This window comes from Helianthus annuus, chromosome 4 (genome assembly GCF_002127325.2).
Source record: "Helianthus annuus cultivar XRQ/B chromosome 4, HanXRQr2.0-SUNRISE, whole genome shotgun sequence".
Classification (NCBI taxonomy): domain Eukaryota; kingdom Viridiplantae; phylum Streptophyta; class Magnoliopsida; order Asterales; family Asteraceae; genus Helianthus; species Helianthus annuus.
Genome location: NC_035436.2, coordinates 28,057,718 through 28,129,159, shown reverse-complemented (window position 1 = coordinate 28,129,159; position 71,442 = coordinate 28,057,718). Strand labels below are relative to the sequence as shown.

At 38.3% G+C, this 71,442-nt stretch overlaps 6 protein-coding genes and 3 long non-coding RNA genes across 13 annotated transcripts; 4 read left to right on the top strand and 5 right to left on the bottom strand.

Moving 5' to 3' along the window:
* The first annotated feature begins 1,750 nt into the window (after positions 1–1,750).
* Positions 1,751–4,822, top strand: LOC110935977. 5 transcript variants are annotated; one of them, XM_022178337.2, is made up of 5 exons: positions 1,751–1,904; positions 2,071–2,123; positions 3,717–3,778; positions 3,854–3,962; positions 4,509–4,822. In XM_022178337.2, exons 1-5 carry the CDS (start codon positions 1,895–1,897, stop codon positions 4,689–4,691), a joined length of 417 nt encoding a protein of 138 aa, XP_022034029.1. In that variant the 5' UTR covers positions 1,751–1,894; the 3' UTR covers positions 4,692–4,822. The 5 variants fall into 5 exon arrangements, 1 of the variants encoding a protein (XP_022034029.1); XR_002589588.1 differs by having other exon boundaries at positions 1,752–1,904; positions 2,071–2,127; positions 4,509–4,817; XR_004891525.1 differs by having other exon boundaries at positions 1,771–1,975; positions 2,071–2,127; positions 3,889–3,962; positions 4,509–4,817.
* A 556-nt stretch (positions 4,823–5,378) lies between these two features.
* LOC118491380 lies at positions 5,379–6,339 on the top strand. The gene is made up of 2 exons (XM_035989128.1): positions 5,379–5,539; positions 5,870–6,339. The coding sequence occupies exons 1-2, from the start codon at positions 5,453–5,455 to the stop codon at positions 6,257–6,259; spliced, it is 477 nt and encodes a 158-aa protein (XP_035845021.1). The 5' UTR covers positions 5,379–5,452; the 3' UTR covers positions 6,260–6,339.
* Positions 6,340–30,677: 24,338 nt separating this feature from the next.
* On the top strand, positions 30,678–34,324 carry LOC110933086 (protein FAR1-RELATED SEQUENCE 5-like). Its single transcript, XM_022176325.2, has 7 exons — positions 30,678–30,876; positions 31,050–31,130; positions 31,772–31,922; positions 32,474–32,572; positions 32,650–32,908; positions 32,993–33,562; positions 33,662–34,324. Exons 1-7 carry the CDS (start codon positions 30,678–30,680, stop codon positions 34,322–34,324), a joined length of 2,022 nt encoding a protein of 673 aa, XP_022032017.2.
* A 4,872-nt stretch (positions 34,325–39,196) lies between these two features.
* On the bottom strand, positions 39,197–40,157 carry LOC110933088. The gene is made up of 3 exons (XM_022176326.2): positions 40,128–40,157; positions 39,700–39,966; positions 39,197–39,613 (listed from the first exon to the last, which is right to left on the bottom strand). Exons 1-3 carry the CDS (start codon positions 40,155–40,157, stop codon positions 39,302–39,304), a joined length of 609 nt encoding a protein of 202 aa, XP_022032018.1. The 3' UTR covers positions 39,197–39,301.
* Positions 40,158–40,749: 592 nt separating this feature from the next.
* On the bottom strand, positions 40,750–41,378 carry LOC110933089. The gene is made up of 4 exons (XR_004891524.1): positions 41,239–41,378; positions 41,040–41,120; positions 40,910–40,948; positions 40,750–40,814 (listed from the first exon to the last, which is right to left on the bottom strand). It is a non-coding gene; the product is annotated as an uncharacterized LOC110933089 (long non-coding RNA).
* A 1,107-nt stretch (positions 41,379–42,485) lies between these two features.
* Positions 42,486–44,583, bottom strand: LOC110933090. The gene is made up of 8 exons (XM_022176328.1): positions 44,515–44,583; positions 44,376–44,427; positions 44,214–44,270; positions 44,073–44,137; positions 43,378–43,962; positions 43,074–43,283; positions 42,729–42,987; positions 42,486–42,634 (listed from the first exon to the last, which is right to left on the bottom strand). Exons 1-8 carry the CDS (start codon positions 44,581–44,583, stop codon positions 42,501–42,503), a joined length of 1,431 nt encoding a protein of 476 aa, XP_022032020.1. The 3' UTR covers positions 42,486–42,500.
* A 46-nt stretch (positions 44,584–44,629) lies between these two features.
* On the bottom strand, positions 44,630–44,977 carry LOC110934469. The gene is made up of 3 exons (XR_002588370.2): positions 44,924–44,977; positions 44,792–44,848; positions 44,630–44,701 (listed from the first exon to the last, which is right to left on the bottom strand). It is a non-coding gene; the product is annotated as an uncharacterized LOC110934469 (long non-coding RNA).
* A 17,127-nt stretch (positions 44,978–62,104) lies between these two features.
* Positions 62,105–63,453, top strand: LOC118491379. The gene is made up of 2 exons (XM_035989127.1): positions 62,105–62,692; positions 62,921–63,453. Exons 1-2 carry the CDS (start codon positions 62,245–62,247, stop codon positions 63,376–63,378), a joined length of 906 nt encoding a protein of 301 aa, XP_035845020.1. The 5' UTR covers positions 62,105–62,244; the 3' UTR covers positions 63,379–63,453.
* Positions 63,454–66,022: 2,569 nt separating this feature from the next.
* Positions 66,023–67,224, bottom strand: LOC110934526. The gene is made up of 2 exons (XR_002588408.1): positions 66,848–67,224; positions 66,023–66,239 (listed from the first exon to the last, which is right to left on the bottom strand). It is a non-coding gene; the product is annotated as an uncharacterized LOC110934526 (long non-coding RNA).
* Positions 67,225–71,442: the final 4,218 nt, after the last annotated feature.

Below are 71,442 nucleotides of genomic sequence, written 5' to 3'. Positions count from 1 at the left end.
ATTGTTTGATAGGTGGTGGGGGGGAGGGGGGCTGGCTTCTGTTTTTCCTTAGGAGCGAATTTAGAGTAGAAGATTAATTACAAACTTGGTACATATGATAAGATTTTTTTATTTGACATTTTTCAATAAGGTAACCAACATTTTAGTTTTATAAAATTTAGAGGTATAAGTAAATTTTATTTTTATAAAACTGATCTATATAAAAAATTAGAAATTAATTTTTGTCTTAGTTTATAAGCATCGTTCGCCTTAATAGAAAAATTAACTTAGTTAGTGGTTGGATGAAAATTTATAAAAATTATGTGACAAAACTACTATTTTTTTTCATATAAAAATTGCATGTATATTTTTTTATTATATATGTAACAAAATTAATAATTAAATAAAAGAAATTTAAAAGAGTTTGAGTAAATTGCCAAAATCATCCCTGTAGTTTTATATTTGCCAGTTTCATCCAAATATCATCAACCTAACAGAAAAATAAACTAAGTTAGTGGTTTGGATGAAAATGACAGAAAGTTACAAACGTTGGGGGCAATTTGGTACAAAAGTGTCATTTTAGACGAAAATTGCAAACCTGCCCAAATCTCAGGGACGATTTTGGCAATTAACTCAAAGTAAAATAAAAACTTTAAACACCTAGGTTTGAAAGGGAGAAGTTTGGGTTCAAGTCTACGATAGAGATTAGAAGAAACTTCGCGGTTAAAAAAAATTAAAAAAAAAATATGGAGTTTTTTCCCAAAAGGGTGGTGGGGGAAAAAATATTTACCAAAATGGGTGATTTGAAAAATATTTACTAAAATAGGTGTTTTTTAAGTTTTTTTTTCCAAAATGATAGTGGTGGAAAAAAATATTTACCAAACTAGGTGATTTAGAAAAAATATTTACCAAAATGAGTATTTTTATTTGTTTTATTAATTTAAACAAATATATTGTGTTTTTTTGATTTTGTTTTTTATTCAATATCACGTTTTTTTTCAAACAACTCAAAATGGTTTTTGTTTTACTTTTAACTAACTTATTATATATCTTTTCTTTTTTTCTTTTTTAAGGTTTTTCTTTTATTTCCTTTATATTTACGCAAGTTAAATAATTCAAATATAAAGTTTTCTCTCTTCATTATTAATTTGATAAAATAAAAATTAACAAGAGTATTGAATTGTTAATTATTTACACTAACCAAATAGTAAATGAAATTAATATTACATCAGAAAAATAAATAAAAAAAGTAGGTGAGAGGTCTTTCTCAACAATTTCAATTTCTTTTAACATGGTTCGATCATAAAATAAGAATTTTTTTAATAAAGTATATATGTATATATATAAAATATAATGAGTTGATTGAAGAAAAAGAGTATAAAAGTGATAATAGGTTGATTAAACTAAAAAAAAAAATTTATAATATAATTAGTAAAAGAAAGAAAACTAAAAAAAACACTCATTTTGGTAAATATTTTTCAAATCACCTATTTTGGTAAATATTTTTTATACCTACCCCTATTCACTACTACAAAATTGGGCAATTGTGATCAAAATTTGCCACCGAGAGAACAAGTGGCAAAATTAGCAACCAATTTGCCACCAAAATTTAAAATGGTCACGTACAACCATATTCAGTAACAAAATGGTGGCAAATTCTGCTACCTTCAATTTTTGGTAGCAAATTTGTGGGAAACATGATAAAAACTAATAAAAATGTTAATTAAATAAAAAAAACACATTAAATTGTGACCAGATTTGTGGTAGCAACTTGTAAATCTAATTTGGCAGGCCAGTTTTACGAGTCCTGCGTCTCAAATATTAGGGTTTTTATAAAGATAACTTCTCTCTCCAACATTTGCCGCCCCACATCGTATTATCGCAAGAACTTCAGCTCCAATCTCTTTTGATCGTCATGGTTACAGGTTCATACATCTGAATCAACTACTCTCCTTTTCGTGATTGCAGTTATTTGGCTTTAAAGCTTCATTCATCCGTCAGTAGTTCTTTAGTGGCTTGATTTTGGTTTCAATTTCGATATTTAATTGGGTTTGGGGATCTGATTTGTGTTTATTTTTTATTTGTAACTAGGTTTGAGGATCAATAATCTCTCCAATCTCCTTCGCCAGCCGATCATAAGTTGGGCAGGTTTTTTCATTCTCTTTTTAAGTTGTTTTTCCAACCCTAGAACTCGAAATACTAATGCTTATTGTAACTTGACCTCTAAAAGATGTTTCGAAATCACATAGTCCAGATTTGGTAGTAAGTTTCGTTAATTATTGGTGAAAATTTAGGGTGTTTATTCTGAGTATTTAATATCTGCAGCAATAGTTATGTCTGCCTAGTTTGGGGCTATTTGTTAGGTTTAAAATTTGTGAGTTTATTGCTGCTGGTTATAGTTATAATTTATAAAGATATTCAGTTGATAGATAATTAGATATGATAGGAAATGAAACTAGTTGGAGAATATGTTTGCTGAAACAGAGCTGATGAGTATAAGAACCTCCAAAAGCATAAATTAAACCTTGCTTATGTCATTAACTTTTTGTTCTGTTTGGTATGTTTATAATGTTATAATGTTTATAATGTTAAATGCTGCAACTAGGGTATTAGAGGGTAAGACTAAAACCAAGGGTGATGTTCTTTTCTTTGATCTACACAATCACATCAAGTGGTTTTTGGGCTGAATTAAGTGTTCATGGTTCTGCATCTAAAATCTAATTCGGCCGTGACATCTAATTATGAACTTGTTATCATGTTGGCTGAGAGTTTCTTTCTTTATAGAATGTATGAAGGTTTACAATTCAAATATAGCAAATTGTTCAGCAAAAAAAGTACTTTGTGTTCTCTTGAGTCTTTCTAGTATAAGATATAGTTGTAGTAACTTGATATTGTGGTAGTTATGAGATAAATTTTATTATTTTTTAACATTAATCTATGAATGTTATGCATATATTTGTGTGACTTCTTAGCCATATATCATACTTGTTGTGTCAGCTTGTAAATAGTTTTTCAAGCTCGGCTCTGACTCTGATTGTTTATTAGTTATCAACTATTTTATATTATTATAATTATTATTTTATATAATTCAGTTATTTTTTCATAATATATAAACAGTCTATTATTATTTAAAATATATTTAATATATTATATATAATTTATCAACAGAGCGGGCTCGTTTAGGCTCACGAGCCAGCTCGATAAGAGAAGCTCGGGCTTGGGCTCGTTTTCCAAACGAGCTTGTTTTTCGGCTCGGGCTTGTTTAAGCTCAGCTCGTTTCGTTTCGAGCTTTTTTTCTAGCCGAGCTTGAATAGCTCGGCTCGTTTGCCCCCCTAATATGAGATCATCGTTGTTATACTTCCAGACTGTTGCTCAAGAATATAAAAAAAATAACTTTTGGATATTATTTTGTCAAGTTTTCTTAGTGGATAAAAGTTTCTGCCATCTACATACACGTTTTATAGATTTCTTTCTTTTAGTTAAGTTTTTTTTTAAAGCTTTCTTTAATAGAAAAAGGCCATAAAATAGTTCCTTCCTGACAACATCTGCATCAACATATTGGATTGATTTTACTTAAAGCTATACTTTTTTTTTTTTGAAAATTCAAAACAAATTCTGTTTCACTGATAAACAAATCGGACACACTAATCTTTTGTGTAATAAAGAATTGTATTATGAAACAAGGAAATATAGTTAATAAGCCAGCTAAGTTTTCTTACGAACATGCCCTGTTGCAGCTTTTGGATCGTGGTGAGAAGATCGAGTTAGTAGTTGACAAGAAAGAAACCTTCAATCTCAAGTAACATTTTTACATAATTTATTTGTTCTTACAAATAATGTTTATGTTGTTGATTTGGTTGTCTAACATTCAAAGGTTAGTGATGATGAGTGCTTCTCATGCTGCTCCAGGCGAGGTGGGAAAGCACTGCCCAAGTCCAAGTACCCGAACCAATCAATCGCGAATGGATTTGGGTTGTAGGAGAGTAAGTACACATATATTGTTTCTTTGTGGACATAACCCACCCCTTGTGACCCATACTTTATAATAACATATTTGAACAGGATGTTTATTGACTCGTTACCCGATCCCTGAAACAAATAAAGACAATATAGTTTAAGACTGATTAAAAAACAATCAAATCGACCCATTTGGCGGCTTTTTTTTAAATATAATCGGGTTAACCGGGTAATGCAAATATCCCTAAAGTTAACTGATTACCAATCCAAATACCATATTTGTGTTCGCTTATTGACATTATTTGGGGTTCGGGTTATTTGGATTTGGGTTCCTTGTAATCGGGTTCGGGTTAAAAATCTCACTACAAGTCATATATTTAGATATGGATCAGTAGGAGTTATAATTAGTAGGATAGTAACTAAAAGATTAAATGCTTGTATATATTACTCTGTACGTTGTTGTTAACTTCTAATACTTCTCACCAATACATGACTTCTTTCGTCCGGTTGTGTGAATTTGTACGTTTTCTTTGATTCTGACTTCTTGATTTTGTTCATTGTTTGTTTTGTAGATTGAAAAGTCGAACTTGGTTATCAAGGAGCTACTTAAGGAAAAAGATGAAGAAAAAGAAAGATTAAATGGAGTTATTGCGGGCTTATTGGCTGATAAAGAAAAAGATAAGGTGGACAAAGATGTCATGCTCAATAGGATGTCACAAATTGAAGCTACGTTAACCGCTATGGTTCGAAGATAGGCTATAAACACTTGGTTTTGAATGTTTTGATGTTTTTCATATTAGGATAATTTCGGTAATTTGTTGTTTTAGTTGGCATTTATATTAGAATGTTTTATAGTTTTATATATTTTTCGGGTTTTGTAATTTTATTCGATTATTTTTATATAAATTTGTAATATTATAGAAATGCATTATGATGAAAAAAGCATGGAAAATGGAAAATCTGGAAATAGAGAAACCGTTATGGTAGCAAATTTTTAATGAAATGGCAGCAAATAAGTTATTAAATGGTAGCAAATTTTCAATGAAAATGGTGGCTAAATGGTGACAACATTTGTGGCTAAATGGTACCAAAACGGTGGCAAAAAACCGTCACAACTTGGTAGCAAACAAGGCCATTGAGTAGCAAACATGGAGCGGTCACAAATAATTTTGACCGTTTTTGTGGTGGCAAAAATCTGGTAGCAAAGTATAAGAGAGGTGGCTATTTGGTGGCAATAGGTCAATTGACACGGGTGCTTTTGCCACCACATTTTCGGTTACAAAATGGTGGCAATAGGGCAATTGCTACCATTTTGCTATCGAATATGTGGTGTCAAAAGCCATATTTTCTAGTAGTGATTTGAGAAAAAACTCAAAAAATATGATCTATTAAAGATTGGCACGCTTTAATCGAAGAGTCAGTTTATGTTAATGAACAGTCAGAGTATTAGACATCCATCAATGCATTCTTTGTTTCCCAATAGAAACCTTTTGAATTCCCCCATCAACCAAGAAAAATGCGTATAAAACCATACACAAATATGAAAATCCATTCACTTCTCCCCCAACATTCGACTTATTACATCGACATGGTCCGAACTATGGTATGTTTCTTAGTAGGCCTAGATACGAGTTGCGGAACAAGGATTTTTTTTTTTTTTTTGCATATAATATTATGGTGCAAGATGATCATTGAACCCTCTTGACCCTTACGTATTCGTTAAGGCTTGTAATGAGTGGTGTTATTTCTATGTATTCTACTTTTCTTATGCAATTATATATCATCGTATTCGTATTATTTCTGTTTATATAATTATACTTTTCCTGTTTTCTAAATCTTCTCGATTAATATTTTATTATCTTGATGGTATTTGATGTAAAAAAATCAAACTATGTTTCATCTATGATATACTGTTTATTTTCTCTACTCACAGGATGTTCCAGACCCAGTCAAGTATATTAGTATAATGATTTGCGCCGGAGGCGCGTGGGAGCGAGTTGACGGAATTATTGAGTATAGACCATTGGGATTTTTGAGGCGTACTATAGAGTGTTCAGAGGTTGAATATTATCAATATTCTAATTTCATAAAAAGGGTGGCAGCCAAGGTGAACCTGCCCGTTAACGGTTTTGGGATGACTTACCAGTTCCCCTTTTCATCCTCTAACCAAAACGATGCTGTAGTTGTTGACATAGCTGATGCCGAGGACTTCAAAGTATTTGTTAAAGAGGCATTCAAAACGACCCATCGGCCGGTTACATTGTATGTTGTTGAGTCTGTTTCGGTTGGGTCTTCTTCTTTACCGTTGTTACTCACACGTTAAAGCTAAGATCTAGGAGACTTGTCGTCATCATTTTGATATCTACTGCATGCATTGGGATGTTACTTTTGAATTGCCTGTTTCCTGCACCATTTTCTAATAAAACTTTATTTTGAGAATTTATCTTAGTTTTTCACAACTGTTTCTTTATATAAATTTGATTTGTGGGTATACATATGTAAGTCTATTAACACAAAACACTCATGTACATACATACATACATACATACATACATACATGTTTAGGTAGATACGCGCTGGTTACACAAATATTTACAAACCCAAATGCACTACGTTTTTTTTGTGTTTCTATGTAAACATACTGGGCGATACAATTGCCTTTATATTCTAATGTCAAATACACATCACTCTATAATCTTCTTAAGGCAAACATGCGTCCTAAAATCTACTCATAAAATCTACGCATTGCTCATTTTATTATACTTGAACTCACACCACTTTATAGTATCAAAGATTCAAAGATCAACTGAGCGTGACATCAATTTTTAATGAGTTTTTATGTAAATTGTGACACCCCGCGAAAACGCTTAACAAAACTAGCTTCCTCAGTGACTGTTTACAAAATTTCGGGGCGAGATTCCTCTTCAATCGGGGATGATGCCACAACTGAGCAAAACCCGCAACAACTCTGATTTTTCACTTCGTTTCTCTCACATTCTCACTTCGTTGCTCTCACACCTGGCGCTGCCAATTTCGGGACGAAATTTCTTTCAAGTTGGGGATGATGTGACAACCCGAACTTTAAAGGCAAGCAACGTTCCATCTTTCGAACTTTACTCTTCGAGGTCTGTAGTTAATACGCTAAAACTCCGTTAGATGGATCGGTCACCTTAATCTAATTTTGGCAGCCCAATTATGTGAACATAACTTTGGCCCAATATTATAACTTTGGCACTAGCTTAATAACTAAAACAATGGGTCATTGCGGAATAGTTATAACCGGCCCAACCCTCTCATTCATAGTCATCGGCCCAACCTTTGTTTCTTAACCCCTTGGATAACCGGCCCAAATCCTTTATCTCTATCCTATTAAGCTAACCGGCCCACACTCCTATACGTATTATGCTCTAAATAGGATTGATCTAGCTTAAAAACATAACAAACCCCCATCTTCTTCGTGCGGCTCCACCTGGCTTGAAGGAAACACCCCTCTTTGAGCGATCATCATCACCGAGCCCTTCTCTCTCGTAACAATATTGTGGCAGATTATTGGCTGGTTAGTGATTCCTTTTGATTGGATGGTTTCATTAATAATGTTTGTGAGTATAAGCTTGCATGAGAAGTCGTATGTGTGAAACTAGAAAGTGCAGTCAAAAGGATAGAAATCATGTGGTCGGCCATCATGTTAAAATATGCTTATGTAATTGTCAGTAACATGTGATTTTGTATGTGCGTGTGTTTTGTGAAAGTATAGTCGGCTAGAGAAGGTTTATTATAAGCATGTGGCCGCCCAAGTTGGATGTTGATTATCTATTGGACCAAGTGAAGGTCCAATGGGGGAGGGCGGTTTGGGTATTGTAGACACATGGTTGATTAATATGTTAGATTAATAAACGTGCATCCTGATGAGTCGGCCATTAACATAGCAATTGGAATTAGTTGCCACCCATGTTCAACCATATATTGCATGACAACACAACCCACACCACACTAATTGATGATGTTAAATGTGAATGAACTATAATGGTAGCAGCTTTAACTATATTATTGATTGGACCACTATCTTAGAAAGTCTACATCATTGTTTAACACTATGGCCGACACCCCCCTTTAATGAACTGATGGTGCTTGTTGTTAATTGGACCTCAAGGATGATGTATGGCCGGCTGGTTTTGAGTGTGGTGAGGTTCACAAACATGGGTTAGCCAACGTGAAATATAAATAATAATAATAATAAACTAGGGTTCTTGTCAATTAAATAAGTGGCTGCTAATATTTTTTCTATATGCACATGAATGGAACCGATCTGGTGACTTGACCTGAATGTTAAACTAGAAGTGCATGACTTATGAGCGATTACATCATTTGATTCGTTTGATTGATTGGCTGCCAATATTAAATTGCATTGATATGATTAGGTGCTATCGACGATCAAGGGTTATTGCTAGAAAACTAATTAGATGAGATGAACAACAAGGCTGCCTAGACTTGGGCTGTGTATTCGTTTAATTCACACACACTCGGGTATGGGCTGGCCGTAAAGGGGCATAATACAGTTGGGTTGCCTACTTGCTATTGGGCCATGGACAGACGATGGGCCGCATCCTTATAATAAACTCGTGTGAGGCCCAGATACTTGTTGGATAAATACATGAATATAATCGGTTAAATTACAATGCATGATTGCTTGTCACAATTAGCGGATGCACTTGAATGTGAAACGAACCACTTGCGATATAGTATGAGATGAATTTGTATTGTTTTGGCCCAACTGCTTGCTATGTTCTGTGTGATGATATACGTGCTATTTATTTATAGTCTGTGTAACAAATGTGAAGAACACGTGTTTTACGTGTACATGAAACTGACTAACTCTGGTAATCCACGATAGGATTTGATTGAACAACTGAAAACAAGTAACTAAGTCTTACCGAGCAACCGAAGGTGAGTTCATTGCATTTTCTCAAGCATGCGTCCCGGTGGTTTGGGACAACGGGTAAACATTTGGAAGGGAAACATTGGGTAAACAACTTAATCGGTTTTGGTTATTGCCTGGAGGGCAATGGGGGTGATTAGTTGATAGCGCTATTAGGTACTAATTATCTGGGTATGGCTATGGTTGTTAGAGGCACACTCCTCGGATACATATGGGCACTTTCCCTAGGGTATCTAACGAAGGCAACATAGCAAACGGTCGTCAAGGGGTACCCACTCCCCGGATACTTATGGGCACACTCCCTAGGGTATCTAACTTGAGAAACATCAAAACATCGAAACATTAAACATCTTAACAACAAACAACATAACGTTTTGTAAACTGTTTTACTCACATGACTGGTAACGCGACTTGGTAAACAAACACAAACCTTGAACTCACCAGCGTAGTCTGACACACTTGTTTACATGCTTGTAGGTAACGATTGAAGGAACTTGGGAGCTTGCTGTCTGATGCTGCTGGAGTGGTTATGGTCATAATAAACAAACTATATTGATTGGGTTTCGACACATTTATACTTTTATGCTTCCGCTCAGTACTTGGTTTGATTTAACTTTTCAGACACTACATTAATTTCAATTGGGGTATTTTATTATATTGTAACTTGTGTTTGATATGATTGGTGGCTCGTTGTTGGATCGTTACACCTCCATCAGGGACACGCCCTGGGTGGTAATTTGGGGGTGTGACAGTTTGGTATCAGAGCCACTGGTTATAGAGAACTCGGTTTTAAAAACGTTTTCATAAAACCAGACTATAACCGAATTGATCCAAACGATGACCATGACACTCAGCTTCAGACTGCAAGGTTCGTTCCTCCTTAGCTTATACTTATATGTCTAGTAAACGTAACTACATATATAGCATGCACGATACGACATGGTAGACATCATGACACATTGTTAGTGCAACATAACACTTGTATCTAGTGAATTTTAATCTTGTTGGTAGTGCTTGTTTTGTGTTGATTGGAGTGGAAGAAACTTCAAACATAAGTTAAGAAGCATCGAGAGGAGTATGCAAACCGCCTTATTATCATGGGTGCACACATAATAATAACGCGTGGTGCATGCAAATCCCAATGAGGCTTAACGAGTGTAAGAGGGGTTCTTCCCTGTTTGTGTATGAACCTGGTAGTTAATCGTTCTCAACGTGATAAACCTGAACACTTTCTTGTACTGAGTCGTCACCTTACCTCTTTTTACCCTTGCACCACAAGAGTCACATCTTTGACTCTACGACCGTTACCTTAATTATGGTAAACCTCTCGCTGGCCTTTGTACTATCCGGTGCCTATGGGTTGATGCAATGCCTCTATCGGTTGATGCAACACTCTTGTAAGTTTTGACATGGTCGTTGACATGGACTTGGTTATCTAGGTGTCAAGCGGAAAATTCTCTGCAACCGGAAAATCGTGCGTCCCCTCTCCCCAGTGGGGAATCCTTATCAGTTTAAGATCGAGTGTCTTCCACTTATCCATGAATGGCATCGCTAGATGAAACTTCCGAACGAACACGGGATTAGGAGAACTATACCCACGCATCCCTGTAGACGAACCTTATCACTTTCACTTGTCATCGCCGCTGGAAGGGAAGCAGTCACAGTTACACGTGTATGTCGTTTTGCAACACTAACCTTTACCCACCAAACTCTGTTCTGAACAAATTATACACTCGCGCGACCGCAATTTAATGAACCTCCCTGTTGTGCCATGCCGCCATGCACCACTACTGGAAATTACTTTTTGACAACAAATTTGCTGGCCAAATCCTTCAGATGTTTAATGGACCCCTGTTTCGCTCGATTCTTTGTACGAACCTCATTAATCCCCTGTTTCTTTGATCGGCAACTGATATAACAACACGCTAACCACCATACCATGATTTCCACTGATCACAAGATTAGCCCCCAGGCGTTGTAAAGTATCTATAGATCGAGTTCGTCGGAACTTACTTCAAACCATTGTTTTAGATCAATTTTCGGGACGAAAATTCTTTCAAGTTGGGGATGATGTGACACCCCGCGAAAACGCTTAACAAAACTAGCTTCCTCAGTGACTGTTTACAAAATTTCGGGGCGAGATTCCTCTTCAATCGGGGATGATGCCACAACTGAGCAAAACCCGCAACAACTCTGATTTTTCACTTCGTTTCTCTCACATTCTCACTTCGTTGCTCTCACACCTGGCGCTGCCAATTTCGGGACGAAATTTCTTTCAAGTTGGGGATGATGTGACAACCCGAACTTTAAAGGCAAGCAACGTTCCATCTTTCGAACTTTACTCTTCGAGGTCTGTAGTTAATACGCTAAAACTCCGTTAGATGGATCGGTCACCTTAATCTAATTTTGGCAGCCCAATTATGTGAACATAACTTTGGCCCAATATTATAACTTTGGCACTAGCTTAATAACTAAAACAATGGGTCATTGCGGAATAGTTATAACCGGCCCAACCCTCTCATTCATAGTCATCGGCCCAACCTTTGTTTCTTAACCCCTTGGATAACCGGCCCAAATCCTTTATCTCTATCCTATTAAGCTAACCGGCCCACACTCCTATACGTATTATGCTCTAAATAGGATTGATCTAGCTTAAAAACATAACAAACCCCCATCTTCTTCGTGCGGCTCCACCTGGCTTGAAGGAAACACCCCTCTTTGAGCGATCATCATCACCGAGCCCTTCTCTCTCGTAACAATATTGTGGCAGATTATTGGCTGGTTAGTGATTCCTTTTGATTGGATGGTTTCATTAATAATGTTTGTGAGTATAAGCTTGCATGAGAAGTCGTATGTGTGAAACTAGAAAGTGCAGTCAAAAGGATAGAAATCATGTGGTCGGCCATCATGTTAAAATATGCTTATGTAATTGTCAGTAACATGTGATTTTGTATGTGCGTGTGTTTTGTGAAAGTATAGTCGGCTAGAGAAGGTTTATTATAAGCATGTGGCCGCCCAAGTTGGATGTTGATTATCTATTGGACCAAGTGAAGGTCCAATGGGGGAGGGCGGTTTGGGTATTGTAGACACATGGTTGATTAATATGTTAGATTAATAAACGTGCATCCTGATGAGTCGGCCATTAACATAGCAATTGGAATTAGTTGCCACCCATGTTCAACCATATATTGCATGACAACACAACCCACACCACACTAATTGATGATGTTAAATGTGAATGAACTATAATGGTAGCAGCTTTAACTATATTATTGATTGGACCACTATCTTAGAAAGTCTACATCATTGTTTAACACTATGGCCGACACCCCCCTTTAATGAACTGATGGTGCTTGTTGTTAATTGGACCTCAAGGATGATGTATGGCCGGCTGGTTTTGAGTGTGGTGAGGTTCACAAACATGGGTTAGCCAACGTGAAATATAAATAATAATAATAAACTAGGGTTCTTGTCAATTAAATAAGTGGCTGCTAATATTTTTTCTATATGCACATGAATGGAACCGATCTGGTGACTTGACCTGAATGTTAAACTAGAAGTGCATGACTTATGAGCGATTACATCATTTGATTCGTTTGATTGATTGGCTGCCAATATTAAATTGCATTGATATGATTAGGTGCTATCGACGATCAAGGGTTATTGCTAGAAAACTAATTAGATGAGATGAACAACAAGGCTGCCTAGACTTGGGCTGTGTATTCGTTTAATTCACACACACTCGGGTATGGGCTGGCCGTAAAGGGGCATAATACAGTTGGGTTGCCTACTTGCTATTGGGCCATGGACAGACGATGGGCCGCATCCTTATAATAAACTCGTGTGAGGCCCAGATACTTGTTGGATAAATACATGAATATAATCGGTTAAATTACAATGCATGATTGCTTGTCACAATTAGCGGATGCACTTGAATGTGAAACGAACCACTTGCGATATAGTATGAGATGAATTTGTATTGTTTTGGCCCAACTGCTTGCTATGTTCTGTGTGATGATATACGTGCTATTTATTTATAGTCTGTGTAACAAATGTGAAGAACACGTGTTTTACGTGTACATGAAACTGACTAACTCTGGTAATCCACGATAGGATTTGATTGAACAACTGAAAACAAGTAACTAAGTCTTACCGAGCAACCGAAGGTGAGTTCATTGCATTTTCTCAAGCATGCGTCCCGGTGGTTTGGGACAACGGGTAAACATTTGGAAGGGAAACATTGGGTAAACAACTTAATCGGTTTTGGTTATTGCCTGGAGGGCAATGGGGGTGATTAGTTGATAGCGCTATTAGGTACTAATTATCTGGGTATGGCTATGGTTGTTAGAGGCACACTCCTCGGATACATATGGGCACTTTCCCTAGGGTATCTAACGAAGGCAACATAGCAAACGGTCGTCAAGGGGTACCCACTCCCCGGATACTTATGGGCACACTCCCTAGGGTATCTAACTTGAGAAACATCAAAACATCGAAACATTAAACATCTTAACAACAAACAACATAACGTTTTGTAAACTGTTTTACTCACATGACTGGTAACGCGACTTGGTAAACAAACACAAACCTTGAACTCACCAGCGTAGTCTGACACACTTGTTTACATGCTTGTAGGTAACGATTGAAGGAACTTGGGAGCTTGCTGTCTGATGCTGCTGGAGTGGTTATGGTCATAATAAACAAACTATATTGATTGGGTTTCGACACATTTATACTTTTATGCTTCCGCTCAGTACTTGGTTTGATTTAACTTTTCAGACACTACATTAATTTCAATTGGGGTATTTTATTATATTGTAACTTGTGTTTGATATGATTGGTGGCTCGTTGTTGGATCGTTACACCTCCATCAGGGACACGCCCTGGGTGGTAATTTGGGGGTGTGACAGTTTGGTATCAGAGCCACTGGTTATAGAGAACTCGGTTTTAAAAACGTTTTCATAAAACCAGACTATAACCGAATTGATCCAAACGATGACCATGACACTCAGCTTCAGACTGCAAGGTTCGTTCCTCCTTAGCTTATACTTATATGTCTAGTAAACGTAACTACATATATAGCATGCACGATACGACATGGTAGACATCATGACACATTGTTAGTGCAACATAACACTTGTATCTAGTGAATTTTAATCTTGTTGGTAGTGCTTGTTTTGTGTTGATTGGAGTGGAAGAAACTTCAAACATAAGTTAAGAAGCATCGAGAGGAGTATGCAAACCGCCTTATTATCATGGGTGCACACATAATAATAACGCGTGGTGCATGCAAATCCCAATGAGGCTTAACGAGTGTAAGAGGGGTTCTTCCCTGTTTGTGTATGAACCTGGTAGTTAATCGTTCTCAACGTGATAAACCTGAACACTTTCTTGTACTGAGTCGTCACCTTACCTCTTTTTACCCTTGCACCACAAGAGTCACATCTTTGACTCTACGACCGTTACCTTAATTATGGTAAACCTCTCGCTGGCCTTTGTACTATCCGGTGCCTATGGGTTGATGCAATGCCTCTATCGGTTGATGCAACACTCTTGTAAGTTTTGACATGGTCGTTGACATGGACTTGGTTATCTAGGTGTCAAGCGGAAAATTCTCTGCAACCGGAAAATCGTGCGTCCCCTCTCCCCAGTGGGGAATCCTTATCAGTTTAAGATCGAGTGTCTTCCACTTATCCATGAATGGCATCGCTAGATGAAACTTCCGAACGAACACGGGATTAGGAGAACTATACCCACGCATCCCTGTAGACGAACCTTATCACTTTCACTTGTCATCGCCGCTGGAAGGGAAGCAGTCACAGTTACACGTGTATGTCGTTTTGCAACACTAACCTTTACCCACCAAACTCTGTTCTGAACAAATTATACACTCGCGCGACCGCAATTTAATGAACCTCCCTGTTGTGCCATGCCGCCATGCACCACTACTGGAAATTACTTTTTGACAACAAATTTGCTGGCCAAATCCTTCAGATGTTTAATGGACCCCTGTTTCGCTCGATTCTTTGTACGAACCTCATTAATCCCCTGTTTCTTTGATCGGCAACTGATATAACAACACGCTAACCACCATACCATGATTTCCACTGATCACAAGATTAGCCCCCAGGCGTTGTAAAGTATCTATAGATCGAGTTCGTCGGAACTTACTTCAAACCATTGTTTTAGATCAATTTTCGGGACGAAAATTCTTTCAAGTTGGGGATGATGTGACACCCCGCGAAAACGCTTAACAAAACTAGCTTCCTCAGTGACTGTTTACAAAATTTCGGGGCGAGATTCCTCTTCAATCGGGGATGATGCCACAACTGAGCAAAACCCGCAACAACTCTGATTTTTCACTTCGTTTCTCTCACATTCTCACTTCGTTGCTCTCACACCTGGCGCTGCCAATTTCGGGACGAAATTTCTTTCAAGTTGGGGATGATGTGACAACCCGAACTTTAAAGGCAAGCAACGTTCCATCTTTCGAACTTTACTCTTCGAGGTCTGTAGTTAATACGCTAAAACTCCGTTAGATGGATCGGTCACCTTAATCTAATTTTGGCAGCCCAATTATGTGAACATAACTTTGGCCCAATATTATAACTTTGGCACTAGCTTAATAACTAAAACAATGGGTCATTGCGGAATAGTTATAACCGGCCCAACCCTCTCATTCATAGTCATCGGCCCAACCTTTGTTTCTTAACCCCTTGGATAACCGGCCCAAATCCTTTATCTCTATCCTATTAAGCTAACCGGCCCACACTCCTATACGTATTATGCTCTAAATAGGATTGATCTAGCTTAAAAACATAACAAACCCCCATCTTCTTCGTGCGGCTCCACCTGGCTTGAAGGAAACACCCCTCTTTGAGCGATCATCATCACCGAGCCCTTCTCTCTCGTAACAATATTGTGGCAGATTATTGGCTGGTTAGTGATTCCTTTTGATTGGATGGTTTCATTAATAATGTTTGTGAGTATAAGCTTGCATGAGAAGTCGTATGTGTGAAACTAGAAAGTGCAGTCAAAAGGATAGAAATCATGTGGTCGGCCATCATGTTAAAATATGCTTATGTAATTGTCAGTAACATGTGATTTTGTATGTGCGTGTGTTTTGTGAAAGTATAGTCGGCTAGAGAAGGTTTATTATAAGCATGTGGCCGATTGGATGTTGATTATCTATTGGACCAAGTGAAGGTCCAATGGGGGAGGGCGGTTTGGGTATTGTAGACACATGGTTGATTAATATGTTAGATTAATAAACGTGCATCCTGATGAGTCGGCCATTAACATAGCAATTGGAATTAGTTGCCACCCATGTTCAACCATATATTGCATGACAACACAACCCACACCACACTAATTGATGATGTTAAATGTGAATGAACTATAATGGTAGCAGCTTTAACTATATTATTGATTGGACCACTATCTTAGAAAGTCTACATCATTGTTTAACACTATGGCCGACACCCCCCTTTAATGAACTGATGGTGCTTGTTGTTAATTGGACCTCAAGGATGATGTATGGCCGGCTGGTTTTGAGTGTGGTGAGGTTCACAAACATGGGTTAGCCAACGTGAAATATAAATAATAATAATAAACTAGGGTTCTTGTCAATTAAATAAGTGGCTGCTAATATTTTTTCTATATGCACATGAATGGAACCGATCTGGTGACTTGACCTGAATGTTAAACTAGAAGTGCATGACTTATGAGCGATTACATCATTTGATTCGTTTGATTGATTGGCTGCCAATATTAAATTGCATTGATATGATTAGGTGCTATCGACGATCAAGGGTTATTGCTAGAAAACTAATTAGATGAGATGAACAACAAGGCTGCCTAGACTTGGGCTGTGTATTCGTTTAATTCACACACACTCGGGTATGGGCTGGCCGTAAAGGGGCATAATACAGTTGGGTTGCCTACTTGCTATTGGGCCATGGACAGACGATGGGCCGCATCCTTATAATAAACTCGTGTGAGGCCCAGATACTTGTTGGATAAATACATGAATATAATCGGTTAAATTACAATGCATGATTGCTTGTCACAATTAGCGGATGCACTTGAATGTGAAACGAACCACTTGCGATATAGTATGAGATGAATTTGTATTGTTTTGGCCCAACTGCTTGCTATGTTCTGTGTGATGATATACGTGCTATTTATTTATAGTCTGTGTAACAAATGTGAAGAACACGTGTTTTACGTGTACATGAAACTGACTAACTCTGGTAATCCACGATAGGATTTGATTGAACAACTGAAAACGAGTAACTAAGTCTTACCGAGCAACCGAAGGTGAGTTCATTGCATTTTCTCAAGCATGCGTCCCGGTGGTTTGGGACAACGGGTAAACATTTGGAAGGGAAACATTGGGTAAACAACTTAATCGGTTTTGGTTATTGCCTGGAGGGCAATGGGGGTGATTAGTTGATAGCGCTATTAGGTACTAATTATCTGGGTATGGCTATGGTTGTTAGAGGCACACTCCTCGGATACATATGGGCACTTTCCCTAGGGTATCTAACGAAGGCAACATAGCAAACGGTCGTCAAGGGGTACCCACTCCCCGGATACTTATGGGCACACTCCCTAGGGTATCTAACTTGAGAAACATCAAAACATCGAAACATTAAACATCTTAACAACAAACAACATAACGTTTTGTAAACTGTTTTACTCACATGACTGGTAACGCGACTTGGTAAACAAACACAAACCTTGAACTCACCAGCGTAGTCTGACACACTTGTTTACATGCTTGTAGGTAACGATTGAAGGAACTTGGGAGCTTGCTGTCTGATGCTGCTGGAGTGGTTATGGTCATAATAAACAAACTATATTGATTGGGTTTCGACACATTTATACTTTTATGCTTCCGCTCAGTACTTGGTTTGATTTAACTTTTCAGACACTACATTAATTTCAATTGGGGTATTTTATTATATTGTAACTTGTGTTTGATATGATTGGTGGCTCGTTGTTGGATCGTTACACCTCCATCAGGGACACGCCCTGGGTGGTAATTTGGGGGTGTGACATAAATAGATTGATACAAATAATAGTGTGTATATTTGTATGTATTGATTCAAATCTTATTTGGAGAATCTTGTTAATAGAATAGTAATAATAATAATAATAGTAATAATTCTTAATATTATAAAAATAACAATATTAAAGTTATTTATTTATATATTTTATATTAAATGATGATGATAAATTAGTTAACTGGAAAATGGCATATATAAACTTGTTTTGTTATAATATCACTGGAAAGGTTTTTGTATATCTATGTGCTTAAACAAGTTTATCATGCTTGGCTTGATCGAACATCTGATAGTGCAACACGTGAAATTTTCAAACATATTATTGAATGAAGGACAAATGGCACTGCTTATATATATATATATATATATATATAGAGAGAGAGAGAGCGGTTAACATACATTATGAGTAATCGTACTTAATGTACGGGACAATCCTGACCGTCAAATCAGGGGATTAAAAGCGTGATAATTAATCACGTATGTATCAACTTATCACGCATGGATAATTAATCAACTTATCACGCATGACCGCATTGATTAAAAAATGATGCATGTATCAACTTATCACGCATGGAAAATCACGCTTTAATCACAAAGATCTGACGGTCAGGATAGTCGCGTACGTGAAGTATGATTAGGGTTTTTGTACATTACTCTCTCTCTCTATATATATATAGAGAGAGAGAGAGAGTTATGTTAACGTCCAAGAGCCCTTATCCTACATTACGTACGTGATCATCTCAGCCGTCAGATCTTCATCCCAGATTGAAATCGCATGTTGGTTTTTTATAACATTTTCGCATGTTGGTTTTTTAACATGCGATTTCTTCAAAATTATCACATGCGAAAGTTTTACAAAAAACCAACATGCGATTTCATCAAAATTATCACATGCGAAATTGTTACAAAAACCAACATGCGATTTCATCAAAATTATCACATACGATTTCATCCATGTTATTTTATAACATGCGATTTCACATCGCGTACATAGCGTACCTTAAGCCATTTTGTACAATACACTTTTTCTATATATATATATATATATATAGGGGAAGGTTCATTTGAGAAGAAATTTAATGTGAGAAGAAAAAAAAGAAAGGGCGTATTAGTAAAATACTATTTCATTTATAACTCTTTAAGTAATTTTTAACTCTTTAATTAATTAGTCAACTAATTATTAATTATCATACATATAATCTACAAAACCTACACATATCAAAAATTTCCTATATATACCCTAAACAATATAGAATTTTATCCTACACAGTCGAAATTTATCCTACACACCTCGAAATATATCCTACACAACTCGTAATATATCCTACACAACTAGTAATTTATTCTACACTTGAAATTAAGTTGGTTTTTTTAATTTTGAAAAAATATATATTTTGGAAAAGAGTTACAAATTTAATTTTGTTAGTTATTAAAGTGGAAGAATACAAATTAATGATTTTTGTAAGTTTACCAATATACCCTTATACTAAATTTAAATGCAAATATTAAATGAAGTAAAATAAAGCATTTTTATTAGTTGAAACTTCTTCTTTTCTATTCTTACAAAAAAAAATTCTTCTCATTTGAACCCTTTACTATATATATATATATATATAGGGGATCGCTAAAATGAAAACCATCTCTAGTTGTAAGAACCATGGGAACCACTTTCTAGCCTTTAGATCAACAAGATGGATGGATGAGAATAAAAGTAACAAAAATTAATATTAAATACATTTTGTCTTATTATGTCTTTAATATTTTAATCTAAAAGGGTAGTTTAGTAAAATAACTCTTTTTTTTTTCTTTTTATCTTTATTATTTTTTAATTACTTTTTTGTTTTATTATATTACTTTTTAGCTTTATTATATTACTTTTTATTTTTTAAAAAGATTTTTTTAACATTTTAAAATTCAGATTTTTTTAACAAAGGCAATTTTTTTGCGCGTTGGTTTTTGCACGCCGTTTTTACGCATCGTTTTTTAATAGTTCGTTTTTTCACGCCGTTTTCTACGCTCTCCTTTTTCAAGCGTCGTTTTTTACGTCCCGTTTTAACGCGGCGTTTTTTACGTCCCGTTTTTTTCGCGGCGTTTTTAACGCGCCGTTTTTTACGTCCCGTTTTTTTAACGCCGCGTTTTTAACGCCGCGTTTTTTACGTCCCGTTTTTTTAACGCGCCGTTTTTTTACGTCCCGTTTTTACTTTTTATGTTTTTTGTAAAACTTTTTACGTTTTACGTAAAACTTTTTACGTTTTACGTTTTTACGTAAAACTTTTTACGTTTAACGTTTTACTTTAAAACTTTTTACGTTTTACGTTTTACTTTAAAACCTTTTACGTTTTACGTTTTACGTGAAAACTTTTTACGTTTTTTACGTTTTACGTTAAAAAGTTTACGGGTTAACTTTTGTTTTTACAAAAACTTCTTTACGCAAAAACGAACGCACCCAGAAATCACAAACTCGGGAGATGTCTCAGATATATCGTTATCATCATCGACTAGGGGGGGAAATTAAAAACCAACAACATCAAAACAAAGTCTATCTCGAAAAAAACGGGGTTTGGCTCAGATTAACGGATAATCAAAAGGCTGCAAAAGAGGGGTTGCAGGTTTAAAAAACCTACCCTCCGCCGTCCTTGCCGCGCCATCGTCCGTTTTTTTTTATCATCACCGCCGCTTCAAAAAGGCACAAGATTCAAACCGATTTAAACATTCAAAAAGGAACATGAACATCATTCAAACCTTGAAGGAACATGAACATCAATCAAACCCAGAAGGACTTTGAACATCATTCAAACCGATTTAAACATTCAAAAAGGAACTTGAACATCATTCAAAACCGATTTAAACATTCAAAATGGCAGTAGCAACAAAATGACAGTAACAAACCCAAAGTGGCAGTAGCAACAAAATGACAGTAACAACAAACCCAAAAAGAACATCATTAAAACACAGATCTAACACCCATATAGTTCACCGGTTCACACCCCTCCCCATCCACCCCTCCACCCATCATTCACCGCCACCACCACCACCTTCGACCCACCGCCCCCTAACGCACCACAACAACCCCCCTTCAGCCATCGTTCACCGCCACCAACATCAAAGATCGGGACCAAAAAGGGGGCATAATTTCCAATTTCAGTCAAAAGGTTTGACCATAATTTACATAAAAAAACCAGAGACACAAGATCCGAACCCAAAAGGGTGTGGTGTTTGGGGGTAGCCGACAACAGGGGTGGTCGCCGGCAAACAGGGGTGGCACCCACCATCAATCATCATCATCATCATCATCATCATCATCATCATCATCATCATCATCATCATCATCATCATCATCATCTTCCACTGATTAAACAGGGGTGGTCGCGCGACAACAGGGGTGGTCGCGGGCAAACAGGGGTGGCACCCACCATAATTTACATAAAAAAACCAGAGACACAAGATCCGATGAACGGCGGCGGCACCCACCATCAATCATCATCATCATCTTCTTCCACTTATTAAACAGGGGTGGTCGTCGGCAAACTTTTGGTTTGCTTTATGTATTCGAGAGAGAGAGAGGAGAGAAATGAAAGGGTGTTTGAATGAAGCTCTGGTTCAAGAGTTTAAAGGAGAGAGAGATGAGGAGTTTTAAAAAGGTGGAGAGAGAAACTGACAATTATAAATGAGGAGAGAAGGTATGGAAATGACATTTGGTGTTAAAAGACCAAATAACCTTTTGAATGGCAAAATCTGATTGGTTGAAAGTGGTTCTTACGGTTCTTACAACTGGATGTGGTTCCTATTTTAGCGGCTCCATATATATATATATATATATATATATATATATATATATATATATAGAAAGTATAATGTACATCAGGGCTTAACCTACATTAACATACATGACAAAAAATATAACGTGCGTTATTATCATAGAACGTGCGTGATTATAGTCCCATGCGTGATTATGTGGTCCCATGCGTGATTATGTGGTCCCATGCGTGATTATGTGGTCCCATGCGTGATTATAACCCTGATCCAACGGTTACCATTGTCTCCTACGTGATGTATAGGTATCAGCGTGAACAGTTACATAACAAGCATAGTCCAAGTGTTCAGCCCAACCAGTTGGGCTCGTGATAGTGTGCAGGCCCAATATCAACGTGTACGGTTACATGGTCTCGAGTCGAGATTTCGAGTCGCAACGAAGGAAAGTCTCGAGTCGCAACAAGGGTCGTTTCGGTTTGTCATGGTCCGGTTTCGAGTCGCAACTGGACTCGCAACCACGGTTTCGAGTTGTGCTGCTGTGTGTCGGTGTGAGGTCTCGAGTCGAGACTAGGTGTTCCCGACTCGCAACCTCTTGTCGCAACCCGGTGTAATTGACTTCCTGATTTGTAGCTTCTAAATTCCGTAACAGATTATGCACAAATTTGGCAGTTCAATCAGGATCAATTAACAGTTTTTCAATGGCATTCATACGGATCAAACAACAGTTTTTAACCAAGATTCATGCATGTTCATACCATTATCATCAAGAACAGTGGATCGGATCATGTGACAATCGATTTCATAGACTATCAAGCAACCTAAATCATATTCCCAAATCATAACATCACAGCCGGTTACACTTATCCATTCAGTTCTACATCATGCAACCTTATATACCCATAGTTAACCCTATCATGAACCGAATAACATGAACACGACAATCATACTAACAAGAACCCTAGATTAACATGTATGATTATTGTAACACACACTTCACAACATCATTCAACAGGTAATCGGTAAACATGAACACTAACCGAGATGCTAAAGATGATTAATCCGAACTACAAGCTTCGCGAAAGGGGTGTCGGCTGCCTTTGTTCCGAGTCGAGAGGGAATACAAGAGTTCTAGGGTTTGTGTAACTTGTGTGAGTTTGCGAGAATGAGGGAACACCCCCAAGGGTGTCGTGTTTTTGTGTGTTGGGAATGGGCCGAACCCATTATCGAGTCATCCTTGGTCTCGAGTCCAAGTGAGTGTAAACCGAGTGGGCCGAGGTAAATTGTGTAATCGAGTGGGTTATGTACGGTCTAATCATGCAACATATAAACATATCACAATTTCACATATATCACGTTATTACTAATGTTCACATAATCACGTTACGTTACACAAAAGTGGGTTCGAAATACGAGTTGTCACAGTATCCCCAACTAAAAAGAAATTTCGTCCCGAAATTTGGTACACGCACTCACTGAGAAGCTAGATAAGTTAAAGCTAGGTAGGTTATATCGTTTGCTGGTTTTCCTGGGGTGTCACATCCTCCCCAACTTGAATGGGAATTTCGTCCCGAAATTCGCTAGTTGCATCAACATTAGGTTCGCTAGGTTTAGACTGGTCTTCGGGGAACAGGTGTGGGTACTTAAGTTTCATCTGGTCCTCGCGTTCCCACGTGAACTCTGGACCACGTCTTGAGTTCCAACGAACTCTCACAATCGGTATACGGCTGTGTTTACGAACTTTAACCTCCCGATCCATAATCTCAATTGGTTCTTCGACAAACTGCAATTTGTCATCTATCTTTAGCTCTTGGAATGGTACTACTAGTGTTTCATCAACCAAACACTTCTTTAGCTGTGATACGTGAAATACATCATGGACATTACCCAACTCAGCCGGTAATTCCAACCTGTAGGCCACCTTTCCAATCCGTTCCACAATTTTGAAGGGTCCTACATAACGAGGGTTTAATTTGCCGCGTTTCCCAAAACGCACCACACCCTTCCAGGGTGAAACCTTTAACATAACGCGGTCATTAACTTCAAATTCCAGTGGTTTACTACGCTTGTCAGCGTAGCTTTTCTGACGATCGCGGGCTGCGGCCATACGATTTCTGATCTGCACGATGCTTTCTGATGCTTCAAGGACAAACTCAGGGCCTGTGATCTGGCTGTCACCCACCTCATGCCAACAGAGAGGTGAGCGACATTTCCGTCCGTACAGTGCTTCGAACGGAGCTGCCTTAATGCTTGAATGGTAGTTGTTGTTGTAGGAGAATTCTATCAACGGTAGGTGCTTCTCCCATCCCTTTCCAAAGTCGAGTACGCATGCTCGAAGCATATCTTCGAGGGTTTGGATGGTGCGCTCGCTTTGACCATCCGTCTGTGGGTGATAAGCGGTACTCATGTCGAGTTGGGAACCAAACGATTTATGCATTGACTGCCATAATTCTGAAGTGAAACGCGGATCACGGTCTGAGATGATAGAAGTTGGCACCCCATGCCTAGAGACCACTTCCTTAAGGTAGATTGCTGCCAATTGAGAAAACTTGTCTGTTTCCTTGATTGCTAAGAAGTGTGCTGATTTCGTGAGGCGATCAACAATCACCTAGATAGTGTCATTCCCAGTCTGAGTTCTGGGCAACCCTGTCACAAAATCCATAGCGATCTGTTCCCACTTCCAGGTGGGTATTTCTGGTTGCTGCAGTAGACCTGAGGGCTTTTGATGTTCTGCTTTGACTTTAGCACAAGTCAAACACTTGCTGACGTAGGTTGCTATATGTGCCTTCATGCTGGGCCACCAGTAGGTAGTTTTCAAGTCGTGGTACATCTTATCTGATCCAGGATGTACAGAGTAACGTGATTTATGTGCCTCTTCCATTACAAGTTCCCGTAAGTTGCCAAAGAATGGGACCCAAATGCGTCCGGTTACGTAGTAAGCGCCGTCTCCCTTTTGTTCTAGTCGTTGCCTCGAGCCACGTAAAGCTTCAGCTCGAACATTTTCGGGTTTCAACGCTTCTAACTGAGCGTCTCGTATCTGGGAAGGAAGGTTGGACTCGATCGTGAGTTGCAATGCTCGCACACGCCTAGGTGCATTATCCTTTCTGCTGAGGGCGTCAGCTACAACGTTTGCCTTGCCCGGATGATACTTGATGGCACATTCATAATCGTTCAATAATTCCACCCATCGGCGTTGTCGCATATTCAACTCTTTCTGGTCGAAGATGTGCTGGAGGCTCCTATGGTCGGTGTAGATGGTGCATTTGGTACCGTACAGATAGTGCCTCCAAATCTTCAACGCAAATACCACCGCTCCTAACTCCAAGTCGTGTGTCGTGTAGTTCTTCTCGTGCACCTTCAGATGACGAGAAGCATAAGCTATCACCTTCTTGCGTTGCATCAACACGCAACCGAGACCCTGAATCGAAGCATCACAATAAACCACAAAATCTTCGGTTCCCTCTGGTAGCGACAGAATCGGTGCACTGCAAAGTTTCTGTTTTAACAATTGGAAGGCCTCTTCCTGCTTCGTTCCCCAAGAGTACGACGTGTTCTTCTGTGTCAGTGAGGTGAGGGGTTGCGCGATTTTCGAGAAATCTTTAATGAACCTACGATAATACCCTGCGAGACCAAGAAATTGCCGCACTTCAGACGGAGTCTTTGGTGCTGCCCAATTCTTAAATGCATCCACCTTTGCAGGATCCACATGTATCCCTTTCTCGTTAACAACGTGCCCAAGGAAATGCACTTCTCGAATCCAAAAGTCGCACTTAGAAAACTTCGCATACAGTTGTTCCCTTCTCAAAAGTTCCAAGATGAGACGTAGGTGACGCTCGTGATCTTCCTTGTTCCTCGAATAGACTAAGATGTCATCGATGAATACTATAACGAATTCATCGAGATAAGGCTTACATACGCGGTTCATGAGATCCATGAAAACCGCTGGTGCATTAGTCAATCCAAACGGCATGACCAAAAACTCATAGTGTCCGTAGCGCGTTCGAAAAGCTGTCTTGGGAACATCCTCTTCCCTAACCCTTACCTGGTGATAACCTGATCTCAAGTCGATCTTGGAATAGAAACTTGACCCTTGCAGCTGGTCAAACAAGTCGTCGATGCGTGGTAACGGATAGCGGTTCTTAATGGTCACCTTGTTGAGCTCTCGATAGTCGATACACATACGGAATGACCCGTCTTTCTTCTTTACGAACAGCACTGGGGCTCCCCAAGGCGAAGAACTGGGTCGAATAAAGCCCCTGTCCAACAACTCCTGCAGTTGATTAGACAGTTCCTGTAACTCTCCTGGTGCTAACCGGTAAGGAGCTCGAGCAATTAGAGCCGCTCCCGGTGCAAGATCAATCTGAAATTCTACTTGACGGTGAGGAGGTAACCCTGGTAGCTCCTCTGGAAATACATCAGCGAATTCTCGCACCACTGGTAGATCCTCAATCTTACTCTCTTCAGACTGATCGTTGGTAACTAACGCTAACATTGCTGGATACCCCTTTTGTAGATACTGCTGTGCACGCATGGCCGAGATAATCCCAACCATCGCCCCACTACGATGCCCTTGAACTAACAGTGACTCCCCGTCAGGGAGAGGGATACGCATGATCTTCTCTTTACACAAAATTTCTGCTTGGTGCTTGGACAACCAATCCATGCCTACCACTATATCGAAGCTACCGAGCGTAACGGGAAGGAGGTCAATATCAAACACCTGACCCACGAGATCTAGTTTGCACCCGAAAAGGACGTTCGAGGCTTCTATCGTTTTACCATCTGCTAATTCTACTACCTGTTTAACTTCTAAAGGTGTTGGGGTTATCCCTAATCGTTGACTAAACTCTAGGGACACATAACTCCAATCGGCACCCGAATCAAATAATACAGAAGCAATACGATTGTTAACAGGAAACGTACCAGTTACAACGTTGCCGTCATTCCTGGCATCCCCTGCTCCAAGTTGAAACACTCTGCCCCGAGCACCATTACCCCCGTTGTTGCCGTTGTTGTTGTTGTTGTTCCCAGCATTGTTATTATTTGGGCGGTTGTTGTCGTTGGCGTTCTGGTTTAACTGAGGGCAATCCCGCTTAAAGTGGCCCTCATCACCACACTGATAGCACCCCTTCCTGAAACCTTGGTTCTGCTGAGGTGGCTGTCCCTGTTGTCTCTGGTTTTGTTGGTTCTGTGGTTGCTGGTGTTTGGGTTGTGAGGTCCTACAATCCCTGGCCTCATGGCCTGGCTTACCACACTTGTTACACGTCCGACCACACGGCCCCCAATGATGATAGCCACATTTGTTACACCGTGGCTTTCTCCCTGCATATGAACCCTGGCTGTGGCCACTTCCCTGGCCTTGATTGACAAAAGACGACTGGCTGATGTTGCAGTTGCTGTTGTCTGGCCTTTTCTGAGTCTGGCCAGCACTGGATGCTTTGTCATAATCACCCCACTTCCGCTTGTTATCATTAGCGGACGCAGTGGCAGTGGGTGTAGCAGCAGTAGCGGCCGAAATACGCGGAGGTAACGAATCGTTTTCCACCTCTTGGTCCACAATCTTATGAGTCAGACGAACGATCTGTGTCAAATCATTGAGATGGGCTGCAGTGACCAAGCTTTTCACACGCGGAGGCAACCCTTTGATGAATAACTCAATCCTCCGAGACATAGGCCGGGACAAGTTCGGGCACATGTCGGCCAGTTCATACGATCGCTTCACATACGCTTCGACTTCAGATCCAACCATCTTCAAGTCGTAGTATTCGTTTTCCAACTTCTGGACTTCATCCCGAGGACAGTACTCCTCCCTGATCAGTTCTTTAAAGTCTTCCCAGGTTGTGGCATTCGCTACCTCGATGCCCAACAACTGTACCTGGGCGTTCCACCACGTTAGGGCACCATCTGCCAAGGTACCCGCAGCATATTTCACCCTGTCCCCAGCGGGACAGTTACAGATAGCAAACACAGACTCTGCTTTCTCGAACCATCTTAGAAGTCCCACAGCCCCTTCAGTTCCGGTGAAGGTCTGTGGCTTACAGTCCATAAACATTTTGAATGTACACGCAGGCTGGTTAGGTTGAGGTTGCGCTTGCTGACCTAAATGACGAAAGGGAACACATTATAGGGATGAAAAGACGTGTACGTGGTATAAGAGTAAAGAGTACTTGGTACATTCCGTACCAGCTTGATAGGCTGCTAAGGCCTCAGCCACGCGGGTATTGATTAGGTCAGTCAACTCAGCCTGTGTCATGTTGATGTTGCCACGTCCGTGTCCTCGTCCACTCATGTTTCTATAGTTAGGAATAAACCGATTTAGAAATCAATAGGAGATGGAAGTCAGGTGTCATACAGATATCTATATACTACCAAGTTTACACATAGTAAGGCGGAACCCTTCTCACGCTCGATAAGCCTCACTGGGACTTGCATGCACCACGCGTTATTATTAAGTGTGCACCCATAATAATAAGGCAATTTGCATGCTTATCTCAGTGCCTCTTAGCTTGCGCTCAAAGTTTATTCCGTTCAAACAACACAACAGGTGGTATCACAAGTCTATGGTTCATATGAGTCGACGAGTAGTGTCACACTATCCAGTCACTATAGTATTAAATGTGTCAGTTCATATACGTTGTGAGTGTGTGACTGCTAAGCTAGTAATATATAAAGGGAGAGACGAACCTTGCAATCTGGAGCTGAGTTTCATGATCGATGTTCGAAGGCGTTCGGTTATAGTCTGGTTTTACAAAACGTTTTAAAACCTAGTTCACTATAACCAGTGGCTCTGATACCAACTATAACACCCCCAATAATTCCACCAGCGGGAACCCCCGCGAGGCGTGTTACGCATCAGAGTTTGAGCCACCAATCATATTGAACCAATAGTAATTACTTAAATAAAATATAGTGTCAATTCCCAAAGTATCGTGTAGCGGAAGCATATAATAAATTGTTTAGCAATTGTTTCATAATACTTAAAACCAAAGTATCCAATGTAAATAAATCCAAGAGCCTCGATCCATGACCACTCCAGCACTCCCAGATAGCAAGTCCATGTTCCAAGTGTTAATGACCTACAAGCATGCAGACAAGTGTGTCAGACTACGCTGGTGAGTTCAAGGTTTGTACATGAGTTGTGTTACCAGATATATGTTAATACGATTCACTGTTGTGTTACGTTGTTGCTCATGTTAGTTACCCTAGGGACGACGCCCTTACGTAACCGAGGAGTGTGCCTCTTAGCAACCCACTATGTTGTTCAGTTAGTTACCCTAGGGAAGACGCCCTTACGTAACCGAGGAGTGTGCCTCTAAACAACCATAGTGAAACCCAGATAATTAGTACCTAATAGCGCTATCAACTAATTACCCCCATTGCCCTCCAGGCAATAACCAAAACCGATTAAGTTGTTTACCCAATGTTTCCCGTCCAAATGTTTACTAGTTGTCCCAAACCACCGGGACACATGCTTGAGAAAATGCAATGAACTCACCTGGGATTGCTCGGTATGATACACACAGTTCAATTAAGTTAATAAGCGATCAACCACGTCCTACCAAGTTATCATACCAATTAGATTCGTATTCAAGTATTGCACGTAGGTTCTACACGTATTGTAACAGGTTGTACAAGTATTCATCATCGTATAGGTATCAGCGTGAACAGTTACATAACAAGCATAGTCCAAGTGTTCAGCCCAACCAGTTGGGCTCGTGATAGTGTGCAGGCCCAATATCAACGTGTACGGTTACATGGTCTCGAGTCGAGATTTCGAGTCGCAACGAAGGAAAGTCTCGAGTCGCAACAAGGGTCGTTTCGGTTTGTCATGGTCCGGTTTCGAGTCGCAACTGGACTCGCAACCACGGTTTCGAGTTGTGCTGCTGTGTGTCGGTGTGAGGTCTCGAGTCGAGACTAGGTGTTCCCGACTCGCAACCTCTTGTCGCAACCCGGTGTAATTGACTTCCTGATTTGTAGCTTCTAAATTCCGTAACAGATTATGCACAAATTTGGCAGTTCAATCAGGATCAATTAACAGTTTTTCAATGGCATTCATACGGATCAAACAACAGTTTTTAACCAAGATTCATGCATGTTCATACCATTATCATCAAGAACAGTGGATCGGATCATGTGACAATCGATTTCATAGACTATCAAGCAACCTAAATCATATTCCCAAATCATAACATCACAGCCGGTTACACTTATCCATTCAGTTCTACATCATGCAACCTTATATACCCATAGTTAACCCTATCATGAACCGAATAACATGAACACGACAATCATACTAACAAGAACCCTAGATTAACATGTATGATTATTGTAACACACACTTCACAACATCATTCAACAGGTAATCGGTAAACATGAACACTAACCGAGATGCTAAAGATGATTAATCCGAACTACAAGCTTCGCGAAAGGGGTGTCGGCTGCCTTTGTTCCGAGTCGAGAGGGAATGCAAGAGTTCTAGGGTTTGTGTAACTTGTGTGAGTTTGCGAGAATGAGGGAACACCCCCAAGGGTGTCGTGTTTTTGTGTGTTGGGAATGGGCCGAACACATTATCGAGTCATCCTTGGTCTCGAGTCCAAGTGAGTGTAAACCGAGTGGGCCGAGGTAAATTGTGTAATCGAGTGGGTTATGTACGGTCTAATCATGCAACATATAAACAAATCACAATTTCACATATATCACGTTATTACTAATGTTCACATAATCACGTTACGTTACACAAAAGTGGGTTCGAAATACGAGTTGTCACACGCAGACTTTCTCCTTGTTTCAAACCTCATTCTTGTCATGCTTTTTAATAAATGCTTATAGTACTTTGTAGACTTTCTTCTTCTCTCCCTTCTTACTCTCACAACCTTCCAATATCATATCTTCTCATCAGCTTTTTCATTTCATTTATTAACACCATAGATAGAGAATGTGTTAAAGAGAGAATCCTTACTCACCATTGAAGAGATTTTGCATTTAACATGGCTGATTCGAACAGCCAACAACATCTAACTGTTGCCGGCGGTACGGAGTTACCCAACCTCAATGATGATCCCGGTTCACCCTTAAATGTTGTCCCACATAATCTTTCACTTCATTTTGCATTTAATGAAGATGAAGATGCTTTGGGTGAGGGTAGAGTTTCTCCAGATCCTGAACCTATTTCTTCAGAGATTCCACGTGAGTGATTTTATTTTCTGTTTCATTAAATGTACAGCTTTAAATGCTTGCGTAGATTTTCGTTCGATTCATGTTGGTTCCTTTCTTTTTTCTGTTGTGTAAATTAAGGATTTCTTTGTTTAGATGTACATTGGATTCTTGTTGCTTATTTTTTTTTGTTTTTTTATGTGTAGCCTCACTTCTGAATCAAAATGGACCAAATGATGATGAAGATGGTGTTCAAGATTGTACTTTTACTCAGTTGCTATCCACAGGTCATTGTTTTTATCTATAGTTTTATTGTAACACCCCATTTTTTTAATGTTTGTAGTTTATTATTATTATTATTACTACTATTATTATTATTATTATTATTATTATTATTATTATTATTATTATTATTATTATTATTATTATTATTATTATTATTATTATTATTATTAAACAGATGATGTTTTGGGTAGTTTGGTTGAAAATGTGGTATTTTTTTCCAAGGCAAAAACAAGTGTAACCATTTTTTTTTAAGAAACAAGCTTTTAGAAAACATGTCGTTACACTTGTATTAAGTTTTTATATTTTTTTGGAAACAAAGGACTTGAACTTGGTACTATGGTTAGGTTATATATGATAGTATGTATTGAAAAGGTGACACTATCGCATACCATAATAATAATTTAGTAAGGATACGTTAACAAAGTATGACATATGGTCACCATAAAAAAAATGCAATAGCATCTACACTTTTTGGCGTCATCAATAAAATGTACTTCCACGTTTTATTTGAATTTTTTGGAAAACGTGTTAATGTTGTATTTTTGGAAACTACAGTATCAGTTTGTTATGTTTTCATGTTACAAGTAAATTTGTTTTTTAACCTATACGTGTTATAATTTATTAAACAATACATTTTTTCTAGGTGTTCATGCGGACGAGGAATTTTATGTTCACCACACACCCAATGGGACTAGAATGTGGTGTCCTAATGTTCCTATTGTTTTAAAGCCTGTTGTTGGTTCTGTTTATGAAACGTGGAAGGATGTGTTCAGTATGTACAAGGACTATGCTGTGTATTCTGGGTTTTCTATTCGTAAGGGGCAAACCAAGAGATGGAAGGGGGTTGTCACTAACTAGTACATAAGGTGTACTAAATATTCAAAACCACAGATTAAGCGTAAAACTGATACTTTGGAGCATTCAAGCTTGACTATTAGGCAAAGTAATTTCACAGTGACAGATTGCAAGGCTAGTATACTGGTTAAGTTTGGTGAGGGCAGCTCTACGTGCACAGTGGTAGGGTTCAATGAGGACCATAATCATCCGTTTGTTGAGCGTTTCAATCGTGACCTAAGTAGGACTTCAAGGAAAGTACCATTTGCATCCAAACAGTTTATCCATAACATGAGTTTGAACAGAATTGGTCCGATTGTTTCTCACAGAGTTTTAGTGTCCCTGATGGGTGGACATCACAATGTACGTGGCACGCCAACTGATTTTAAGAACTGGAGCCAGTCGGTTAGGCTTTATATTGGCGATCGTGATGCGCAACTTGTTATAGATCGTCTCAAAGAAAGATCTGAGAGCTTACCAGACTTTTACTATGAGTTTGTTGTTGAGAAAGGGCAATTGAGATCGATTTTTGGGCAGACGAAATTTCCAAGATAAACTACGAGGTGTTTGGGGATGTGTTAGCTTTTGATGCGACTTATCACACTAACAAGTAAGGTTTTGGATAGTTGCACTTTTTTTCCCTTTAACATATTATTTAACTTTTGTTTTTTTTTCTTTGTCGCACAGGTACAACATGATTTTTGTTCCTTTCACAGGCGTTGATAATCATAAACAATGTGTGACATTCGGTGCTGGCTTGTTATTCAATGAAACCACTGAGTCTTACAAGTGGTTACTTGAATCATTTCTGAAGGCACACAAGAAGCAACCAAAGTTAGTTCTGACGGACCAGGATCCTTCAATGAAAGCTGCCATTTCAGAGGTTTTCACAGACTCTCGGCACCGCCTTTGCATGTGGCATATTATGAAGAAACTTCCCACCAAGGTTTTATTAATTTATGAATCTATTTTGAGAAGTTTTTTTTTTGTTTCATTTATTTTAACAGTTTTTGTGTTTTTATATGTATAGATTGCTGGAGACCTGTTACAAAACTCTGAGCCAAGAGCATTGATGCATCGTTTGGTGTGGAGTATTCACATGAAGCCATCTACATTTGAGACGCGTTGGCAACTTTTGATGGAGGAATATGGGTTACAAGATCACGACTGGTTGAATGACATGTACTCAATTAGGGACCAATGGGTACCTGCCTACTTCCGTGACATCCCAATGTGTTGTTTGATGAAGACTACATCAAGATGTGAAAGCTCTAACTCAAGCTTCAAGGTCAACTCTTCTAGCGCTAACACACTAGTTCAGTTCATGCTATGTTACGAGACTAGGATAGACAATCAGTGTTACAGGCAACGTGTTGCAGAGTTTAAAACTTCATCTAGTGTATTCATGGACAGTACTGACCTAGCTATTGAGAAGCACGCTTTTGAGTTGTATACACATGCAATTTCTACAGAAGTAAGAAAAGAGATATACAAGGGGAAGCTGTTTTGTTACATTGTAAACACGGAGGATTGTGATGATGGTTGTGTTTACTATGTGAATCAATTGGACAAACGTAACAATGCAACCAACACATTCACGGTAACTTTGCTGTATCCTTATAGTTGCATTTTTTGATTTAAGCTATTCATTATGCTTTTTTTCATAGAAGCTTAATTATGTGTTTTGGTGTTTTTATAGGTTATACTTGAGTTGAGTAACCAGTCGGTATCCTGTTCATGCAACAACTTCATCCGTATTGGATATCTGTGTAGGCACATTTTTTGTGTTTACCGGGTAAACAATATTGAAAGAATCCCGGCCCAGTATGTTGTTAAGCGTTGGTCTAGGGATGTGCTTCCTAAAAGTTTATTTTCTATTGAGAGTCGATATGGCGTTGACACTCGTCCGCAAGCTGCTGCGAGAAGTCAGATTCTTGAGATCGTAACTGAATGTGTGGACGCATTAAGAAGCGATGTTGGAGGACTTTCCTCTTTCGCTGAGCAGATAAAGGAACTGAAATGCAAGTTACTAAATGGAGGACCAGTTGATGACGAAGCCAACAATGATAACTATGCTGCTGTTGAAGAATTGCTTGGTGTTTCTTTAGATGGGGACGTAACTCTCGACAATCCAGACGAGATCAGGAACAAAGGACGCGGCAAACGCCGGCGATTGTCTAGAGCACCTCAGGATGGAACGAGCAACTCTGCTGTCAAACCTCCCAAAACACCCAGGCTTTGCCGAACCTGTATGAAGTACATGACTGGGCATGATTCAAGAAATTGCAAGAAAAAGAAGAACAAGAATAAATCGAGTAACGAGGACGAGGACTCAAGCTCTGCGAGTCAGGAGTCCACTTGATTTGGTATTTTTATGTTGATGTGTTTGATGTGCGTGTTTTTAAAACTTTTATGACGCCAGCTTTTTGGTCTCCAATTTAGTGGAGCGCAAGTAAACTTTGATCACCCCTTTTGGACATGCACATGTTTGCATGTGTAGATTATCTGAAAATCGATGCACATGCATATGTTTGCATGTTAGGATGTATGTGGTTTTGGTATGTCGTATGGTTTTAAGTTTAATGACTATGGTTTAACTGATCAGTTGCATTATGAAATGATATCCCTAATGTTTTGTGTTAGAAGTAAACGTTGCATTGTTTGTTGAGATTAAGAAATGGGTGGTACTTAGTTGGATTTATCCTTTGTTAGTATGCTAATGATATTTTCGTTAGTATGTACTTGTTGATGTTTCGTTGAAGCTGATACCTTTTTATGCTATGGATTTTTTAGTTTTTTTTTTTTTTTTTTACTATGTTACATTTTTTTTACCATGAGTATTTTTGTAGATTCTTTGCTGTGTTTGAATCTGAGATTTTTCAATCTTATGGATTTTTTGTTTTTTTTTTATACCATGTTACATATTTTGGTCGTTACATCCATTTTACGTATATAATTAGTTAGAAAATGACCCTTTTCGTTACAAAAGCCAGTAACAAAAAAAATTCTAAGCACATATAGTAGTTTGTTTTTTTTTCTGTTTGTATTTTTTTTTACAAAACACTAGCCGTAGATACATTTTTACATAATACATACAACAAGATGTATCTTTTTGTTACTTTTTCCTTTTTTTACCTGGCGATGCATTTAATTTGTCATTTACTTTCATATCTAATCACCACCATCCTTTTTCATTATAAATAAGTTTCAGCATCCCCCAATGTGTATATCCCCAAAGCATTGTTACCTACTTATCACACACAAAGCATAACAATGTACAAGAGGCCATGTTTGGTTTCCAAAGTTCCGGATGTTGAGGCGATCGATCTCAAGCCTGAAAAAAATGAGTTCATTAATGTTGGCAAGAGACTTCGAAAGTATGCATCGACTCCAGTCGGCGTTGGCGATATTCCTGAAACAACCCCTCTACCCGCTATGCCCATACGTACGCTTAGGGAGATTTTTACCAGTGATGGGCACCCCCGCGGGAAGAGAAGTAGTTTTTCGACCCCCAAGGTTGAACCCGATGTGAAGCCTACGGCGCGAGCAATACCGAAAAACGAGCCTACTGTTAATGCTACAGTCAAGATGGAGCCAAGAGTAGTGCCCAAGGGTGAGCCTACAATATACCCAAAAAAAAGAGATGTTGAAGATCCCACAACCAGCGATTGGGTTGATGATGTCTCGTGGATGAGTGAAATTGAGTGGGATTCATATTTCCCAATAAACATATCAGTTTCCCCTATGCCAGCAAACCCATGCAAGTGCAAAAAATGGTTCACATGAACAAGCTCAAGTAGAAATTAGGTGTTGTTGGTGTGTTTTATTAATTATGTTGTTTTTTAAGATGTATGTATGTTTTTAGGTTAATTAGAAATTAGGTGTAGTATCAGGTTATCAACATTATCTAAGGAGTAATTTATGTGTCTAATGTTTTTGTAATCTTTTGTGGTGTAATATCTAATGGAAAAAAAAACTATCTAGTTTGTGTGTTGTTACTTTCTTTGTTGGGATGTATTATTATTATTTTTTATTATGTTTTTGGTTTATTCAAGTAGATATGTGGTAAACTTTTTCCTGGGGGGGTAAGCCCCATTTGTTAAAAAAAGTAATGAAAAGTAAAAAAAGTAGGAAGTACATGGACGTGGGTAATGACAAAAGGATATATTTACAATGGGACCCACAAATGTTTGGTTCATATCTTTATATTAGATCCATCATTTCAACTACAGGCTTCCAACTATCTCTATCTCCAACTACCCAAACTATATTTAAATATATGATTTTCTCATCTCTCTTTTTCGTATACAATTCATCTATCTCTCAAAAAAGATGAAAAGGTGTTCATGTGGGAGGATTGTTGTTATCCGGACATCATGGACCGACGATAACCCAGGAAGAAGGTTCTATTCATGTCCATTTAAGGTAAAAAATTCGAACCCTGGTTTTAATAAGTAAATGTGTGTTCTAATCGTGTTTTTTGCCCATTATTTTTAATGTAGCCTAGCAACTGCCCTTTCATTGGTTGGGTCGACCCACCGATGTGCTTACGGTCAACTAGGATCATACCAGGTCTTTTGAGGAACATCAACAACCTGCAAGCTGAACTGTTTACCCGCGAACAAGAAATTCGGAAGAAGAATAGGGTTATATGGTTACTGATATTAGCGTTAGTGTTTGGCAGCTTACTTGTTAGGATTGTTTGTTATGATTAAGAATTAGTTAGTACTTAGTTGGATTATGCTTATTAGTATGTTTAATGACATTTTCTAGTATGTACTTGTTGATGTTTGGTTGAATCTGAGATTTTTCTATGTTATGGGTTTTTGGGTTTTGTTTTTACCATATTACATTTTTTCCCCCTAAGATTTTATGTAGACTTCTGATGTTTTGAATCTGAGAATTTTTTATGTTAGTGTTTTTTTGGTTTTTGTCTTTACCATGTTACATTTTTTTTTTGCCTCTGATTTTTGTACATTTTTGGTGTATCCGAGATACATTTTTATCAGCGAGATTTTTTTGTACATTTTTGTTCTATGTGTGTTTGATCATGTGCCTTTGTTTGAACGTTCCTTGAATATATTTTTTCCCCAACAACGTTGTATGTTTTTTTAGATTTGATCACGTGACTCTTTTTTATTTATTTATTTTTTTTCCCTAAAGTGTGTAACCTATGTATGCCCTTTTTTTAAGATATCATTTTTTTAAATCATATAATAATGACACGAATTATTGAATAAGATACACTGGAAAAAACATAGATTTAACTCAATAGTTGAGTACATAATAACTTCAACACTAGATATGGTAAACAACATAGGATAAGTAAAGTAGCCCCTATATTGTAAGAGAGAGGGAAAATTGGGGCACATTTTTTTTCACACCGATAATAGCAACTTGATGTAAACACCACTATTTAGTCAAGAAACGATCTTGGCGTGCCATACTCAATTTCAGCGCTAAGTGGTTCTGGGCTAAGCTCACTCTCCCACGGGTTGTGGTTGGCCCACGAGATAAGGGTGTTTTGAGAGTAACAAGAGTAATCATCATCTATAGGATCATCTTCAGGATCATCGATAGTTTTTGGATCAACTGCCGGGGAGGTCTCCTGGGTGCCGTTGACTGGTTTTGCTTGGTCTGCGAGCACCACAGATGAAGACTTTTTGACAGGGGTAACTTGTGCGGTGAAGTAAAATGATCCCCAGTCAACATCCAAAAGTGCATCATCTAGCGACATCTCATCATGTGTTGTTACTTCAGGTTTAGTGTTAGTAAGGAGATCACTTATAAGCTTAGCATCGATATCCAGATTTTCTTCAACAGTGTGCGGCGTTGACGGAATTGAAGGGGTTTTTGTGATTTGAGAACACTCTGGGTGGCAATCCGATTTTGGAGTTTGGAGTTCGAATGAAAGAGTTCTCCGTAATCGTTTGGTAACCCGTTTTGAGTTCGCTGGTGATGATGGACTAGACATAATAAGGTGGTTTTTTTTAGTTCTTTATGGTGAACAAGTGATGAAACTAATGTTTACATTTCACCTTAATTTATAGACAATAAAATGATGTTAGGTGGAAAAATTAATTAGATTGTTTACATCAGTTTACATCAACATTAAATGTACTACACTGACCAACATAGAAGATAATTATTTTATTGATTTAAGGAGTTACAATTTTCTTTAAAGATTTGAACTTTTGATTTTTTCCATCGTTTTTTGTTTACCCAAATGTGATAGGTGTATATATATATTTTATATTTTTATTATTACACGAAAAGAGTCAATTTCGAATTTATTAGATGCGTGTACTATAGTTATGAAATCATGACAGAGATACATTAATAATGAATATAGTTAGAGATAGAAGTAGTGATTTATTCCTTTTTTAATTGGACATAAGATAGAGATAGAAGTACACATATTTTTCCTTTTTATTATTTATGCCTTTTCATTGGTGTAAACGTTAATAAGTGATAAGCTTTCCTTTTGTCCAATTTAGATTCCCCATAATGGGGCAATTTATGAGACTGTACTTTTATATATTTCTTGGATATAGTGTTCGATATGTATGTACTTCTTATGCAGATTAGTCACTTCCAAGTTGGCACAACTACTTTGTAAGACTTCACTTTTTTTTTTCTTTATAAAAATACTATAAGAGTATTACAATTGAGATAAGATATAAGTACAACGTTTCCCATAAGTACAATTTGAGAACTATCCTGGCTTTTTGTCCATCTTAGATTCCCCATAACAACTACTTTGTAAGACTTCACTTTTTGTTTCTTTATAAAAATACTATAAGAGTATTCCCCATAACGTGGCATTTATACGAGATTGTACTTTATATATATTATTATAATAATGGGTACTATCATATATTTCTTGGATATGGTTTGGGTACATGCGTGTACTTTTTTTGCAGATTTGACAATTCAAAGCTGGCATTTATGAAAATATATTATAATGAGTAGTTAGGTTTGCATAGCAGGTAACTCGCCCCTCGATTTAATATATCTTGTTACATTATTTTTGGTACTGTTTGTTGTACAAAGAAAGGTATTTTTTTGTAACAAAGTAATTTGTAATGATAGTTATGGCCGCTTGACTAACGCTAATTATTATAGCAAAGAACACACATATTGATAGTTATGGTCGCTTGTCAAACTTTCCAGTAGTTTACTTATGCTTCACCAAAATGTTTAAGCTGTCCGGATCAACGACAGACATTAATAGTTAGATACATATAGGCAACTGACAAAGTACGAGTTTAAATTGTTTAAGTTGTACACCATAGTCCCATCCACAAAAAAACATAACATTACCATACGGAGCAGCAACTTACACTGATAATGCAGCATCACGAACCTTTCCCTTCATCACATTCACATCACAGAGTAGTATGCGTGTAGCGAATTTTTTTCGGAGGGTAAGAATCTGTTTTTTCTTTTGCTTCCAGTTGCTACTAAAACCACATTCAAAGTGTTTACCAACGCCGTTAAAATTCTGCATGTGGTGCATAAGGAATACTGCACTATCCATTGGATGTGCACTTGTCGCCCAATGGATATCACACCTCTTAATCTTGGCTGGTGCAATTTTATCCTTTAACGGATGTTTGCAATGCTCCAAATAATTGTCCAGCATATGCTTCTGTAAAAAAAACGATAAACTAATCAGTTTTTGTATGAGTTCTTGTTTTTCATCCTAATGTTTTATGGGAAAAGAAAATGACTAACCACTTTGTATGGTGTATCTTTTTTGTAGTAGTCTTGATGATCCCTAATGCCAGCTAAGGGTGTGCGATCAGGCTTGTGGTCTATGACGGTTATTTCACCGTTTTCCAGATCGAAAACAAGCATGTAATATTCATCATTCTCGAGGATTGGAAAGAAACCCATTTTGATCCCAATGAAATCATATGCGCCGCCTACGACCATCCTTTCGCCGAACGTTTGCATACGTTCATCATCATCACAAGTAGAATCCGTCAAAAGCCAGCTGTCCTGTTTTTTTTTCCAAATAAGTTGTGTCAATAAGGTGGTGCAAGCCCCGAATTACCATAATTCAAAAGATGCATTTAGATAGACATACTTACAACGTTCCCAAAGACTTAATAAATCCAAAATCACAGTCAAAGATCAAGTAATATAGTATGAATACTTACTATCACAGTTGTGCTAAAATAAACCCGCATCGGGCAGCCGTCGGTTCTGTCAAGTTCTTCAAAATTCATCACATCTACCCAAGCATCAACTACATCAGAGCAGACCTTCACTTCCTCCCTCAAAGTGCGCATCAGCGTTTTTGTGAGTTCTAAGCCGTATATACTCTCGAAGATAACATCTCTGCGCAAGACAATGTTAGATATGTAAATTAGATTCTGGATATCAAGAAACTAGGACTATTATGTTTTATGTATATCTTTTATAGCTGAACTTACCCAGCAGATTGACCAAATTTTTTTGTTACCCCGCTAGACAAGGAGATGACCATTCCCCGTGTCCTGTTTTGTGAAAAATCATATGCAGTTATACATTTAAAACATAATAGACTATTTAAAAAAAAAACATACTATTTGGAGCAAAAACATTCCATAATCTATCAGAGGACCAAAGTTTTGCATAATGTAACAAGTAATATTTTTAATATTTTTAAACTGAAGCTTACATTGAGTACTTCACATCGAATAGAAAATCCCAAATACGTTGTTCTTCTGTTGTAATGTCTATTCCCATTTCGTGTTCATGGTCATCACATGAGCGGTTGAACCTACCAACTGGTTTTCTTCGTCTTGATTCAAGTTCCTTTATCCAAGCATTACGTGTGATATCATTTTCAGCCGTTCCCTTCCCTGCTCAATTTTAGTTTTTGTTTGTTAGTATTTAATAAAAAAATGCCAAGTTTATTATAATCTTCGAAAGAAGTAAAAAAACATGTAGAACTCACCTTCTTGATTTTTGTCATGCGTATCATCGACATCATCACCTGCAATTTTTTTTTGGTTTTGATAAGTCGGATTATCCGTTGTGTACAGAAATAACACATGTTCATTTTTTTTTGGGGAATCATGAGTCACCTAATTCGGTGTCTTGTGTGAGCAGGTGAAAGGTAGGCGCATCAAACAATCCTTGCATGTTTTGTGTTTCGTTGTTCTTGTCTATTTATATTCATTCACATGTACACAGACACATACGTGTTAGTTTGTTTTGTGTATGATTGGGTTTTCTTGATTTTTCTACACTTGTGACGGGTTATATGTAAGATGTAAAACTTACTTGTTGTAGTTATCGTCTCTTGATCTTTTGCCTCATTTTCTTTGTTGCCTATGTCTCCACATGTAGCATTTTTTTTGTAGTGGCATCTCCGCACCTTTCTCCATCTATCATCTCTGGTGTTTTGTCAGCCTTACCCCGATCTATTTATTTTAATGTGGTCACATACACACATGTTACGCTTAGTTTGCAATTTAGGACATACATTTGGTGGTTTACTTTATTGTTAGTTAAACATTTTACATTTTTTCATCTGTAGAGAAATGTAACATTGATGTCATTATTTTTTTTTTTTATTTTTCTATCTACAATTACTGCACGTGTATGTTGTCGTGTATGTTTCTATAGTGGAGTTTCTATTTCAAATAAAGAAATTAAAGTTAGCTTTTCCTCACATAACGTTTTTGTTAGGATTGTCATCACTAAAGTTACCTTTTGCGACACATCATTCTTCATTCGCTTACCATCGCCATCCCCCCGATCATTGCCAGATGCTATATACGTTTAAAAAAAATAGTATCAGTTTATTATCACACAAGACGTTTTTGTTAGGATTGTCATCACTAAAGTTACCTTTTGCCGACACATCATTCTTCATTCACTTACCATCGCCATTCCCCCGATCATTGCCAAATGCTATATACGTTTAAAAAAAATAGTATCAGTTTATTATTGTTAGCTTTTCCTCACATAACGTTTTTGTTAGGATTGTCATCACTAAAGTTACCTTTTGCCGACACATCATTCTTCATTCGCTTACCATCGCCATTCCCCCGATCATTGCCAGATGCTATATACGTTTAAAAAAAATAGTATCAGTTTATTATCACACGCGCGTGTATTATATTTTTTTTGCACCTTACCTTTTTTCAGTAAATTATCAGTCGTTGCACTGCGTTTTTTATTTCGCACATCCACATGATTCTGTTTATTCGAATCTGTCAATTATCATTATTTTTGTGTTAGAAATGATTGAGTTTAAAGAGTCAGTACATGCCCACGATACATTACATGTACCCTAAGTTTTTGAACTACTATACATAGGCGTTTTTAATGGTACTGTTATTTTTTTCGGGGAAATGTAATCAAAATGGAGCTTGTTAATCCATCTTTTAAATAAATTTTTAACGTGTAGGAGTAAATTGATTGTACGAAGAATGTAAAAAGCAGTTTATGGCTCAATGAATCTGAACGAAGTACGATAAGTACATTCTTGTTCCAGTAAGTCTTACCAAAAAAGTTATCTCGCACTCTATTTTTTTGAGCTACAAATACATATGAATAGTTTTTTCGTGTAAACGATTATTTGCAAATAAAAAAAGATAAATATGTTTTGTAAAAAAGGTCATACCATTGATCTTTGCCACTGCAGCCGCTTTTGGCACATCATCTTCAGGGTCTGCATTTAAAAAAAATACTCAAATTAGTAACAGCTTGTAGAAAAACTGAGTACATATTCAATGAAGTGATATATATCCGTTTTCCCGTTGTACCTTCTGTGTAATCATTATCTGGGTTTTGGACTGTCTTGTTAAGAGACATGAGGACCCCAGCAATTTTTTTCCTTGGGGAATCAGGCCACAGCCATATGCTTGTTTTTTTTGAGTGTACAATTTTCTCAAATCGTTGTATCAATTTTTTAACTTGCTCGTTGTCTGGATGAGCATTGAACACTACTTCCAATTTTTTTTCCACCGTAACTCTTTTCGCCTCCATCACGTCCAAATGTTTTTCTATCAATGCAATCTCATTCTACAAACAAAGTTATAAAATACGTTTTTAACTAATTTTCGAAAGAACATAATTATTTTGTAATTGGTTATAATTATTAATCTTACACTCAGAACTTCATCATTAGCATGTAACTCTGTTTTTCTTGGATCCCGTCTAACCACACCAACTTCATGCAAATCCTCTCCACCAAAGCCACCTCTTTTTATCTCAAACCGTTCTCTTTTTTTCAGTTCGTATTTGCTCCAGAATACGATTGGGTATATTGTCCGGTCAACTGGAAATCCTGTGCATTTAACTCTGTCGACATATAGCAACTGTGTAACGGCGAAAAAAAAACAAGTGGTAAGATAACAAAACAAATGTTGTATGCCTATATTGTTAGTAAGTTTTGTTAAACAGGACACTTACAGCCAAAAGTGTGAGTGGTCCAGAAAATGGAGATTCAGGATCACAACTCTTCCAGCCATCTTTACATGATTTGATTTGTTGGATCAGATAGGCACACCAATTGATTTTACTGAAATCCGTGTCTCCAGTAAAAGTTTTCAAAATCCACTCTTTCATTCGCCCATTTTTGTTACACTCAACCATGACGGTTAAGAATAACATCAGGAAGTCCAGTCGGAAATGAAAACTGTTGGCTTCATCACTTGTGAGTATAGATTGTGCCAGGTTCGTTGGTGCCACAAATCGTTTACGATATCGTTTTCTCCATGCTTCAACAGCAACATCAAGCTTTGAATATGTTCGTACATTTTGCATGTTTATGCCCTTCTTAGGAATCCCTAGAAGGTCATGGACAGACTCAACATCAACATCTATTGACCCACATGGCATTTCAATAGCCATTTCTTCTGGGTTAAAGTGGTCCACAACATAGTGGGCAATTTTTAGAGGTATCCCACTGATGTTGAATGACAACATTTTTCCAAAACCCATCCTATTAACGTCTTCTTGTTGGTTCCTCGTTAGAGACTTGATGCATTTGAACAACTGCATAGGTGACGAACGTGTTTTTAATTTAGGCCACTTATGCGTCGTTTTTGCGTGTTTGCCACTTCGGGTTTCCACCCGATCATGTTTTACTTTTTTTGTTTTTTTACAGCAATTGCATCCTGTTTTGGTAGAGCTGTATCTGCAGTCATCTGTGAGTCACCATCTACTGAAACTAAGATAACAACTTTTGGTTACGATTTTCATATTTTATAAAAGAAGGAAAGTAGTAGTGGGGTGTGTTTACGTACTTATTAGTTTCCTTTTGACATTTTTCTTTGGTTTGCTATCCTCACGCCATCGCTGAGCTGTAAATATACATTTTTTTGTAAACAATTAGCATTAAAGTACCTAAGCCAAGTATTGAAACATATATTCATTTTATTTAGACTCTCAAAGATCATGTCTAGTACAGTTTTGTACCTCCTCTTGTACGTGTTGCTGGCCCGTCCTGATCGCCCTCGCCTTACAAATGTTTTACAAAGTCATGTACACATAAATATTAGATTCAAGAAGAATGTAACCCAAGCTTCCATACATTAAGAAATGTACCTTTATTTCTTTTCTCAATGTTTTCCATGGGAGTGTCCAAGTCACTATCTGGTAAAACTGAGGCACCATATTTGTTTTATTATTTATATAAAACATAACTATTAGATAATCGAAAGAAAGAAAATGCTTTTTTACGTACTTATTAGCTTTCTTCTGCGTACCTTCTCCTCACAATGTGCTTCCTTAACTACATTTGTACAAGTTTTATATAGATCACGAACTACTAACAACCTTTACCAAAATATTTCTTAACAAAAAAAAAAGACTAAATTTAAACCTTTTTTAGCCCCCCTTGTCCGCATTGCTGGTCCGCATGTATTAGTATCCGGTGTCACTGTTTTTAGAAAGCTTATGGAAATTAGACATAACATGACAACAAACATGTAATGAATTAAAAGTAGTTACGTACATATTTGTTGCCTGTTTTTGCGCTTCTCAAGCACTGGGGTATCACGAACCTTTTTAGCTGCATTTTTTATTTGTAATCAACATCAATAAAGACAAAATGGATTTTAATCTGTAAGCATAATTGATCATAGTTTTTGTAATTTATAAGCACCTGTGGTCATTTTTTTGGTTGGATTTGTTTTGCTATTCTTAGCTGTTACAACGGATTCCTGCAAAAGTATGAGATAAAGAGGCAGTCAATATATGGACCACATGACTTTTCTAACAGACACATATCACCAGTAGATAACAAATATAGGACTCCAATCAACAGTAGATCACTATGGCCCAGATCAGTTTATAGCAAGCAGAGTTTTGTTTCCTTAGAATGAACAAGTACACACTATCAGTGTAATTTTTTTTTCTCAATCAAAATTAACCCACAAACCACACCCCCCGCCCCCACCCCACCCCCAAATTGATCATGTGTTCATCCCCAAAAACCCCTAATGTTACCCTGTCATTAACAGAAAAGCCAGATGTGTGAAGAAACCGAGCACTTTGAAAACTGTTTAAAAGTTTATATTCTTTATTTTCACACATCCCAGATCTGTATCTCTAAAAGAAAATTCATAACTACCTAAAATTTTCAACTTTCTTTTTTAACAAGTGAGATTATTTAAAACCAACAAAAACCCCTAATGGTACCTGTAATTAAGAAAAACCCAAATGGGTATAAAGCAATCCATGTCACACCCCAACCGATGGCGGAATCATCGGGGCGCGGCACTGAGCGAAACAGATTGTTCAGAAGTTTCCACAACAACTATCATACAATTCAGTTATATAACACGTCCCATACCGTGTCCCAAATAATAACAAGTTATCATAGAAATCAGCTAAACAATATGGGAACTGTTTCGACAACTCAAATTCTTAATTATTACAGACCGAAATAAATATTGTTTTAAGACTTCTAGACGACTAACTGTGGATCTTACTGACTACAGGTGCCAGTACAAGATCTACAGATAATTATGGCCCTGGAGCAGGTATATGGACACTGTCCTAAGGTCACTCGCTCCTAGAAGCTTATTATTGCCTCGCTTCCCTAGCACGCTAGTAGCTTAAACACCTGTCACATACGTTAAAATAAAAGTCAATACATATAATGTAAAGGTGAGTACACAAGTTTGATATAGCATATAGAGTTCGAATAGTTTACGCATAACCAAGCACGTACACAAGGGAAAACGATGCATGTAAATTATCAACATGGGACCATCGATACCAACGACTGCGGGTTGACTGTCCGAGACAGTTCGCAATACATGATTACCACCGTAATCCATGCAAGAAATTGTCCTTAGCAACTCCCGTGTGAACGGGTGCTGAGTCCAAACTATAGTACTACGTTGCTAAAGCAGGTAGATAGCACTCCACGTGTAAACATAATAAACAGCAATCATTTAGTCAAGTAGCACATGCAAATAGGTTAGCGTTCAAATAGTTTGTGTTGATTGTGATTTTGATAGTTTACGTATGTAACACCCAAAAGTGCTGAAAGCAAAAAGGGATCGAGTATACTCACAGTGGTTGATCGTGGATTGAAGGGAGCACTGAGAATAGTTTAGCCTGAATAGTTCGATAACACAACGATGAGTAACGCGGAAAGGTAAACAATGTACTTGGATCGAGTAGGCCATTCGATCGGACAGCAGTTCGATCGAGTGGGCTGTTCGATTGGTTTGAAAGTCCGTTCGAACATCCATTCGATCGGCCGGCTGGCTCGATCGGCTGGTTCCTTCAAGTGGATTGTTTCTTCCTTTGATGTGAAGGATGTGTTTGTGTATGATGGTTTGTACTACCTTTCAGGTTGGCCGATCGAACAGCTGTTCGATCGGTTAGCCCAACCGATCGGCTAGCACTTCATTGTTTTCAAATATGTCACTCGATCGGTTGGCATGTTCGATCGGGTGACATTCCAATGTTTCGAAAAGTCTAAGTGTTTTGAAGTATAGTATCTCATGATTCGAGCAGTAATGATTACAATCGAGTGGCGTAGTCGATCGAACAGTACCTCGTCAATACTACACTTCATGAGTTTGTGGGACTAAGTGCTAGTCGATCGGTTAGCCTAGTCGATCGGCTGGCATAGTCGTTCGGTTGGGCTGTTCGATCGAACAGCCTAGCCGTTCGGCCAGCTTCTCGATTCGGTTAACCTTTCACTTAACACTTGGTTATTCCCGTTAATTGTTGGTGTTTTAGAGATATTTTGACTACGAGTTGAACCACAAAGCTGAAGTCCCTACTTAGTCTACTGACTCGAGCAGGAATCACCCAAACTCGGTCAGAGACGGTTTGGAACCCAAGTTTAACGTTTAACCCGGAATCGGTATATCTCTAGGTAGAACCCGAATCTTGAACCATGTGTTTGTTTAGAATGGTTTATAAATCGGTTCAAGTCTCGTTTTCACCTCTTTGAGTGTAAAAGAGTTGAAAGATAGATGAAAACCCATCTTCCAATCCTTTTCCACCGTGAAATGTTAAGATCTTTGGAAGATTTTAGGTTATTTATGTGGAAATCGGTTAGATCTAAGTTATTCATGGTGGAATGATGTCAAAACTTAGTGTTCTTGAAGAACACATGATGACATCACCCAAGAACACCTAGATCTTGGTGATTTCATGGATGAAATCCAAGTTTTGAAAGATAGAAAGATGGAGAATCGATTAATGAACAAAAACGTACAAAGATTAGAGCGAAATACTTACCGGTTTGAGAGAAATCTGAGATTTAGTGAGAAGAAGAGGCTGGTCGGTCAGAGCTTTTCCAAAAGTGGAAAGTTTGACAAGGACAGCCCTATTTATAGGCTTCCAAAAGAGGAAAGGGTCAGCTGATCGAACAGCATCCCTGATCGAGCAGCTGTCCGATCGAACAGCCTGTTCGATCGGCTAGCCTGTTCGATCAGGTTGCCCTGTTCGATCGGCTTGCCTGGTTTTGAGTATTTCGCGACGATTTTTGATATTTCGACTTCGATGAACGATGATTTGAGAGTGACAGAATTCCTAATCAAATTACTTTTAGTCCCAACTACTATATCTAACATACAAGCATCCTTACAACCATTTCGGGTTCGATTTCCATTGAGTTTGATTCACCTTTGAGTCTTGATTGATTTGATTGATTCACCACACATTTTAACATAAAAGTAAGCATGCACAAGTAACACATAAGGCACACACACACGTATAAAAGCATTAAAATCCCCACACTAGAGTTCGATGATTGATTTGGTTAGCTTGATTATTGATTGACTAGCTTTATTGCATTGTTACTTCCTATCATTCACAGTCGGTCGTTGATTCACAGTTCGATTATCGGTCGGTTAGTTTGATTATACAACACTTACTCCAAATAATATAAAAATCAAAATGAAACTAAAATGAAATTAATCTTTATTGATCTTTAATTCCAATAACAGTCAACTCTTGACTTTGACTTTGACTTTTGGAAAACACGGGGTGTTACAGTCTCCCCTCCTTTAGGGAATTTCGTCCCGAAATTAGGCCGAGAACCGTACATCGCCGTGTGATTTTACCAATTTGATGCTTCAGATCTATCTAAACAACTGCGGGTACTTGGCCTTCATGTCACTTTCGAGTTCCCAAGTGAACTCCGCGCCTCGTTTGCCTTCCCATCGTACCTTTACAATAGGAATGCGAGAGCGTCTGAGTTGCTTGGTCTGTCGGTCCATGATTTCGACAGGCTTTTCCACGAAGTGTAGCGTCTCATTGACCTGAAGATCGTCGAGTGGTATTATTGCGTCATGGTCGGCTACGCATTTTCGAAGGTTTGAAATATGGAAAGTCGGGTGGACATTGCTGAGTTCTTCCGGTAATTCGAGTTTGTAGGCAACCTTACCGATCCTTTCTAGAATCTTAAAAGGTCCAACAAATCGAGGCGCAAGTTTCCCTCTTTTGCCGAATCGGACTACTCCCTTCCAAGGCGATACCTTTAGGAGCACGTAGTCGCCAACTGCAAATTCGCGGGGCCTGCGTCGTTTATCGGCGTACATCTTTTGTCTGTCCCGGGCCTTTACCAAGTTTTCCCTTATCTGGTGGATCTTGTCAGTCGTTTCTTGCAGAATCTCGGGCCCAGTCAATTGTGAATGACCGACCTCGTGCCATACAATAGGCGAGCGACATCTCCTACCATACAAGGCTTCGAAAGGTGCCATTTCGATGCTGGAGTGATAGCTATTATTGTACGAAAATTCGACCAACGGTAGGTGTTTGCTCCAACTACCACCAAAATCGATAACACACGCACGGAGCATGTCTTCAATAGTACGAATCGTTCTTTCAGTCTGCCCGTCGGTTTGCGGGTGGAATGCGGTACTCAAATTCAGCGTCGTACCAAGAGCTGCTTGAAAAGTTTCCCACAATCTCGATGTAAACCGAGCATCGCGATCAGAAATGATGTCTCGAGGCGTACCATGATTCTTAATGATCTCGTCGGTGTAGATTTGGGCTAGCTTGGCCACCTTATAGTCTTCTCGTATTGGCAGAAAGTGGGCTGATTTGGTTAGACGGTCGACTATAACCCAAATACTGTCGTGACCTGAGGGCGTGGTTGGAAGCTTAGTTATGAAATCCATAGCTATGCTTTCCCACTTCCATACGGGTATCGGCGGTTGTTCGAGTAAGCCTGAAGGTCTTTGGTGTTCAGCCTTGACTCTTGCACAAGTTAAACAGCTACCAACATATAGAGCAATATCCCTTTTCATCCCAGGCCACCAGTACTTGTAGCGAAGGTCCTGGTACATTTTGTCCGCACCGGGATGAATGGCATATCGGGATTTGTGGGCTTCGTTCATGATGATCTTTCGCAAATCTGTCCTCCTCGGAACCCAGATTCGGTCCAGATAATAGAATATCCCGTTGGCTTTGCTCACGAGCTGAGTTCCATCATGACAGATGCGTTCTTTCTTCAACGTACGCTCGTTGAAGCAAGCGTGTTGTGCTTCGCGGATGAGAGCTTCGAGGTTATACTGAGCCTGGATGTTTCGAATACCTATCACGTAATTCTTCCTGCTGAGAGCGTCTGCAACTACATTCGCCTTGCCTGGGTGATAACGAATCTCGCAGTCGTAATCGTTGAGGAGTTCTACCCATCGGCGTTGACGCATGTTGAGTTCTCTCTGATTAAAGATATGTTGTAGGCTCTTGTGATCGGTGAAGATCGTACACCTCGTACCGTATAGGTAGTGTCGCCAAATCTTTAACGCAAAGACAACTGCGCCTAGCTCGAGGTCATGGGTCGTATAGTTCTTCTCGTGGATCTTGAGCTGTCGAGATGCGTAAGCTATAACCTTGTCTCGTTGCATAAGGACACAGCCAAGGCCAAGGTTTGAAGCATCACAATAGACAACGAAGTCATCGCTTCCGTCCGGCAGTGTAAGAACTGGTGCATGGCACAGCATGTGTTTGAGGGTTTGGAAAGCAGTCTCTTGTGCGGTTCCCCACACGAAAGGCTTGTCTTTATGGGTGAGAGCAGTAAGAGGTACAGCAATCTTAGAGAATCCTTCGATAAATCGTCGGTAATAACCTGCTAATCCGAGAAAAGAGCGAACTTCTGACGGATTCTTAGGCGTAATCCAACCTTTAACTGCCTCGATCTTCGCGGGATCAACGTGTATGCCCTGACTATTCACAATGTGACCCAGAAATTGAACCTCCTCCAACCAGAACTCACACTTGGAGAATTTGGCGTAGAGTTGGTTTCCCTGAAGCAACTCGAGAACCAATCGCAAATGCTGCGCATGTTCGGCCCTCGATCTGGAATAGATCAGGACATCGTCGATAAATACAATGACGAAACGGTCTAAGAACGGTTTACACACGCGATTCATCAGATCCATGAAGACCGCGGGTGCGTTGGTCAAACCAAAAGGCATGACAACGAATTCGTAGTGGCCATATCGGGTTCGGAAAGCGGTTTTGGGTATATCTTCCTCTTGAATGCGCAACTGATGGTAGCCTGAACGTAGGTCGATCTTGGAGAAGCACTGAGCACCTTGTAACTGGTCAAACAGGTCATCGATTCTTGGTAAGGGGTATCGGTTCTTGATGGTCAGCTTGTTCAATTCCCGGTAATCGATGCACATTCGGAACGACCCGTCCTTCTTTTTGACGAAAAGGACTGGTGCGCCCCATGGAGAAGTGCTCGGGCGAATGAAGCCTTTTTCAAGTAACTCTTGGAGTTGGTTTGAGAGTTCTCGCATCTCAGATGGAGCGAGTCGATACGGAGCTTTGGCCACTGGGTTGGCTCCTGGAATAAGGTCGATTCGAAAGTCGATATCGCGACTAGGAGGTAATCCAGGAAGATCATCAGGGAACACCTGAGGAAATTCTCGGACAACGGGGACATCCTTGACTTCAACTTTCTTTTTCTTGTCCGTCTCAGCTACAACAATGTTGGCCAAGAAGGCTCGATATTCCTTGCGGAGATATTTGCGAGCTTGAAGACATGACATGAGCTTGAGATCTTTTGCAGTAGTTTCACCATAAACACATAGAATATCACCACTAGCTAGCACAAAACGAATCATTTTATCGAAGCACACAACTTCAGCATGGTTTTCGCGAAGAAAGTCCATGCCTACTATGACGTCGAAACTTCCGAGCTGCATCGGGATAAGATTGATAGGAAAGATATGGCTGTTGAGCTCGAGAGTACAATCACGGAGCACGGAATTGACGGCGATTGTTCTTCCGGTAGCGACTTCTACTTCGAATGACGACGAAAGATAAGAGCGCTTACGTCTAAGAAGTTTCTCGAATTCAAAGGACACAAAGCAGTTATCGGCTCCAGTATCAAACAAACATGATGCATATATACCATTCACAAGGAACGTACCATTGACCACGTTGTTGTCAGCTTGAGCCTGACGTGCATTGATGTTGAAGGTTCTGGCGTGAGCTGCTTGCTGTTGAGGCTGTTGTTGTTGTTGCTGGGGTTGTTGAGCTTCTTGTTTCACCACTCTGTTCGGGCACCGGTTTGCGAAGTGGTTAGGGTCACCACATGCAAAGCAGGTCCGAACATTGTTTGCCGGGGCCTGTGCAGCTTGAGGAGCTTGAGGAGCAGGTAGCAGGGCTTGGTTAACAGCAGCCTGAGCTTGCGTTTGACGGGGACCATAGCGGCAACTCGCAGTGAAATGCCCGTAAACGTTGCAGTGGGCACAGAATCGGCAGGCCACACCCACCGGGTGATGATAGGAACATGTAGCACAGAGTGGGTGGGGGCCGGTGTACGCACGCTTCGCTGGCGGCGCATCGATCACTGGCGTTGAACGCTGTGGCTGTTGCTGCTGGGCTGGTACAGACTGTAGTGGAGCAGCAGTGGTTGCGGCAGCGCAACTTTTGTTCTTCTTTCTTCTTCTCGAAGACTTGGAGGCTTGAGTGGTGGTGTTGTCGGTTGATGCGGCGGTGACTTGATGCAGGGGCTTGACTTGCTTATCCCAGAAACCAGCCTTCACCCGCTTGTCATTAATCTCAGCGGCGAGCAGGTAGGTCTCCTCAATCGTTGCGGGCTTTGAAGCTAGGACAAAATCCGCTACACAGTCAGGAAGAGCGCGGATGTATTTTTTGATGGTCATGTCGGGAGTCTTGACCTGGTCTGGACAGATGATGCTTAACTGCTTGAAGCGAGCAGTGAGACTGGCGTTGTCACCCTTGTCTTGTTTAATACCCCAGAATTCATCCTCCAACTTATGACGCTCATGGGAGGGACAGTATTCTTCGATCATGATTTCCTTCAGCTTCTTCCATGACAGAGCATAGGCTGCGTCGTTTCCGCGCTTGTTTCTTTCAGCAGTCCACCAGTCCAAAGCACGGGACTGGAAGACGCCAGTAGCATTGAGAGTCCGGAGATTATCTGGGCATCCACTTTGTCGAAAGGTGACTTCTATCGAGTCAAACCAGTGAAACATAGCCGTTGGACCATCCTCGCCGGTGAACTCTTTTGGCCCACATGCCTTAAATTGCTTGAAGCTAAAAGCAGTCTTGCTGGATTCTTTCGGAGCATCAGCTTGTGACATCTCAGATGATTTGCTGGCGTTCTCATAAACCTCACTCACGGCCTTCGCCACGGTCTTAGAGATGATAGCAGCCAGACGTCGATCTCTTTTCTCCTGGCGGGTAAGACGCGAGCGTGATCTAGGTTGTCCAGATGACGACATGGTCTGCAATAGACATCGTCACAGGCTCAACACAACGAATTCGAGTCTCACACGTTCTTAGATCTCTAAAGCTTAGAATCACGTCGCATCTCTCGTCACGTAACACATAATCATAGAGGCACATAAGCACAGAAGCAATTAGGGCACATAAGCACAGAAGCAATTAGGGCACATAAGCAATTAAGCAAGTAGAGCACTTAATTTCCTAAACACGTACGCAATTTTATCACAGAGGTAGTCAGAAAACAGAAACCTATAACCACAAGTCGAGTGCCGTTCGTTTTGCATATCGGATAGCATCACATTGTATCGTCTAACTTAGTCGTATAGCGTAGCATAGCACACTGGTTTCGTTTAGATCACATCAACAGGGATTTGAATCGAGATAGAATAGCAACAAAGGTCACGCAGATTGATAACAAATGGAGTAATCAACGAATCTTAAAACACGTAAACAGGTAAATCACATAAAATCAACGAAGCAACACTTAAAATCGGAAAATGGATTGTCTGCGGCTACTAGACTTTGACTAACCATGGCAATTTTAACTATTCACAGTTGACTTGTCGTCACTTTCGACTCTAGGGGACATGTTTCTGCCTCGATTCTTGGGCATTATGCATGCGCATTCTAGGCCATACTCGTGAGTTCAGGTCATTGGAGTCCGTTAATTGCCTTGGCGAGATAAAATAAGGTCGGAATAACTGTCAAGGTTAGGGTTTCACCCCTAGCTCAGCAATTTCTTCCTTGTTTTAAGAAAATTTAGAGGAAAGTTTTCATCAAATTACGGGTTTCAGCCCTAATTTGGTATAATTCTCCCCCGTTTGTTGATAGAAAATCGCACAAAATAATTGGCAAAATTTGTAATTTTAGGCAGGAATTTGCGGGTTTCACTCCTAATCCCGTCCAAATTACAAAATTTGGCTCGGAGTTCGGATGTAATGATAGAATAGAAGGAAACAACATAACATAAAATAAGCACATAAACTTGGTCTCTTGGTTCCTAACTATAGTCTAGGTCTCTAAGACAGCGATCCGGACTAGATCGTGTCTAACCTAATTCCCTATAGTTATGGCTCTGATACCAATCTGTCACACCCCAACCGATGGCGGAATCATCGGGGCGCGGCACTGAGCGAAACAGATTGTTCAGAAGTTTCCACAACAACTATCATACAATTCAGTTATATAACACGTCCCATACCGTGTCCCAAATAATAACAAGTTATCATAGAAATCAGCTAAACAATATGGGAACTGTTTCGACAACTCAAATTCTTAATTATTACAGACCGAAATAAATATTGTTTTAAGACTTCTAGACGACTAACTGTGGATCTTACTGACTACAGGTGCCAGTACAAGATCTACAGATAATTATGGCCCTGGAGCAGGTATATGGACACTGTCCTAAGGTCACTCGCTCCTAGAAGCTTATTATTGCCTCGCTTCCCTAGCACGCTAGTAGCTTAAACACCTGTCACATACGTTAAAATAAAAGTCAATACATATAATGTAAAGGTGAGTACACAAGTTTGATATAGCATATAGAGTTCGAATAGTTTACGCATAACCAAGCACGTACACAAGGGAAAACGATGCATGTAAATTATCAACATGGGACCATCGATACCAACGACTGCGGGTTGACTGTCCGAGACAGTTCGCAATACATGATTACCACCGTAATCCATGCAAGAAATTGTCCTTAGCAACTCCCGTGTGAACGGGTGCTGAGTCCAAACTATAGTACTACGTTGCTAAAGCAGGTAGATAGCACTCCACGTGTAAACATAATAAACAGCAATCATTTAGTCAAGTAGCACATGCAAATAGGTTAGCGTTCAAATAGTTTGTGTTGATTGTGATTTTGATAGTTTACGTATGTAACACCCAAAAGTGCTGAAAGCAAAAAGGGATCGAGTATACTCACAGTGGTTGATCGTGGATTGAAGGGAGCACTGAGAATAGTTTAGCCTGAATAGTTCGATAACACAACGATGAGTAACGCGGAAAGGTAAACAATGTACTTGGATCGAGTAGGCCATTCGATCGGACAGCAGTTCGATCGAGTGGGCTGTTCGATTGGTTTGAAAGTCCGTTCGAACATCCATTCGATCGGCCGGCTGGCTCGATCGGCTGGTTCCTTCAAGTGGATTGTTTCTTCCTTTGATGTGAAGGATGTGTTTGTGTATGATGGTTTGTACTACCTTTCAGGTTGGCCGATCGAACAGCTGTTCGATCGGTTAGCCCAACCGATCGGCTAGCACTTCATTGTTTTCAAATATGTCACTCGATCGGTTGGCATGTTCGATCGGGTGACATTCCAATGTTTCGAAAAGTCTAAGTGTTTTGAAGTATAGTATCTCATGATTCGAGCAGTAATGATTACAATCGAGTGGCGTAGTCGATCGAACAGTACCTCGTCAATACTACACTTCATGAGTTTGTGGGACTAAGTGCTAGTCGATCGGTTAGCCTAGTCGATCGGCTGGCATAGTCGTTCGGTTGGGCTGTTCGATCGAACAGCCTAGCCGTTCGGCCAGCTTCTCGATTCGGTTAACCTTTCACTTAACACTTGGTTATTCCCGTTAATTGTTGGTGTTTTAGAGATATTTTGACTACGAGTTGAACCACAAAGCTGAAGTCCCTACTTAGTCTACTGACTCGAGCAGGAATCACCCAAACTCGGTCAGAGACGGTTTGGAACCCAAGTTTAACGTTTAACCCGGAATCGGTATATCTCTAGGTAGAACCCGAATCTTGAACCATGTGTTTGTTTAGAATGGTTTATAAATCGGTTCAAGTCTCGTTTTCACCTCTTTGAGTGTAAAAGAGTTGAAAGATAGATGAAAACCCATCTTCCAATCCTTTTCCACCGTGAAATGTTAAGATCTTTGGAAGATTTTAGGTTATTTATGTGGAAATCGGTTAGATCTAAGTTATTCATGGTGGAATGATGTCAAAACTTAGTGTTCTTGAAGAACACATGATGACATCACCCAAGAACACCTAGATCTTGGTGATTTCATGGATGAAATCCAAGTTTTGAAAGATAGAAAGATGAAGAATCGATTAATGAACAAAAACGTACAAAGATTAGAGCGAAATACTTACCGGTTTGAGAGAAATCTGAGATTTAGTGAGAAGAAGAGGCTGGTCGGTCAGAGCTTTTCCAAAAGTGGAAAGTTTGACAAGGACAGCCCTATTTATAGGCTTCCAAAAGAGGAAAGGGTCAGCTGATCGAACAGCATCCCTGATCGAGCAGCTGTCCGATCGAACAGCCTGTTCGATCGGCTAGCCTGTTCGATCAGGTTGCCCTGTTCGATCGGCTTGCCTGGTTTTGAGTATTTCGCGACGATTTTTGATATTTCGACTTCGATGAACGATGATTTGAGAGTGATAGAATTCCTAATCAAATTACTTTTAGTCCCAACTACTATATCTAACATACAAGCATCCTTACAACCATTTCGGGTTCGATTTCCATTGAGTTTGATTCACCTTTGAGTCTTGATTGATTTGATTGATTCACCACACATTTTAACATAAAAGTAAGCATGCACAAGTAACACATAAGGCACACACACACGTATAAAAGCATTAAAATCCCCACACTAGAGTTCGATGATTGATTTGGTTAGCTTGATTATTGATTGACTAGCTTTATTGCATTGTTACTTCCTATCATTCACAGTCGGTCGTTGATTCACAGTTCGATTATCGGTCGGTTAGTTTGATTATACAACACTTACTCCAAATAATATAAAAATCAAAATGAAACTAAAATGAAATTAATCTTTATTGATCTTTAATTCCAATAACAGTCAACTCTTGACTTTGACTTTGACTTTTGGAAAACACGGGGTGTTACAATCCAGCATTTTCAAAAGTCTTAAAAAACCCTATAATCTCTATTATAAAACTCCCTAATTCTGAATAGCTAAAACAAAGTTGATGATTTTAGTCAACCAAGAGAGCGACGCACCTGAACCCCTCTCGTTTTTAGCCTGATTTTTTTCTTCCGGTGACCGTTGAAATTCTACGGTGATTTGTTGAATATCTTCGTCGATGAAGTTATACGCTTGATGAAGATGATGAGAGAGAGCGACTCTCCGGTGAAGATGATGAGAGAGAGTGACTCTCCGGTGATTTTGGGGTTAATTTGAGAGGGGTTGTTGAAGAGTATGAGAGAGTTATGTGAGTCTCTGGTAATATTTTGTGGTTTTTGAAATTGTAGACTGATGTAGGGTTTTTAGGATTAGGGGTGTAATGATGCAGCTGATTGATGTAAAGCTTCTTACACTCATGCAGACTTTTGTCTCTTCTACGAGAGTATATTAAGCTTTTCCCATATTGCCCCTCTAGGTACATGATTTATATTAAAAAATAGTCACAAAGGAATTCAAATTTCACTAGTGCCCAAAATGAATCTCAACCATCCATCAAGCTTAATCAATGGTGGTTAATGGGTTTTCAGGGTTTAGTCAACTCAACCGGGTTTTCGATTTATCCTTGCCCTATATATATATATATATATATATATATATATATATATATATATATATATATATATATATATATATATATATATATATATATATATATATATAAGCATATCTAAGGACTACTTAAGGTAATTTGAGGCTTTCCTTAAATTTTCTTTTAGTATATGTATTTGATAATAGTATTTATATTTTGTATGTTGTGAAGTATATACATATAAGTGTATAAGTATTATAAATTTATTTTTAGGTATTTTTGGTTGTGTTCACATTGGTTCTCGCAATAAAGGGTGTATGTATATATATATATAGAAGGATCCTTTAGGAACCACCCTTTATTGCGAGAACCGCGAGAACCAATGTGAACACAACCAAAAATACCTAAAAATAGCTAAAAAACACAAAAAAAAAATTTCATATTTTTTTAAAAAAATCGCTGGACCTAACGGATGAAGATCAAGCATAACGAAGAACCGAACGCAACCGAAATTCAAACTTCCGCTTAGTTTTGTGTTTCGTGAAATGAAACAATTATGAACTTTATAAAAGTTTTTTTTATTTTACGAACATATTAACGTGCTAAAGGGTTAAAATGTATTAAACACTTATGAAATTTTTATTAAACCCGAAACATTGAATGAAGTTTATGTGCATTATTATATGTAAATGCAAAAGTTTTTGTTAATTCTTAATTGTATGAGAAGGGTCTTACACCAATAGTTTAAAAATTGCATTTATTGTCCATTAGTTTGCTGATTTTAACAGTTTCAGTCCACACCAGTGTTAATGATGTGGATTGAAACAGTTAAAATCAGCAAACTAATGGATTGAAACCGTTAAAATCAATAAAATAATGAACGATAAATACAATTTTTAAACTATTAAAATGAGAGTGTTAAAATCAGCAAACCACAAAAACGAAAATTAAGGCTTACTCAACAAATAATTACTCCGTGTAATGGACTCTACTAAAATCATATATAGTGGTTTAAGTAAAAAAATAAAAAAGTGAATGTCATATAAAGGGTTGAGTTATTCTATAAAGGGGTATAAAAATAAGAAGTCTAAGAAGCCATTATTATAGAGTGATAAGTGTTCCAAAACAAATCAAGTAGGAAGAGTAATTTTGTCAAAGAGAATAAAAAGATTATGCACATGCAAGTTATATGTTATTTCCCCTTAATTTTTTAACGTTCATAACTTTTTTATACGTCATTTGTTTAAAAAAAACTATACCATAAAATCGAGCGTCTTTTTATCTTTAATATAAGTACCATATTCTTATATTTAGAAAAAAAAATTCGAAAACCCAGTTACGTATTACACAATAGACATAACGTAAAACATAATGAGAAAACACAGTTGTGTATTACACAATGAACATAACATAAAATACAATGAGTCTCAAACTAAAAACACAATGAAAAGTTGATAAAAAACACAACTGATGACAACAGATAAAAGACACAATGGACATAACGTAAAAAACAATGAGTATCAAACTAAAAACACAATTAAAAAGTAAACCCTTCAAATTTTCTTTTTCTTGAGATTAATCTAAACCCTTCAAATTTAAAATTAATGGACTAAAATTCTTTTTACCCGCTTCTTATTTATGTTCTAACTTTGTATATGTGATCCTAATCCGTCATATAATTAGATATTATGTAATGATTAACGTTGAAATATGTGTTTAAAAAGATTGAACATGAAGAAACAAGTAGAAAAATAATCAAAAAAAATTGAAAATGGCGCAGCCGTGCGAATATTATGGTAACGCCGTCCAATGCAGCAAGCTATAATTACACTGCGTCTATTGATTTGATATGACATCAATCCACTTTTATCCGTCCTCTTTATCTTCTTCATTTCACACCTCTTTGAGTTCTTTCTGAGTGAATAAGAATTTTCACTATTTTCTTTGCTTTGTTGAAACTTGAAAGTGGTGAACTAACAAGTAAGTTTATTTATTTATTTAGTTATTATATATTCTTTTGTTTAGGTTAATACTGTATCTTCAAAATGTGAGATTATTGTTCTATATATGTAAACACATGCACATAACTTTAGATCTGTTCACGTGAGGAGTTCATACTTTGGCCGGTAGTGACCGTCATCCTTTGATCGTATAGCCATTGATCTGAGCTTGTGAGAAGTTTTGTTTTAACATTGTTTGGGTCAACAAAAGTCAAAACCAGTTTGGGCACGAACCGGTTAAGTGAAAAAATATTCATTCGGGTTCCACAATGGTTTCAGTTTACACTGCCAACAGTGGCGGATCTAGGATTCCGACCAAGGGGTAACGTGTTATAAATAAGCCGTAACGAAATCGAAAAAACGTCAAAATTTTCCAAAATTTACACTAATTTTTCCAAATTTTTTCCGACCAAGGGGTAGCGGGGGTTACCCCTACCAAAGAGGTAGGTCCGCCCCTGGTCGCCAACATGTTAACGAGAGAGAGAGAGGGGGGCGCTATCAGGTGCGGCCCATGATTTAAACCAATGAATTTTTGTTTTTTTTTTTTTGTTAATAGGGGCTCCATTCACACCCTGCAAATTAAAGGGGGCGTGATAAAGCCCCCATGCTGACATGGCGCTAACGTGGATCATAGTTGGCCTGATAAAGCCCCAAGGGGGCTCCAACCACACCCTCTAGCCTTAAGGTTGGGGTTTGGGACTAGGGATGTATGCGAGCCGGGTATAGCCCGGGTTCAACTCGTTAAACATCTGAGAGCTCGAATTCGGCTTAGTTCAAGCTCTATCTCTTAGACTCCAACTCGTCTCATGACTAGTTTTTTAAGCTTGAGGTTGGCTCCTTTATTATTCAACAACTAATTTATATACATTTCAAATTGTTTTTCATATTTTATAATAATTTTTTATATACAAGTATACAACATAATGTATATTAGTCATTTTTATCATACTTATGTATATCATACTAATTTTTATGTGAATACATATACTATTTAATATATTAAATAAAAAGATACAAGTAAAAGGCTCAGGCTCGGGAGCCGGCTCAAGCTTTATAAGCGAAGCTTATCCTCAGGCTTGTTTATTAAACAAGTTTGTCTTTTTGGGGGTGTTTGGGGTTTTTTTAACTTATGACTTATTTATTTTTTATAAGTAAGAAGTCACAATTCTAACTTATCATTTTCTCCTTCAAGCTATAAAACTCCTCTCAACCCTTATCCAAACACTATTAAAATAACTTATTAATAGTGTTTACTTGTCGCCACTCGCCAACATGTTAACGAGAGAGAGAGAGAGAGAGAGGGGCGCTATCAGGTGCGGCCCATGATTTAAACCAATGAATTTTTGTTTTTTTTTTTTTGGTTAATAGGGGCTCCATTCACACCCTGCAAATTAAAGGGGGCGTGATAAAGCCCCCATGCTGACATGGCGCTAACGTGGATCATAGTTGGCCTGATAAAGCCCCAAGGGGGCTCCAACCACACCCTCTAGCCTTAAGGTTGGGGTTTGGGACTAGGGATGTATGCGAGCCGGGTATAGCCCGGGTTCAACTCGTTAAACATCTGAGAGCTCGAATTCGGCTTAGTTCAAGCTCTATCTCTTAGACTCCAACTCGTCTCATGACTAGTTTTTTAAGCTTGAGGTTGGCTCCTTTGTTATTCAACAACTAATTTATATACATTTCAAATTGTTTTTCATATTTTATAATAATTTTTTATATACAAGTATACAACATAATGTATATTAGTCATTTTTATCATACTTATGTATATCATACTAATTTTTATGTGAATACATATACTATTTAATATATATTAAATAAAAAGATACAAGTAAAAGGCTCAGGCTCGGGAGCCGGCTCAAGCTTTATAAGCGAAGCTTATCCTCAGGCTTGTTTATTAAACAAGTTTGTCTTTTTGGGGGTGTTTGGGGTTTTTTTAACTTATGACTTATTTACTTTTCATAAGTAAGAAGTCACAATTCTAACTTATCATTTTCTCCTTCAAGCTATAAAACTCCTCTCAACCCTTATCCAAACACTATTAAAATAACTTATTAACTTTTTTTCTTTTTATAAGTCAATAAGTTAAAAAGTAGCTCCAAAACAAGCTAACCCAAACACCCGCTTTAGTTTCAAATCGTTTAAGCTCGGCTTGATTCGAGCTTTTAGCAAGCCAAGCTCAGGTAGCTCACGAGCAGCTTGGCAGCTTGTTTACACCCTGTTTCCCAATCGTTACAAACCGCGGTTCGTTTCAGTTCCGTTCCTGACTGGTTTTTGCCTTACCGGTTTCAATACGGTTCCGTAACCGTTTCTTTTTTTCTAAACCTCAACATGGAGTGCGCTTTTACACAAAGATCTCCACACAGCTCACATTTTCACACACAAGTTTATTTTTAGACTTTTAAAAGTAAAGTTTATTTTATAAAAATGTTATTTTGTGATTTTTTTTTCTTTTTGACTAATATCTTACAGGACAATGGATTCACAAAACGAGAAAGTTAGGGTTATTATTTGCACCGGAGGTTCATGGGAGACAATTCATGGGGTGTTACGTTACAGGCCAGTAGGTTTAGCCAAACGTATCTTACAACTGCCATTGAATCTATCATATTCTGAAATGATGACTTGTGTTGCAAGTAAGCTGAATGCATCTTTGGAAACTGGTTTCAGAATGACATACCAGTTTCCCCTTTCATCTTCTAACCAAAACAAGACTGTAGTTGTAGACATAGCCGACGACGAGGATGTCGAGGTATTCATGGACATGGCGCTTAAAACGACAAATGGACTTGTTACATTATATGTCGTTGAGTCTGTTTCAAGTCGTGCGGATCAATCAGATGTTGGAAACAATGAAGGGGAGCGTGTTTTTACATATCAACATCTTTTTCCTGAGCATAAAACAACGAATGCGGCTGGTACTTCGAGAAATCTGACACAGGTCTTAGAATCGGAAGATGAGTTTGGAGATGAAAGGGATTTCGTTCGTGATCAGAAAGAAAGTTTGTATGGAGCGAAAGAGGTTAACCCGTTGAAGCATTCGGGTGCACTAGACGGAGATGATGGTATTATCCACCCTTAGCTTTTAAACTATATTGTTTTTCGCTCTAGCCCGACCGTTGGATTTCTTGCCGGTTCGACTACAATGGAGTATTAAATAGAATATATTAGTTAGGGATTATTGTAATTAAATCTACCATAATTAGGAGATATCATTTGATTAGATTTATGTTGAAGTTATGGTTTAGTAATAATATAATATAATATCTCACGGGGTTTTCATTATTCAACAGATATCTCCTGGTTGATGATGTCACCTCCGGAGTCAACACGTACACCGAGAGCACCCATGCCGGAAAAAGAAGCTGGTGGCAGGGCCGGCAAAGGTATCTTGTGGTGGATGAATCCCCCACCACCACCGCCAGCACCGGATATCAGTCTAAAACCACCAGGGTCTTGTAAGATGGAAAAAGATAGCTTTTGGGGTATGCCTGATCCGCCATTACAAGACCCTAGACCGAGTAGCGATCCAACAACACCGAAATTGTTTAAAAACAAAGAAGCATTGAAGTTAACTCTGAAGATGAAGTGTGTTGAAGAGGGTTTTAAGATGAAGACAACAAGATCAACAAAAGATAGGTATGAGGTTAAATGTGTGTCGGATAAGTGCGATTGGTGTATCAGCGCCACAAGGGTTCAAGGTACGGACATGTTTCAAGTTAATAGTTTTAAAGTCGTACACAAATGTTGACGATCGCAGGTAATTACTAATCATCCTCAAGCAGATGTTGGATATGTAGTGTTTTTAATAGGTAATACTGTAATAGTATAAGTAGTAGATTTGCAGTCATATGGATTCAATTTGTCTGTGTTTATCGCAAGCATTTTCTTTGTTAGCTTCATATGGATTCAATTTGTCTGTGTTTTGATTGTGTTGGTCGCCTGATAGGAATCATCATCAAACAACTTTCATGAAAAGTTGTGTAATCAATCAGTTCTCATATAAAGATAAATGTGTCCTCAATGGACATGTAGTTGTGTTCTAACTAAAAGATTGGGAGTTAAAATCCTACACGTATATGTACCGATGTATTTATCTTAAAACTATGCGGTTAATAGCGGCGCTATAGCAGTGTGCTATAGCGGCGCTATAACGGTTAGCGGACACCTGGGCTTGTAGCGGTCCAAATAGCAGTTGGTTATAGCGGAACCGCTATTAGCGGCGCTATAGCCTGCTATTTGGCCGCTATTTGAAGACCTGTATAGCGCCTACTGGACCGATTTTAGCGGTCAGCCCAAATTTAATGAAAAGCCCACTTTTATTAGTTAAACCCATTACAGTAAAAGGCCCAAATGTTTGATAAAACCTAGATACGACCAATTAAACCTAAATTAATTATGTACGACGACCAATGTTCTGGAGCGCACACTGGTTTGAGGTCGCTGGAAGCACTTCTTCATCAGGAAGCTTGTTCATAATCCGAATCGAAGCTAAATCTTTCAATTGCTGGAAGTTAGTGCCTCGTCTGATACTCAGAGTTCATCTTGGTTTCTAATTTTGTTCTCTTCTAACAGTCTTCAAAGACATATATATATATATATATATATATATATATATATATATATATATATAGGGCAAGGATAAATCGAAAAACGCCCACCCGTGGGGTGTAGTTCTCGCGGTTCTTACAACTCGGGGTGGTTTCATTCTAGCGGCTCCCTATATATATATATATATAGGGCAATGATAAATCGAAAACCGACTCCAGTTGACTAAACCCTGAAAACCCAAGATCTACCATTGACTAAAAAAGATGGATGGTTGTGATGTCTTTTAGTGTAATATATATTACTTTTTAATATTCTAATCAGTAATAGTACACATAAGGGGTAAATGGGAATAATGTGTGACAATTTTCTTCTTGGAAGAATGGAACTTTTGTCAGTTGTCTGCATAATCATTATTACATCCATTTTTTAATAATCTCTCTCTCTCTCTCTCTCTCTCTCTCTCTCTCTCTCTCTCTCTCTCTCTCTCTCTCTCTCTCTCTCTCTCTCTCTCTCTCTCTTCATCCCATCATCCTTCATCTCTCAAAATTCTTTTTATGTTGTGATTATTTTTTATTAACTCAATCTTGCTAACTACAATCACCACATTTATTGTCATTAATAACAGTCATTTATTGTTATTAATTTGTTGGTATAAAGAAAATTTCCGAAAATGTTCGTCAAAATGGTGAATTATTTTTCTATATACTAATTATATATATATTAATTTGCAACAATTGTTGGCATTGTTATTTGTAACATGATGCTTAATGGCTTGTACCACTAAAGACAAATTGTTATTTATATACTATAATATCAATTTGTAATACACTTAGGCTTTAAATTGTTGTAACTTTTGCATTAATGGTGTTTCATGCTTAGTTTTATTATACATTTAGGTGTTGGGGTTGTACACTTTGTTAAATTATTTATATACTATTAATTTTTAATATTATGGTGCATTAGAAGTTGTACTCTAAGCATATATTCTTGGACATTGGTTTTTTTTACAAAACAACTAGGTGGTGTGGGTTATTGTTTTGGGCCAACTCTCTTTAATTGTGCGGGTACCCATTATCCCTGCCTTTTGGTGCCAATATCGGAACGGTACCGGTATTTACAGGTAAAATACCGGTACTGGTACCGAACCGGTATATTCGGTACCGGTACCCACTTTTTCCGTTTTTCTGTACCGGTACAGGTTCAATACTGAACATGTACCGTGCTCATCCCTAATCAACATCAAGTATTTGTATTTCCCTCCACAAGACATTTGGAAACACAATGTGATCATTTGGATATCTAACTTGATACAAAGGTGTGTAGTTAATCCTTAGGTTTGTGATTTTAAAACGCAACAAGCGGGTCGATAGAGAAGTATAAAATAGATTCATTGCGTCGTAATTTGTAAGGGCCTAGCCATATAAAGTTGATTCATTGTGTCGTAATATGTAAGACCCTAGCCGCAATGCGGCGGGTCTTACATCTAGTTTTCTTAATTAATATACAACGTTGTGATAAAAAAAAGATATTCAAGCAACCATCAACAAAAGCACATGATCAAACACACATAGAGCAAAAATGTACAAAACCCTCAGTGAAAAAAAAATGTAACACGGATACAGCAAAAATGTACAAAAATCTGAGGCAAAAATAAAATGTAACATGGTAAAAACAAAACCAAAAAATCCATAACATATAAAATTCTCAGATTCAATACAGCAAAAGTCTACATAAATCTCAGGGAAAAAAATGTAACATGTTAAAAACAAAACCAAAAAATCCATAACATAGAAAATTCTCATATTCAACCAAACATCAACAAGTACATACTACCAAAAATGTCATTAACATACTAACAAGGATAATCCAACTAAGTACCACCTATTTCTTAATCACAACAAACAATGCTAACAAGTAAGCTGCCAATCACTAACGCTAATATCAGTAACCATATAACCCTCTTCTTCTTCTTCCGAATTTCTTGCTCACGGGTAAACAGTTCAACTTGCAGGTTGTTGATGTTCCTCAAAAGACCTGGTATGATCCTAGTTAACTCTGAAACTGATTATCATTTTGTAACATAAAAAAATGTAACAACACACTTATTTTTACAATAATCTAAAAAAGTGTAACAATGCACTTCATTTTATTTAAACGTACATTATTTATGTGACACGGAAAAATGTAACATGCATTTTTTCTTGAACAAATTTAACACAAAAAATTGATCAATCAAGAAATTAAAAACATTCATCTTCTTGAACAAAAAAAATATCCAGAAAAAAGTTGCATGTAACAACACACTTTATTTTTACAATAATCTGAAAAAGTGTAACAATTCACTTTATTTTATGTAAACGTACATTATTTATGTGACACGAAAAAATATAACATGCATTTTTTCTTGAACAAAATTTACACAAAAAATTGATAAATCAAGAAATTAAAAGCATTCATCTTCTTGACAAAAAAAAACATATCCAGAAAAAAGTTGGAGCATCTGGATGATGATCTTTTGAACTGGATCATCTTTTGGATTCAGATCAAGAAAAAAAAAACAACATATCTAGGAAAAAGTTGCAGATCTACAAAATACAAAAAGAAAATGAAGAACTACAAAACGCAAAAAAATTGCAAATCTGAAAAAAAAAAAACAAAAACAAACATACTTATGGACCTGGAGGATCTTCTAGATCCGGAACATCATGTTTAAACATCGATCATCTTTTGGGTCATCTTCAACAACGAACCGCCATCACATCATCTTCAAAATCGATTATCTTCAACCGGATCTGGAAGATGATTTCGATCATCTTCAACATCGATCATCTTCAACCGGATCTGGAACCGCCATCACATCATCTTCAACATCGATCATCGACCATCACCAGGTTGTTACACTTGTAGATCTATAGTTTTGGTGGTTGATTATGAATGATTTTGATAAGAAGAAGAATATTGGTGGTTGATTATGAAGATTTTAGATCTAGAAATGGTTATCCATAGAGAGAGAAAGAGAGATAGAAGTGTGTGTCGAAAGAGAGAGAGAAGTGTGTGTCAATGTTTCTATCAAATGTCAAGTGGTGCATTTATTGTCTTGTCTAGTGCAAACTTCCCAATATGCCCTCAAGCCAATCTCTTACAAAAAACACGTGGCTACTTCCTGTCCACACAATTGGGTTTCTTCGGTTTAGTCAACTGGAGTGGGTTTTCTCCTTATAATTAGCCTATATATATATATATATATATATATATATATATAGAGAGAGAGAGAGAGCGGATCGCTAAAATGAAAACCACCTCTAGTTGTAAGAACCATGGGAACCACTTTCTGGCCCTTAGATCAACCAGATGGATGGATGTGATTAAAAGTAGATAATATTAATATTAAAAGCTTTTTGTCTTATTATGTCTTTAATATTATAATCCAAAAGGGTATTTAAGTAAAATCACTCTATTTTGTCTTTTTATATATATTAATTTTAAATTACCTTTTTTGTCCTATTCATTAAATAGTTTTTTTACTTAATTATTTTTTATTTATAAACATATTTTTTTTGTAAATCAATTTTTTGAAATCAAATTTTTATTATAATTTTTTTAATTTTTAAGATTTTTACGCCCGGCCTTTTCACGCCTCGTTTTTTGACGCGCCGTTTTTTCGCCCGGCTTTTTCACGCGCCGTTTTTGCGTTTTACGCCCCGGTTTTTTACGTTAACGTTATTTACGTTTTACGCGCCGGTTTTTTTTTGCGTTTTACGTCTCAGTTTTTTACGTTAACGTTATTTACGTTTTACGCGCCGGTTTTTTGCGTTTTACGTCCCGGTTTTTACGTCGACGTTTTTTTTGCGTTTTACGCACCGGTTTTTTATGTTAACGTTTTTTTACATTTTACGCGCCGGTTTTTTACGTTAATGTTATTTACGTTTTACACACCGGTTTTTTGCGTTTTACGCACCGGTTTTTTACGTCAACGTTTTTTACGTTTTACGCGCCGGTTTTTTACGTTTTACACACCGGTTTTTTTACGTTTTACACGCCGGTTTTCTTACGTTTTACGCACCGGTTTTTTTATGTTTTACGCACCGGTTTTTTACGTCAACGTTTTTTTACTTTTTATGTTTTTAAATTTTACGTTTTATGTAAAACTTTTTACGTTTTAAGTTTTACGTTAAACTTTTTACGTTTTACTTTTTTAAGTTTTACGGTAAACTTTTTACGTTTTACGTAAAAGTTTACGGCTGAACTTTTTTTCCACAAAAACTTTTTACACGAAAACTTGTTTACGCAAAGACGAACGCACCCACAAATCGCAAAGTCGGTAGGTGTCTCGGATATATTTTTATCGTCATCGACGGGGGAAAAGAATATAAAAAACCAACAACACCAAAAAAACAAAAGTGTATCTCGAAAAAAAAAGGGTTTGGCTCAAATTTTTTCCGATAATTAAAAGGCTGCAAAGTGGGGTTGCGGGTTCAAAAACCTACCCTCCACCATCCTTGCCGTGCAATAGTCATAAAAAATATGTTTTTTTTTTTTTGCATCATCACTGCCAAGAACGATCGTCAATATCAAATGTCGGCGAAAAAAAGTTTCAGTCGGCACAACGGGGCACACTCGGCACCAGCGGGCACCACGGGGCACCACGGGGCACCACTGGGCACTATCGGCAACCGCTGTACAGACCCATCACGTGAACATAATCAAAACAAACAACTGTATAGGTACCACCAACATCAATCCAACAGAAACAATCAAAGAAAAACCCAACAAAAACATAATCAAAACAAAACAAGATGTACATACCATAGCTCCAACAGAAACAACACAAGAAGTCCGACCAGTAGCCACCACCCAAACAACACAAGAAGTTTGACCAGTAGCCACCACCCCTAAACAAACACCCTCTTCCTCCACCCCCCAAAACCAACATCGATCGCACCATCGGCACCTCCCACCACAATCAAGAACACCAAACTTTTGGAATCAAAGAACCCCAATCAAGAACACCAACCACCTCCCACCACAATCAAAGAACCACAATCAAGAATCACAAAAACCCAAAATTCAAGAACACCATCATTCGCCGCCACCACCGCCGACCAACCACCTCCCACCACCGTCTTCCGCCGCCGACCAACCTCCCACCAATCGTCAGTATCACAGTCGCACCACCATCAAAAAACACAAATAAAGAATCCCAAAACCAACATAATCAGAATCAGAGAATCAAAGCATACCAAACCATCATAATCAGAATCAAAGAAACCCCAAACCCAATCAACCCCCAACATACCAAAAAAACCCAGCAAGGCCGCAAAAGAGTGACCGGAGAGATGGTGATGAACGGTGGCGGATGAGACGGTGACGGTGGCGGATGAGACGGCGGCGACGGCGACCAAGGTTTTATCAGATCTGAGCAAAACCCCCCAAAAGTTTGACGGTGAAACGATGAGAGAGAGAGCCCCAAGGTTTTATCAGATCTGAGCAAGGTAACTGCCATCGTTGAGGGTGCTCGACTGTGGTGGTTGTTGGTAATCGGTGGAGGGGGACGCTTCTGCCGGAGAAACAACGGGGGTCGGAGACAAACGGAGTATGTGGGTGTGGTGCCGGTGGTGAGAAATGAAGAGAGAGTTTCATAAAGTGAAGACTTATGAAGATGAAGATCTCTGAAGACTTATGAAGATGAAGAGGATATTAAAAATGGAAGATGAAGAGAGAGAGTGTGATAAATGACCATATTAAAGAGACAGTAGACAACTGACAATTCAAAGTGATATATAAAGTAAATGACCATAATACCCTTTGGGTTGTCAAAATCTGATTGGTTGAAAGTGGTTCTCGCGGTTCTTACAATTGGAGGTGGTTTTCATTTTAGCGGCTCCCTATATATATATATATATAGGGAGCCGCTAGAATGAAAACCACCCCGAGTTGTAAGAATCGCGAGAACTACACCCCACGGGTGGGCGTTCACCATGATTTTTTTTACAACTAGATGTGTGTATTATAAACACAGCCGTAAAAAAAAATTTAAACGCCGCGGCCGAGGGGGTAGTTTTTTACACCACAAGTTTGGTGAAAAAAAAAAGAAAAAAAATTAAAAACACCAAACTTGTGGTGTAAAAAACTACCCCCTCAGCCGCGGCGTTTAAATTTTTTTTTACGGCTGTGTTTATAATACACACATCTAGTTGTAAAAAAAAATCATGGTGAACGCCCACCCGTGGGGTGTAGTTCTCACGGTTCTTACAACTCGAGGTGGTTCTCATTCTAGCAGCCCCCTATATATATATATATATATATATATATATATATATATATATATATATATATATATATATATATATATATATATAAGTACATAAATTATGCATGGTATAAAAATTACCGCTATATCACCGCTATAACCTATATATCGTATAGCAGACCTTGACCGATATCCGCTATTTTACCGCTTTAACTGCTTAGTCTTAAAAAATTAAAGACTTTTTTTTTGTAAATGTGTGTGTATATATTTAGGGTTAGGATATTCTACCCATGGCTAAAACTCCAAAAATGCTAAGAATATTTTCACCTATCCGACCAAACCAATCTACAGATAAGATTGATAAAAGAGTCATTTGACAATATGAAAGCCAAATACAACGCGAATCTTATAATACCGTGTGAAAACGCCAAAACACCATAAAAAATCCAAAACACCATGAAAACTATTAAACTTCCAAAAAAACTTGGGATATTAGCCTCTAATGATCTCTACTAAGCGTCGTTGGTCATTGGCAGTCCCACCTTTTTTTATTCCCCTGCCAGTCTTACCTTTCAACAATTTTTCCTCCACTGGTCCTCAGTTAAAAAACTTAATCGTTAAGTTTTTTCTGAATTACAAGCTGATATTTTAGGACTTTTGATCAGAACGATGATACAAGTCGAATGATGTAAAACTTACCTTGAAATTGTGCTCCAAACAACGAAAACGATGCTTCAATTCGGGTGTTTAAACTTCCTATTAACAAAAATCAAGTCGTTTGGAGCACCGTTTCATGGTAAGTTTTACATTAATAGACTCGTATCCTTGTTCTAATCAAAAGCCCTAAAACATCAGTTAGTAATTCCGAAAAAAATTAACTCCGTTAAATTTTTTTAACTGAGGGCCGTTGGAGGAAAAATAGTTGAAAGGAGGGACTGGCAGAGGGAATAAAAATAGGTAGGACTGCCAATGGCCAATGACGTCTAGTAGGGATTATTAGAGGCCAATATCCCA

Coding starts and splice junctions, on each gene's coding strand:
- LOC118491380 (XM_035989128.1), top strand. CDS start 5,453: ATGCGTATAAAACCATACACAAATATGAAAATCCATTCACTTCTCCCC. Junction 5,540..5,869: donor TCGACATGGTCCGAACTATG/GTATGTTTCTTA, acceptor CTCTACTCACAG/GATGTTCCAGACCCAGTCAA.
- LOC110933086 (XM_022176325.2), top strand. CDS start 30,678: ATGGCTGATTCGAACAGCCAACAACATCTAACTGTTGCCGGCGGTACG. Junction 30,877..31,049: donor TATTTCTTCAGAGATTCCAC/GTGAGTGATTTT, acceptor TTTTATGTGTAG/CCTCACTTCTGAATCAAAAT. Junction 32,909..32,992: donor TGAAGAAACTTCCCACCAAG/GTTTTATTAATT, acceptor TTATATGTATAG/ATTGCTGGAGACCTGTTACA.
- LOC110935977 (XM_022178337.2), top strand. Junction 3,779..3,853: donor AAAGAAACCTTCAATCTCAA/GTAACATTTTTA, acceptor TAACATTCAAAG/GTTAGTGATGATGAGTGCTT. Junction 3,963..4,508: donor TGGATTTGGGTTGTAGGAGA/GTAAGTACACAT, acceptor TTTGTTTTGTAG/ATTGAAAAGTCGAACTTGGT.
- LOC110933090 (XM_022176328.1), bottom strand. CDS start 44,583: ATGGTGCCTCAGTTTTACCAGATAGTGACTTGGACACTCCCATGGAAA. Junction 44,138..44,213: donor TGTCAAAAGGAAACTAATAA/GTACGTAAACAC, acceptor TTGTTATCTTAG/TTTCAGTAGATGGTGACTCA. Junction 43,284..43,377: donor GACCACTCACACTTTTGGCT/GTAAGTGTCCTG, acceptor GCCGTTACACAG/TTGCTATATGTCGACAGAGT.
- LOC118491379 (XM_035989127.1), top strand. CDS start 62,245: ATGATGACTTGTGTTGCAAGTAAGCTGAATGCATCTTTGGAAACTGGT. Junction 62,693..62,920: donor TGCACTAGACGGAGATGATG/GTATTATCCACC, acceptor ATTATTCAACAG/ATATCTCCTGGTTGATGATG.
- LOC110933088 (XM_022176326.2), bottom strand. CDS start 40,157: ATGCGGGTTTATTTTAGCACAACTGTGATA. Junction 39,967..40,127: donor ATTTTAGCACAACTGTGATA/GTAAGTATTCAT, acceptor AAAAAAAAACAG/GACAGCTGGCTTTTGACGGA. Junction 39,614..39,699: donor AAGATACACCATACAAAGTG/GTTAGTCATTTT, acceptor TTTTTTTTACAG/AAGCATATGCTGGACAATTA.